Source organism: Ictidomys tridecemlineatus, chromosome 5 (genome assembly GCF_052094955.1).
Source record: "Ictidomys tridecemlineatus isolate mIctTri1 chromosome 5, mIctTri1.hap1, whole genome shotgun sequence".
In the NCBI taxonomy this organism is placed as follows: Eukaryota; Metazoa; Chordata; class Mammalia; order Rodentia; family Sciuridae; genus Ictidomys; species Ictidomys tridecemlineatus.
In genome coordinates, this window is record NC_135481.1 from 180,244,143 (window position 1) to 180,312,120 (window position 67,978).

At 59.5% G+C, this 67,978-nt stretch overlaps 1 protein-coding gene and 1 long non-coding RNA gene across 8 annotated transcripts; one reads left to right on the top strand and one right to left on the bottom strand.

The window, feature by feature from the left end:
- Window positions 1-8,458: 8,458 nt before the first annotated feature.
- LOC120886617 (uncharacterized) lies at window positions 8,459-14,247 on the bottom strand. The gene is made up of 2 exons (XR_005729684.2): window positions 14,088-14,247; window positions 8,459-8,953 (listed from the first exon to the last, which is right to left on the bottom strand). It is a non-coding gene; the product is annotated as an uncharacterized LOC120886617 (long non-coding RNA).
- Window positions 14,248-14,437: 190 nt separating this feature from the next.
- On the top strand, window positions 14,438-60,621 carry Src (SRC proto-oncogene, non-receptor tyrosine kinase). Of its 7 annotated transcripts, XM_078051754.1 has the most exons (16): window positions 14,476-14,586; window positions 27,917-28,087; window positions 42,965-43,129; window positions 44,033-44,287; window positions 45,493-45,592; window positions 45,807-45,824; window positions 50,818-50,850; window positions 51,574-51,672; window positions 51,832-51,935; window positions 53,612-53,761; window positions 54,616-54,771; window positions 56,142-56,321; window positions 57,219-57,295; window positions 57,940-58,093; window positions 58,193-58,324; window positions 58,570-60,621. In XM_078051754.1, exons 4-16 carry the CDS (start codon window positions 44,041-44,043, stop codon window positions 58,776-58,778), a joined length of 1,659 nt encoding a protein of 552 aa, XP_077907880.1. In that variant the 5' UTR covers window positions 14,476-14,586; window positions 27,917-28,087; window positions 42,965-43,129; window positions 44,033-44,040; the 3' UTR covers window positions 58,779-60,621. The 7 variants fall into 7 exon arrangements, with proteins under 7 accessions (XP_077907885.1, XP_077907883.1, XP_077907884.1 ...); XM_078051759.1 differs by lacking the exon at window positions 27,917-28,087 and having other exon boundaries at window positions 14,438-14,586; XM_078051757.1 differs by lacking the exon at window positions 27,917-28,087 and having other exon boundaries at window positions 14,447-14,586; window positions 42,965-43,157.
- The last annotated feature ends 7,357 nt before the right edge of the window (window positions 60,622-67,978 follow it).

Consider the following 67,978-nt stretch of genomic DNA (forward strand, 5'->3'; position numbering starts at 1 on the left):
GCTCGCCTGGCATGCGTGCGGCCCGGGTTCGATCCTCAGCACCACATACCAACAAAGATGTTGTGTCCGCCGAGAACTAAAAAATAAATATTAAAAATTCTCTCTCTCTCACTCTCTCTTTAAAAAAAAAAAATAGAGTTGAGTATAACATCCATAAACTTGGGGCATACATACCCCGTGATTTGGCATGAGAGATTGCATTTTCCATCTCTTTGTGTTGCTAGTTTGGTTTTCTAGGAATCCTGGAGTTTGCCAACCCTGCTGTTCCCTGTTACCCAGCATCCCTTGCCAGACTCACCTATTACCTCCCTCCACATTGTTTTGGATCCCATTACAACTAACTCCAACACATCAGCAAGCCTCCCTCTGCTCAGAATAGGAGCACATGTGAGTTTCTCATGCTGTGCTTGATAGCTGCAGTTCTGATCTGGATTAGCATCTAGAACAAGTGACATGTCTGGTTGCACTGGTGCACACCTGTCATCTGAGCAACTCAGGAGGCTGAGGCAGGAGGATCACAAGTTTGAGGCCAGCCTCAGCAACTTAGTGAGGCCCTGTCTTTAAATAAAAAGGGCTGGGGATGTAGCTCAGTGGTAAACCACCCCTGGGTTCAATCTCCAATACAAAAAAAAAAACATGTTAAAAGAAAAAAAGGAAAGGAGGAAATAAAGGAGGAAAAGTATGTATATCCCTATTTCCTCAGCCTCTCTCCACCAAGCAGAAGAAATTGCAGCTCAAAATTTGTTTCTGTGCTCTTTAAAAGTTGCAGAATGGATTTCATGGTCTGCCTTTTCTCCAGAACTGGCAGAGGGTGCTACGGGTGAGTCACTCTGCTGCTCGGGGAGCTTGGGGGGACCACAAGATGACCAGCCGCCTCTTGAAGGCCTCCTCCCACACTGGGCCGGAACCATGAGTTTCTGGAACTGGACACTGGCGGAGCTTTCAGGAACTGCAGGCCCAACCTGTTGTGCAGACAAGGAAACCTGGGCTGTGGCACTGGGGCAAAGGGGGCTGGGCAGCAGGGTGTGGACATCTGAGTGCGCTGCACCGCCTGCCGGTGGCCCAAGCTTCAAACCTTTATTGTTCTGGGTTTCCGTGTCCTTCTCTGAAAAAAGGAGGCCCAAAAGCCTGATGTCTCTTTTTTATTTCCTGTCCTTCAGGCCCCTGAGACTTTGCACCCATGTGGTCACTTGGGAGAGTTGTGGTACTTTGCTTCCCAAGTCAGAGAGGGAGCGAGACCTGTGGCCCTTAGCAGGGACCAGGCGGTTTGGTTCAACTGAAGTCTATTGGACCAAAGTATGGAAGCCGTCGGTCTGTCTAGACCTGTTCTGGGCACTGGGGACACCAACGTGGATCAGACATGGCCCTTGACTTCAATCTGTGGGGCCAGGTGGCCACATTAGACAATTACAGTAGGCTGTGGCGAGACATTAGGGTGGGAATTCAAGGGACAGCCCTAAGCCAGTGTGGGGGGAGTCGGATGGCTTCCAAGGGTGGTGACAGTGAGGGTCAGTGTAGGGCCAGTGATAAAAGGAAGTGACCAGATGGAAGTAGCCCTTGGGCAAGCCCCTTGGTCTAGGCCTGAGAGTCCTGGAATACCCATGGGCGGATGCCTTGCTCAGCTAGTGGCTGCGTCCTCCCCACCTCTAAACTTCTGGAGTGGCCAACATGTAAAGTTCCGGTTCTGTGGCCAGGGGGCTCTCCTACTCTGGCACCATGGCCGTGGCCTTCTTTATCTTCAGAGCCCTCCAGAGCATCAGGGAACTGTAGCCCTCTCCGTCTCTACCAAGGCCCGTGTTCCTATGGGAACACTCTGAACTCAGAGAGCTGAGAGGCACCGTCCCTCCTGTCCTCCCGGACCCTGTCCTCTCTCCGTGGGAGAATTGCCACGGGGGTGAGCAGCTGTCAGAGCTCACAGAGGACTTGGGTGCAGACCGCCATATCAGAGGGAGATTCTTACACCACAGAGTCTGGTGCACATTGCTGGAGTCCCTGCCCAGGGGGCATGGCAGTGTCCTGGGATCCTCAGTCCCCGACATGGAAGGCTGTCTCCCCTGCCCTCCCAGCCAGGAGCAGGCCTGGATAGCCTGGTCCTGCTTGCTGTCTACCTCCTCTTTGCCCTGCCTCCCAGGACCTCCGTGCCTCACTCCCTGTGGGCAGCCCAAGCTACTCTGTGGTCAGCCTCCTGGACACTTGTCTCCCTCCTGACCTCATCGACATCTGACTCAGGAGAAAGAAACCCCTTGAGGGAGTCCAGACCTCCTCTGCAGGCCTCCTCCTGAAGGCTCTTGGAGGTTCTGCCTGGCTTTCTCACCTGACAGGCAACCCTGATGAGCCTCAGTTTCCTCATCAGTGTAATGGGGATCATGACCGTGAGGAGGGGGTTCAGTGAGCTAATACAGAAAAGGCACTTAGCACCTGGAGCAGCTGTTCCCTAGGCACCGGTTAAGTCACTAACTCCATTAACATCTCCCTGGATCTCTGCAGCTCTGACCTGCTAACTTGGCCAAGACTGAACTCCTGACTGTCCCCCTCAAGGGCTCCAACCTAGGCTACAGTAATTAGCCACTCCCCCATGGCCCGGAAGCCTGGGGGTCCGTCCTGAGTCCACTCTCTCTGAGCACCCACGCTCCTCATCCCTCAGCAGGAACTGTGAGTGCTTCCTCCACTGCACTAGAATCTCCACTCTTGCCACCTCCCCTGCCACGCTCAGCCACTTTCACCCCTCCTAGAAGGCTCCCAGCCTCCTTGCTGGCCTCCCTGCCTCCTCCTTCCTCCCTCACTCCTCCATCTGGCTTCCAGCAGGACCTTTAGAAACACACCTGGGTCGTGTCACCTGTGTTGCCTCCTCGGGCTGAGGGCACCAGTCCACCCCACTGCTCTCCCTCCACCCACGGATCCACCAGATCCGTTCAAGCCGGTGTCCTCGGTGTCCCTGTCCTCCGAGCTTCCGCCCCAATCCCCCTCCTCTGAGGAAACTCCCTGTCCTCCTGATTCAGGGCTCCTCACCCGTCCCCATTCTGCCCCCCATTTCTTCCAGTCCTAGCCTGGGGCACATCTGTCTTTTGGCACCAATAGCTTTCTTTCTGCTGTAGGGACCACCTCTCACACCAACCTGTGAACCCAGGCTGGGTACATTTTATTAAGCAGTAAGTACCCACCTGGCACTCACTAGGTGCCCATCCGCTCCCTCAGCCTCAACCGGATCTTCAGATCTGGGCTCTGTGACCTTAGGAAGTTCCTGAACTTCTCTGGGCCTGGAATTTCTGGGACTCCACAGGCTGGTGGAGGACTCCTCATAGACCTGGCTCAAGGCAGAGGCCACCCCGCTGGCCCTCCCTGCTCCTGCTCCTTGGGGTCGGGTGTGGCAAGCGTCCTCTAGTTGTCAGAGTCCACAGTGTTTGCTGAGTCAATGAGTCAACAGCCCTGCCCCAAGGCCCTGGAAACAGATGGTGACAACTGCAGGAATGGGAGGACCTAGCTCAAGGCCAGGCAGCTAATTTGATTATTGGATGATTAAAGATGTTTAATTATTGGGAGGCAGCTGTGGTGGAAAGTTGAGTGCAGACTAGTGGCACGAGGCCTGGTTCAAATTCAGGGTGTGGGAGGAGCCTCCTGCCAGCTCTGGGCCTCCCCAGATCCAGCCATTCCTGGGAGAGGTGGCAGCCAGGGCCTGGGGCCCCTGGTGACTGAGGTCTGGCCCGGCACTGGCACCAGGGCTGAGTTCCTTCCCGGCTCCTCCAGGGACATCCTCCCTCTGCGTCCTCTCCCAGATCTGTCAGAGGGACAGGGAGAAGGTGAGGCCAGACTCCGGGTGTGGCCGAGGCAGTGGCTGGCTCAGTTCAGCTCTGGAAGTGAGTGCGCTGGGCCTGGGGAGGCAACGGGTGGTTAAAATTCACATTCACCGGGGGCTTTGATCCCAGGGAAGGGTCCAGGGAGGGGCCCAGTGCTGAACCCGAGCTCACCAGGGAGTGGAGGCAGGACACTCCAGCAGAGAGGGCGGGGCAGTGGCTAAGGTGAGAGGGTGGCTCGGGGAGGCAGGGAGCGGCCAAGCTGGAGACACTGGCAGGCCCCTGTGTCCTCTCTCCTGCGTGAGCTTGAGGCTGGCGTTTGGACAGGGCAAAGCAAGGGCTGTGGCAGGATGGACAGGACGGCGATTGGTTAAGCTTAGGGGAGGAGACATGGGGGACTGGGTGAGGTGGGTAAGGGGTGGCAGAGGGAGTTGGGGGCCAGGTTTTTTTTTGTTTTTTTTTTTTGCACTGGGAATTGAATCTAGGGCACTTAAACACTGAGCCCCATCCCAGCCCTTTTTATATTTTATTTAGAGACAGGGTCTTGCTGAGTTACTTAGGGCCTTGCTAAGTTAGGCTGGCTTTGAACTTGAAATCCTCCTGCCTCAGCCTCCTGGAGCCGCTGGAATTATAGGCATGTGTCACTGTGCTCAGAGGGGATGGTGGGGGGCAGTTTTCTGACCCAAGTTCCTGAAAGGACAGAGCAGCCATTCCTAAGTGGGGACACAGAAGGAGGGCCAGTGAGAGGAGGAGGGCCCATGCCTGGGGGAGCTTGGGTGGTGCTGAGAGGGCAGCCCCTGCTCCCTTGGGCCTTCAGTGGACACCACAATGCTCCCACACCAGCTCTTCTTCCCTCCTATCTCTCTTCCGGTCCCCACACTGGCTTCCTGGGATCATCCCCCAAGGAATACTGTCTGCACTCTGCTCCCAAGAAGCCAAGCTACACTTGATCTTAGCCAAAAGGCCCCAAAGGCCAGGAAGCACAGGAAACACCAAGCTACAAGTGTAGCACAGGTCACCAGACCACCGTCCTCCTGAGCCAACCCTGGCTGTGACCTCAGGCCCAAACCCAGGCCCAGGGCAAACAGTCCCCTTTCCCATCATTTTCTCCTGCCCTGCCCCCGCCTCAGAGGCAAGGTGAGCAAGGCCAGAGGGAAGGGAAAGAGCTTGTTCTGGAATGCTGTGGAGGTGAACCGCACTTCCCCCTGGAGTCTCTCCCTTCCCCATCAGGTGGGGCCAGGACACACCAAATGAGCAAAGGAGCCCTGTAGGTTACTTGGAGGGGCCGCCCACAGGCTGGGGGAAGGCCAAGTGCATGGCCAGCGGGGATCTTGGGCTGTGGAGCTACATGACCAGACCTAGTACTTAGACATACAGACCTGCTGGGGAGCAGACTCACCGTGATAGAGGGAGCTAGATGGCACTTTTAAAACCTCAGGGCTGGGGTTATAGCTCAGTGTGGAGTGTGTGCCTAGCACATGTGAGGCGCGGGGTTCTATTCCCAGCACCATATAGAAATAAATTAATTAATTAAATAAGGTATTGTGTCCATCTACAATTGAATTAAAAATTGAAATAAAATCACTTATATCATTTTCTGTTGCCCAAGTAACATCGTCTTGTTACCGCTGTTGACCGGTGACGGGTCCTTGCTTCGCCAATGTTGAAGAATAACACCAGAGAAGCACGCCGAGGCAAGGTCAGAGTAGAAATTAGAAGCTTATTAAAGGACAGCAGAAAAGACTTCTCCCAGAGGAAGAAGGGGACCCAAGAGGTGGAATCCGTGGAAGTGCAGTTGTCTCCCCTTTTTATAGTTTTGGTGATGGAATGTAGGTGGGAAGGCCCGAGGGGTGGGACACAGGTGGGCCAAACAAGTAATCTGGGCAGGAAGGACTTCATTATCACTTCTTGAGATGGGCTATCTCCAAGTCTGTTGGGGGCTGTTCCCTGGGTTCCATTAACATTTCTTTGGGGTAGACTTTGGCCTAGGGCCTTTCTGGGACTTCATTAACATTCCATGAGTTGTCCTGCTTTCCGGAATCATTCTCAGCATGGCCTCTATTTTAGATTTCACTTGATATGATATTAGATCCGATTTACCTAACTCCACTGACTACCTAACTTCAAATCTGGCTTCATTCTCATCACAGAAAACTTAAAAAATGAAGACAAGTATAAATGAGCCGAGCACGGTGGTGGAGCCTGTAATCCCAGTGCCTTGGGAGGCTGTGGCAGGAGGATTGCAACTCTGAGGCCACTCAGTAACTTAGTCAGACCTATTTAAAAAAAAAAAAAAAAAGCATAAAATATAAAATATAATATTAAGCTCATCTCTACCCCACCCCACCCCACCAATTCCAGGGACAATGCTAGTCTCTCCCTTCTATTTTTCCTATCTCCACTTTTTTAGATACCTAATGTGGTTATATCATTAACACTAGAACATTTTAACTTTTAGCATAAATTCTGTCCACGTCAAAATGTATAGTTCCACCTCATTACTTGGGAGGCCGTCAGAGCTGCTCGCTTCATTTGTAGACTCTGAGGTGGCTACACTTGGTCTGTGGACTTGTGCTGACCATCGTGCAGCCATCGAAGGTATCTGCCCTTGTCCTCAGTAAACAAATGAGAGAAGTGGGCATCAGGGGTTAAATGCCTGGCCCAGGGCCTCAAGGCTATGAGGGAAGATTCGAATCCATCTCCACCGCTACCTTAAATGATGCTGTTCAGCTTCCCGGCGGCCTCCCTTCCTGGCCCCGATGCTTGCTTCCTTCTTTCTTGGTACTGGGAATTGAACCTGAGGTACTTAACCTCTGAGCCACATCCCCAGACCTTTTAAGTTGATTAATTAATTATTATTTCCCCCAGCCCTTTTAACATTTTATTTAGAGATAGGGTCTTCCTGAGTTGCTGAGTACCTTGCTAAGTTGCTGGGCCTGGCTTTGAACTCGCGATCCTCCTGCCAAAGCCTCTGAGCTGCTGGGATTACAGGCATATGCCACCAGTCCTGGCCCCCATACAGATTTCTGCACAGAAATTGTGATGAGTCAGAGCCCTGTGGGAGCCTTTACCAGTTCCACAGAGGGAACTTTATCTGGGGGGATTATGTTGGGGTAGGCAGAATGGGGTGGAATGACCTCACATCTCTCCTGCCCATTCCCTAAGACCCCTGGACATGGCGCCTCTTCACTGAGCAACAACAAATACGATGTTGGCCAGAGAGCGGAAGGGATTTGCCAAGGCCCAAGGCTGCAGAGGGTCTTGACTCAGATTCCCCACCCAGGGTGTGGACAAAGCTCAAGACACACAGAATAAGAAACCCAAGCTCCAAATGGCAGGGGCTAGGCCAGCTTGTTCCCAACCTGGCCTGAGATGCAAGGGATGTAACTGGTCAGGGAGGTGGTGCACTGAGGAGAGTGAGTGGGGTCTGGATCCGCAGCGACGAGTTGGTCCAAACCATGAGTGGGCAGATGTGTAGAGGCAGGAGGAAGGAACATATGTGAGGCTGGGAATGGGGCCCTGGGAAGACTGACTGTGTGGTCAGTGTTCCCAGGGTCTGAGAGCCTGGGAGTGGCCAGAGGAGGCCCAGGGAGGCTGGAGGGCCAGGGCCGGGGTGTCCTTCCCAACCCCCAACCCGCCTGGTAATTCCTGAGCCAGAGCAGGAGGAGGAAGTCCTACCAGCCACATTCAGCTGGTGAGTGGGAGGCAGGGCCTAGCTTCCCTTCCTGACAGGCCCTGGAGCTCCTTCAGCCTGGCCCTGCCCCCAGCCTGCCCAGCCCCTGCTGCCTCTGCCTGCTGGCTCAGGCAATGAGTCCAGGAGGCCAGCAAACAGGGAAGTCTGGTCTTGGAGAATCCTCTACGAGAGTGGTCTGACGTGTCTCCTGCTTTCTGGGACCAGACTGAGCTCTGGAGGCTGGGGCTGCTGCTTCTATGCCTCCAGGGTTAGCAAACTCCATCCCATGTTCCAAGACCCAACCCAAGTGTCCCTTGCCTGGGAAGCCCTCCGAGATTCCCTGCCAGGGCCAGTTGACAAATGCCCTTCCTCTGGGTTCCTGCAGCACTCAGAGGACACTTGGATGGAATGTTCACCCCCCGCCCCCGCCCCCCCTTGGTCCTCATTGTGCCCTCTCAGGACTGCCATGTGTCATCAGCCCCCCCCCAGGTAGCACAGTGGGCTTGGAGGTCACCCGGGTTGCAGATGGAGGGTCTCCCAGATACTGGAGGGAAGAACTTGCAACCTCTCCCCTTCTTGCTCAGAGTGTTTCGAGGTCCATTTCCTCTTCTGGTTTGGGAGCCCCCAAAGGGCAGGGTCTGTATCCCTGTGGCCCAGAGGAGGTGCTGACCCCGTGGGAAAATCTTTGACCCTCCCTCTCTGCCTTCATCATGATAAGGGCCTAGGATGGTGCCTTGTATACAGTAGGCAGTTAATCAATTTTGTGACATCGAAAAAACTTGATCCTACTCTAGACTACCAGAAGCTTGCACTAGGACCTCGGGCAGGTCCCTTCTGTCTCCCGTCCTCATTTTCCCCAGCTTTAGAAGGAAACGTCTGGAGACAGCTCTCAGCTCCCTCCCAGGCAAAATTCCATCTTTTACGTTGAGACTTTTTTTTTTTTTTTTTTGGTACCAAGGATTGAACCCAGGGCCCTCGTCGCCTGAGCCACATCCACAGCTCTTTTTCTATTTTATTTTGAGACAGGGTCTTGCTCCGTTGCCCAGGTTGACCTTGCACTTGCAATCCTCCTGCCTCAGCCTCCTGCATCACTGGGATTGCAGGTGTGGGCCACCAAGTGCCAGGCTGACTTTCCTGGCACTTTTCTGATGGCCCTGGTGGTCTCCAGGGCGTGAGCGAGGTGTTCTGTAGAATGCCCCTCTGGCGAATTTTTCTCATGTTTTCCTCACCGACAGGGTTCTGGCTTGGGAGGGTGACCACAGAGGTAAGATGCCATTCTCATTGCATCATATCAAAGGTATGTGTTATCGAGGTGACCGATCGCTGCTGCTCACCTTGGTCACCGGGCTGCAGAGGCATTTGCTGGATTTGTCCAATATAGAGTTATGCCCCTGACCTGTCTTCCTTGCTTCGCTGTTTGCACTGCCGGGAAGGAAGTCCCTGTGCAGCTGCCACCAGAGGACTTGGGGGATGCGCCCTTCCTGAGGTGCTGTGGGCATTTTTTTGGGGGGGAGAGAGAGAGAGAGAGAGAGAGTTTTAATATCTATTGTTTAGTTCTCGGCGGACACAACATCTTTGTTGGTATGTGGTGCTGAGGATCGAACCCGGGCCGCACGCATGCCAGGCGAGCGCGCTACCGCTTGAGCCACATCCCCAGCTCCTGTGGGCATTTTTTGCTTCTGTACTTTCTGCTTTTCCAAATCCTCCCACAAAACACTACCAAAGCCTGGGAACCGGGGAAGATGGAGGCACCCAATTGAAGTGGCAGAGGGGCCACCACGGGGAAGGTCTCTCCTCTCAGGGCTCCCAGGAGGTGGGTGGGACAGAACTCCAGCACGGGACATGGAGGTCCAGGGAGGCTTGAATTCGCCTGGGGTTTGACTTTGTAATCCTGCTCTTCCTCACCATGTCGCGTCACTCTCTGAGCCTCAATTTTCTTACATGTACAGTGGGGACAAAGGTATCTCCTGTCCTACCTCATAGTGTTGCAAAGAATAAACTAGTGCTATACCCAGAGCCCTGGGGGTCAGGGGATTCCCCGCAGTGACCGTGGGCAGGGGTTATTCTTTCTCTCTTACTCCTCCAAGTCCTGTGTCCTCTGCCCAGCAGGTTTCCAAGCCCCTCTGACCCGAGGGCTCCCAGCTCTGCTGCAGATTTCCGGCCGCCCTCTGCCCTCCTATGGGGGTGCGCAGATCAAGGGCCCCGACTCCTTTCATCTTTTCTCCCAGGCATTCTGGGATGGGGTGGAAGGATGCCTGCTCTGGGCTGAGGGTGCGGCCCTGCCCGACAGTGACCCAGTGACATTCTGTGGCCTGGGAGGGTGTGTGTCCCTGTCTGGGCCTCTCCTGTGGCCCTGCAGTCTTTCCTGCGTTTGACCCTGTTGGTCTCCAGACTCTGCGCTGTGCATGGCCACATTTGGGCCTTGGACTTCCTGTCTGTGAATGGCCCCAGCGCCCCAGGGCCCCACGTGAGGCTGTGAGGGTTTGAACACTGGGGCGGCGGTACCGGTGGCAGTGCCAGGTGCGTCATCACTCAGCTCTGTCTGCCCAGGTGTGGCCGTCCCAGCCCTTCCTCAGCAGGAGGGTGGATGCTAGGGGAGCTGCCGGTGCCTGGCTGCCCCTCGTGGTGGTGGCTGGCCTCTGACGGAGCACAAGCTCACCTGCGCCTGGCTCTCATGATGTTGGGGACGCTTCTCCAGCGCCTTGGGGTGTAGGCCTTGGGGTGGCTTGGTTGTGCTCCCTGAACACCATCTGTGCGGTGCACACAGGCCCACCCCTGCAAGCCAGAACCCCCCCCCCCCACAAGCAGCTGGACCCCTCTAGGAGGGGCAGCCATCAGCACAGGCCTCCCTGTCCCTCCAGCCCACTCCCACCACCCTCCGAGGCTCCCCACTGCTACTAGGACAGAAGCCAAGGAGAGGTCTTTGTACTTGCTGGTGTTGGCATCCCCTCAGGCCACAGGAGAGGCCGAAGGCCCTGGGGCTGCCTATTCACCCTCCCTCCTCCTCCTCCCCCCAGCACTCCGACACCTGGGCTCTGTTGCCTGCATTCCTGCCCTGGCCCACTTGCACCTGGCCACCTCTGTAGGCTTCTACACCCCCACACATGCTAGTTTAGGGGCCCCTGTCCTGGGACCCTCTAGGCCTTTGTGTTCCTCCAACTCAGAGACCAGGCTTGGCTGGCTCACTGCTGATAGCACCTGGCCCAGACCCCAGCACCTAGTAGATGCTCAGTAAAATTCAGCTGAGGGGAGAGAGGAGGAGTAAGGCTTAGCCAAGAACTAGCTGGAGGAATAGTCCAGGCAGATAGCAGCTAGCACCAAGGCCTCAGGGAGGGTCTTGTAGCAGGAAGTGGGCAGGGAAGGGGATGAGGGCCTGCAAGGGGGGTCTGAGCAGTTGGCTTGGACCCCATCCAGACATCTCTGTACACTGTGAAGTGCAGTGGCAGGGGGGTGCTGAACCCACTCCAGAGCCTCAGGCTGGAGCCTGCCCGCCCCCTCCAGCCCATCCCACAGTCCTGAGCCTGGTGGTTTCCGATGGATGAGCTGCAGAAACTGCATGGGTATGCAGGGTGGGCCGGAGGTCCCCAGAGTGCCTGAAGGGTCTGGCTTCTCAGTCACTGCTCCAAGGGTGAGCCGGGGCTGGGCAAGGCAGGTAGGCCATCACCGAGCCAGGGCTACCAGGGCCCTGGATGAGGTGTGGGCAGGCCTCCTGATCCCTGCCATGGGACAGCTCTGGTCTATGGAGTCACTGCTAGTTGTGAGGGGCCAGGCCTCTCCCACCCCCTCCTTCCTGCTCTCAGCTGTGGTTTACTCAGGTAGAGGGAGGAGGAGTCCATAGACAGAGGACTGTGAATGCCCACTGCTCTCCGCCTCCACAAGGCCGACTTCAATAGCATCCACCAAAGTCAGGCTCAGTGGCATGTGTGCCTGCAGTCCCAGCCTCTTGGTTTTTGTTTTTGTTTTTGTCTTTTTGGTATTGGGGATTGAAATCAGGGATGCTCAACCACTGAACCACATTCCCAGCCTTTTTATTTTTCATTTTGAAGCAAAGTCTTACTAAGTTGCTTTGGCTCTGCTAAACTGCTGAGGCTGGTCTCAAACTTGTGATCCTCCTGCCTCAACCTCCGGAGTTGCTAGGATTACAGGTGTGTGTCTCCACACCCAGCTACTTGGGAGGCTGAGGGAGGAGGATTGCCTGAGTCAGGAGTTCAAGACAGGCTTGGGCAACACAGCAAGATCCCCATTTTCAAATGCATACATATATACATAAATAGCAGCTAACATCTGCTAGTACTTTGGGTTGGGAGATAGTTCCTGGTGGTGTTCCAGGGCCAGTGTTGCTCATTAAAAATGTTGAATGATTTTTAGGTATTAAGCAATGAGTTGCTGCTTTACTTAAAAAAATGTTTTAAGTAAAATAAGGCACACAGAACCACTTGCCCCCACGCTAGACCAGCAAGTGTCTCCTGCGCGCATAATCCTGGAAGGTGGGTGGGATTCCTAACTCCATTTTACTGATGAGTAAACTGAGGCCCGAGAAGGCAGGGTCCCACATCAGTGAAGGGAAGAATTAGATTTTGAACTTTTGGCTGCGGATCTTGAGTCAGTTCTCGCTCCCTGGTCGGTGCCTATTCTGCTGGGCATGAGCCAGGCCATGGTCTCTGCTCTCAGGGTGGGGACAGACACACCCAGAATGGACTTGGGATGTGCCTCTATCAGGGTGTGTCAGGAAACATGTCCTAGCAGGGGTGGCATTTACTCAGGACCTCCAGGATGAGGAGGGTGGGAAGCTGGCCACTGGGCGGGCATTCTTGGTGGGGGTTAGAGCCTAACCAGAGGCCCAGAGGGGTGGTTAAAAATAAAGAGTACTTCCACTGCTCGATAATGAAACCATTGTACTGGCCACATCCTCTGAGAACCTCAGCCACTGCGCAGGGCCCTCCAAGTTGGCAGAGGCTCCAGGTGGCAGGCTGCATCTGTCCTGCAGACGCATGTCCACGGTGCCCTCTTCTGTGAATGGGCAGGACCACGAACAGTGAGAACTGCTAAATGCCCACCGCCTCACCTCCTCCTCATGTGAGCCCTCAGGGGGATCTGCTGTCTTGGCCCATGTCACAGGTGGGGGCATACAAGACCCAGAGAACTGCGTGCTCCAAGTCACACATCCAGGGAGTGGCAGAGTTGAATCTTGAACCCAGGTCTGTGGGTTCAAAGTCTGTGTTTTTAAGTTCTCTATTATCCTAACTCTAGAAAAGTCCAGAACTTTCTGTTGAATGTCTGGGGATGAAGCTACTGATATGCTGGCAAATATTTAACAACCCGTTCTCTGAAAGAAAAACAAAGGCTTGATTTGTAGCCTTTGCTGATTTCCAAGGTATAAATGATCCCTCCCTGGCTGATGTCAAGCTACCCATGTGACATCACTGAATATGGCATCGAGAAGAACACAATCAGCTCCAGCACATCAATGGGAACATATCCACCCCCACCCAGTCCATGTGGCCAGGAAAGGCCATTAGATGTCTCAGGAGTGAATGAGGGCTGGGAAACCTGCTCCTCCAGCCAGGGGCCCACCTGGGTCCTGGGAAGCTGCGGTTAATCTTTAAGCCAGCCTTGCAAACAAGTGCAGCCATTTCGGCAGCCTGGCCTGGCCTGGAGTTGGCTGTGTTGCTAATCTTCATGGAGAAACCTTGAGCGGCCCCTTTCTCCTGTGGGCTCAGTTTATTTCCACACAAGGCTCTATTCTTTGGGCACAAACCTGGCCACCTTCATGGACACTTGTTAACTTAGCTTTCCCAGGATTTTTTTTTTTTTTTTTTGGTGGCCATGTTTGAAATCCATATTCTTCAGTGTTCTTTCCTGTTTGATGGGAGAGGGGACTGGGCTGGGGAAGTGGGTGGACCTGTCCAGGCCCAGCAGGTGGTGACTAGCCTACTTGTGAACCCAGACCAGTCAGGCTCCAGCTCCTGCGCATTCCTGCTCTCAGGGAAGCTCCACCGCACCCTGAGGCCTCAGTCTCTCACTTGGGAAGATGCCCCTCCCAGATCCTCTCCACAGGGACCTCTGTCCAGGGAAGCCCAGGCCTGGTGCTACTCTGACCTGGCAGGGCCTAGCTTCCAGCCTGGGGAAGGGAAATGGAAAGGAGACAGGTGGTGGTCATTTAAACCAGATCCCTGGTCCATGATTCCAGGAGGATAGGTGAGGAGCCAAGGGTGGGGTGCCCATCCCCAAATAGGGCAGCCCTGCACCAGGGTCAGGAGATGGTATGCACAGTCTTCATGGCGGAAAGCTGGCTTTCCTCCGCGTCCCTATTTCTTGCTATACTTCCTGCCCCACTGGGTCCGGAAGTACTGAGCCTCTTCATTGCCTTGGAAGCTGCCTGCTACCCAAACACCGGCCTCAGCCCCCTCCTCAGCAAAACCGCCAGCGGTCTGCAGACTGACTCTCCGACTCCCCACGGGCTGCCAGTTGTATATATATGTACATTTTCTTATGCACTTAAAATGAACAGTGATGAAACTTGCTCTTTCCCACCCTGCCCCTCCTGACCCAGTCCTGACTTCAAGAAACTCGGTCAAGGCCAAAGTCAAGGCCTGCTCTTGGCAGCGCCTCAGTTTCCTCACCTGTAAAATGGGACTGATCCTGGGCCACCCAGCCCAGGTAGTTGTGCGGATCAAATCCTGAAATGGGCCAGAGCCACCCAGCGGGGCTCCTGGGCAGAAGCAGGGTGCTGACTGCGGACAGGCGGATTGGGTGGGCGGCCGGGCCGAGGGCCTTTTGGCCGGGGACAGCCGGGGGCGGGGCGGGGCGGGGCGGGGCTCCTGGGCCCGGGCCCCGCCCGCCGGACCCCTGGCTGGGGCGCGGGGTCCGCGGCAGGTCAGCGGCGGGCACGGCGGCGCGCTTCCTCCTGCTCGCCGGCCGCCGCCCCTCCTCCCGCGGCTCCCGCGCTCCTCCCTCCTCCCCGCGGGGGCCGCCGCCGCCTCCTCCCTTTCTCTCGCTCCGTCTCTCCCGGCCCGGAATCCATTCCGGCCCGGGAGCCGGAGCGGCCAGGCCGCCGTCTGCCGACCCGCCGGCCGCGCGGGCTGCGCCCTCCGTGCGCTGTCGCCGCGCGCCGCGGCCCAGGTGAGCGCCCCCCGCCCGGCCCGCGCGAGACCCCGGCCCCGCCCGCCGCGCCTGGCCCCTGGCCCCGGAGCGCGGACCCGCGGGCGCGGCCTTTTGTTGTGATGCGGCGCGGAGGGGGCTGGGCGGGGACCCCCGACCCGGGAGGCGGCCGGCGGGCGCAGCCCCCGGCCAGGTCCAGGCCAGACCCGGAATCCGAGCCCATCGGCGCCGCCTGCGGCCGCGGCTGCCCGGGCTCCCGCCCCGCGCCCCGGCCCCGCGCCCTCGGCCCCGCGAGCGGACTGGGGGCGGCGGAGGCAGGGCGCCCCGGGGGCGGCGGGGCGGGGGCGCGGGCCCGGGCCGCCGGGACCTCCGAGTCCTCGTGGGGCCTCGGGTGGGCCTGCTGCTGCCGGCTGGAAGGGACCGAGCCTGACCGCGCCTGGTCCTCACGGCCCCCTGCCCGCTTCCGAGCAGGCCCAGGACCGGCCGGCTCAGAACTTGGCAAAAGTTTTGGGGTTTCGCCACTAGGCCGGGTCCACTTGCCTACCTGGGAAGGGGCTGGGGTGAGCTTGAGGCCTCCGGGGCCACCACTTGCCGTTCTGTGTGTCTTCAGACAACCAACTGCCCTCTCTGAGCTGGAGTGCCTGTCAGTGGTGATGGGCCTGGGGGACTGCTGGGCTGATGGAAAGGTGGTGCTGATGGAAGGGGCTCACCTGCAGGGTGTCATCCCGCCCCCACCCCTTGCTTTCAGGCACACTTGAGAGTGGGCAGAGTGCTTGTGGGGCCCTGAACAAGGCTTGCTGAGCCTCGTGGATGCTGTCCAGTTGGGGCAGTGGTCTCCACGTCACCTGGGGTGACAGTTGTGCTCACACTTGGTTTCAAGGGTGGGCCAGCCTGGCCCTGTTGCTGACGCCTTTCTCCGCCCCTGGCTGGGGAGTCAAGATACCTAACCTTGTGTTGCACCACTGAGGCTGAGGGCCTGGCCCACTGAGCCCCCACGTGTGAAGTGGGGGTCCTCCGGCCAGGAGTCTCTGTGCTTCTGCATCTGTGGATTGGCATGTAGTAGGTGCTCAATAGACGGGTCCAGCAGTGGATGAGCTGCCTGAGAGGGGAGGAGGGGCGCTTGCTGGCTGCCATGGAGCCGACCTCCGGAAGGAGACGGTGGGTGCCTCTCAAGGTATCCCAGAACCCAGGAAGAAATAGCCCTGGCTCCATCTGCCAGCACAGCCGAGGACCTTAGGTCCGACCCCGCTTGCCTCGGTTTTGTAAGCTGTGGAATGGGAAAACAGCAGCTGTCGCCGGCTCTGCTCAACACCTTTAGGGTCGGGGCTCTTGCTTATCTTCATTTTACTGATGGGGAAACTGAGGCTTGGACAGGGGACCTGAGGACCAAGGCCATGCAGTCTGAGGCTGGAATCAGAGCCTCAGAGACCCCAGCCAGCTGCCCTTGAACGCCTCCAGGGGTGGTCATGGTCGCCAGCATGGGACAGGCACAGGACAGTCATGGGGAGACTCCACTTCTGGTGACTGATGGCAGCCACGAGGCTGCCCTGGAGATGTGGTGTGCCTGGGCGCTGGTGATGCGGTCTTTCCACCGGGAAGTGACTGGAGTGTGTCACTTCTCTCAGCTGACTGCCTGCCTTGGCCTGGTGCACCCCGGCCTCAGAGCACCCTGCCAGACGTGCCCTCCTGCTGTGGCCGGCCTCCACTCTTGACTTTCCAGGATAACTGAGGTCCCCTCTCCTGGGAGCCCCACGCTGCCCTCCGTCTGTCCCCTGGCCTCTCCCAGGGCCATGAGTTATCCCCAGCACCCAGGCTGGCTCCTGCCTTAGCTTCCCCCTAGATTACCCCTTGGGGGTGGGGTGGGGGTGGGGACATCCAGGAGGACATGGCTCAGTGGCCTGCTGACACACCCTCTCCTCCTCATCCTCCTGCTCTCAGCTGACTCGTGTCCTCAAACCTGCCGAGATACAAGTATCCAGACCCTGCATTGAGCATCTACTATGGACTGTGTGCTCTGAACCCAGCCGAGTTAGCAGGGCAGGTAGTTAGACCGGGAGGTGGTCCAGAGCTGGGGGAGCAGCAGTTCAGCTACAAAGACTGGGAGTGGGGCTCTTTCTTCGTGGGCCCCTTTGGGTTGTGAGCAGTGGCTAGTGCGGTAGGTACTTGCTGGGGACTTATGAAAAGTCCTTGGCCTCTCAGAATCTGGAGAGGAAGCCAAGTAGCAAACAGGCTGCCAGATCAATGAGTGCATAATCCCTGAAGCGTAGAGGTTCAGACGGAGGCCTGGGGTACAGAGGAGTCTTGAAGGAGGCATGCGGAAGTCGTCAGGTGAAGCTCAGGGAAGGGCTTGCCAGGTGGAGGAAGTGCATGTGCCAAGGTCCTGAGGTGGCAGAGTGTGCACTGTTGTGGGGAAGAAACTGGGGAAAGCCTGCGGGGCTGGAGCCCAGGGAATGAAGTCAGTATGTGAGAAGGGAAGTGAGGCCAGCTATCAGCAGGGCTGCAACCTGTAGAGAGCCCGAGGCCTGGGGAGGAGTTTGGCCTCTATCTTTACGCAGGGTGCAGATGGATATCCCTCACAGTGAACGGCCTCACACTGGAGGCCAGGAGTGCAGAGCTGACCAAGGTACCTGAGGGAAATAGATGTGTAACTGGACTCCAGTGCTGTATGGGGGCTAATCGGGTCTCAAGAGGAAGAGGCATGTGAGGCTGGGCTTTGAAGGTAGAATAGGAGTTCAAGAGCAGGAGGGCTTGAGAAGGTGAGGGCCAAGGATTAGGGAGTATAATTTAGGGTGGCTGGAAGCTGGGATTGAGGAGAGAAATAGGGACGGTTAGCCGGAGAGATGGAGGCCAGAGGTATGGTAAGGGCTTCAAATCAGGTGGGCCTGGGTTTGAGTTCTGAGCGTTCTTGCTGTGTGTCTGAGTCATTCATTGTATCTTTCTTTTTTTTTGGTGCTGGGATTGAACCCAGGGACACTCAACCCCTGAGCCACACACACCTAGAGACAGGGTCTCGCTGAATTGCTTAGGGCCTTGCTAAGTTGCTGAGGCTGACTTTGAACTAGTGACCCTCCTGCCTCGTCTCCTGAGACACTGGATTACAGGCGTGCGCCCTGAGCCTGGCTCATTGTGTCTTTCTGAGATTATTTATTCATCTTGAAAATGGGGCAATTGGCGTCTCCCTTTCAGATTAGGGTTAAAGGAGGGCTCTGTGCCTAGTTGCTGGCATCAGTGATATTCAGAAAATGGGACTTATTTTGTTACATTGGGCAGGTCAGTTGGCATCTCTGGTATGGCCTTGCCAGCTGCGTGGTCAAGGCCTTGAGTGGATGATCTCATTGAGTCTGAAGGTGCCAGTTGGGCAGGGTTGATCTAGGAGAGGATGTTGGCAGCTAAGGTTACCAATGTGCTGGGTGACCCTGAGCTCCACCCTGCCCTCTCTGGGCCTTCTCTGTGCACGAGAAGGCTGAATTGGGGATAGTGCCATGAGCCTAGTCCAGCTGAGCCTGCCGTAGGTGATGGGCTACATTTTCCAGAGGTAAATACTAAGACCTGGCTGGAGAAGGGTGTCCCAGGGTGGGCCTGGGCCCAGGCTGGGGCTCTGGGCCCTTATCCCAAGGCCTGGCACCACCCAGGGACCCCCGGGTCCTTGTGGGCTGTAAAGCCACCGCAGAGGCCCTCAGTGCCCTGCCGTGGGCCTTGGGCCAGGCTGCAGCTCCCGCCTCTGTGGCCTTGCTCCTCTGGGCTCCCACAGCGCCTGGCCTCCCCTGCGCTGCCCGCCCTGTCTCCCTGGGAATCCACTGTGGTGTCCACTGGAGCTCCTGGGGCTCTTCCTCCAAAGGGGCCTCAGTGTCCCCATCCAAGTAGAGGGCTGGTGACCCATGGTTCCAGGGTGTCCCAAGAGGACAGTAGCAAGTCCTTGCTGCAAATTGGGTGCTTAGGAAGCAGGGCCGGGGCTGCGCGGCCGGGCTCCTGGCATCAGCCTTGCTGGAGCCCACTGCTCCTGAAGCTGCCCAGTGGGAGCAGGGCTGGCACCTACTAGGGCCAAGGGCCGGGTGGCGGACCGTCCACTGCGCCTGGCGGCTGGTCTGCGTCGCCGTTCCCGGGCAGAGGCCTCCGTGTTCAGGGCCTCATCCCAGCTTGAGTCCAGAGTCGTGTCGCTTAGCGACTTGAGCCTCCGCCTCTGCGCACCCCGTCGTGAGGACTCCATCTGCGGACACGCCTCAGTCGCTGGGCACCCAGGGGCCCTCACGTCTGTCTGTCCGCTTCCTTTCCCTCTTCAGGCTCAGACCTCATCCAGTCCTGCTCTAAACTGGGCCTCCAGGCCCTCAGACCCCGAGGCCCATTCTGGCTTCCTGGGAAGGAGCCCTGGGATGGATTAGTAATGTCTGCCGTGGGCACAGGGTGGGGCGTGTGGGGCATGTGCCCTGATCTTGTCATTCCTGGCCTGTCCAGGCCTTCTCTTTTCATGATGGGGAAAGGAGGCCAGAAAGACAGACAGGTCGTCTGAGCTGGGGGAAAAACGCAGATCTCTTGACTTTGGGCAGGTGACTTCCTCCTACCTTGGTCCCTTCTGTTCTTCTCCCCAGAACTACTCAGAGGAGTTTCAGAATAAAAGCAGAAGTGGAGAGGAGAAATGGACCGATCTTGGCCCGTCCCTCCTGTCCCCACCTCGTTTCCTCACCTGCATCGTGCAGGTTCTTCTCTCACCCAGGCTCTGGGACGGGGACCTGGCTGGGGACTGTTCAGGGGCAGCCCCCTGAGACTCTTGGTGCCCGTGTGGCACTGGGGATGTCTAGGATGGGCAGGGAGGGGTGGCCCTGGAGCTGTTGGGGACTGTGGGAATGGGCCCTTCTGGATCCTTGGGCCCACTGGGCTGGGGAGCCAGCGGGGGCGGGTCCGGACGCTGGGGGTGGGAGCTGTGGGGAGGGCATCAGGAAGCCGCCTTCCCTGCCAAGGTCTGATTAGCTCTTCTCGGGCTGCTTTGTCTAAATTTATGGTCTTGACTCTGGTGTGGATGTCCTCCCGTCGTGCCCTCCCTCGCTGGATCACAGTGAGACTGCCCCATGTCAGGTGGGAGGAACTCTCATTCCCATCACATGGAAGAAGAGACTGAGGTTCAGAGAGGCCAAGGGCTGAGGCCACAGTCACCCAGCAAGTGAACTGTGAACCCAGACCCCTGGCGTCTGACTCCTCAGCACGGCTGACGTCTTTCCCAGGTAGAGGTTGGGTGTGTCTGGGGCAGGCGACCCTGACTCATGGGCTTGCAGCCCTGGCAGACGCGACTCCCTTCAGATCTTGGATGCTCACGACATATGTGTGTGCAGGTGACAAGACCGCGAAGCCCCTTGGCTCTGGGTTCCAGCCCTGGGTAGCCACCTGTGCTGTGTGTGACACGGGCCACGACTGCTCTGAGCCTCAGCGTCACCATCCGTGGGATGGGGGTGCCAGCACCCAGTAGCATGAGCAGCAGGTGAGTCCCGGCCAGGTGCAGGCCCAGGCCGACGTCCAGGGCGAGTGTGAGACGGGGGTGATTCCTGGGACGAGAGTCCTGGGCCTGTGCAGGACAGTGGCCTGGGAACCCCCAGGGCTGTGCTGGCCGCTGGGTCTGCGGGTGGCCTTCCCCGCAGGGCAGGCTGGGTGGCTGATGGTGGAAGGCCAGCCCCAGCACTGGGGCTGTACTGGCCACGGTGTCCAGCGCCCCGTGCCTCACCTGTGCCTTCCAGGTCCCCTCCCTGGATGGGCCCGTCTCTTCAAAGGTGGCCGCCCTTTGAGCACGTGGCGTCCTTGCTTGCCTGGCCTGAGAGGCGGGGGCTGCTCTTGCCCTTGCTTCTTAGGGAGCAGCCGAGGCTCAGAGAAGGACAGCGGTGGGCCCCAGCTGCACAGCAAGGGCTCCCCGAGGCGCGGTTGGTCTGGGCCCCGCCCCCCAGCTCCCAGCCATGCAGGTGGCCCCGCAGCCCCCTGAGCCACTGGCCGTTTCGGGCTTGTCCTGGGTCGTCCCGCTGCCAGGCCCTTTGCTCTGCAGGGCCCAGGCTTATGGCCCTGCTGCTGGAGCCTTCTAATGCCAAGGCGCTGCGGCCCCGGAACCCCCTCCCCTCCCTGCCCTAGCTCCCTCCTCTGCCCTCCCCATCCCCCTCTTTGTCCTCCCTCCCGGCTCCATCACATTCTGTCATACATGGCAGTGACAGTGTTCTTCGGCCTCTGTGGGAACATGTGCTGATTGTCCCTCCTGGGGGCGTAGCACTTGGTGGTTAAGCTGGCCCCAGCGGACAGACCACCATAAGTGTCTTTACCTGGCAGACAAGAAACTTGGCTTCCAGTCAGGCTCCTGCCAGAGCTCCCCCTGCTTGGGCAATGGGGACGGGCCCCATCCCACTGAGTCCCCAGCCTCCCCAGGGTTCCACGAAAGCCTAAACTTATTGTCAAAAGGATTCAGAGGCTCAGAGAAGTGACTTGCCTGAGGTCACACAGCACTGGAGGGGCAGAGCATGGAGGCAGATTGTCCCCATGTGGAAGCCCTTCTGTTTGTTTGCTTGTTTGGTGTTAGAGACTGAACCCGGGGCACTTCCCCACTGAGTAATCCCAAGTCCTTTTTATTTTGAGATATAGTCTCACTGAGTTTCTGAGGCTGGTCTCTAACTTAGGATCCTCCTACCTCAGCCTCCCAAGTCACTGGGATTACAGGCCTGTGTCACTGTGCCCATGTCCCCACTTCTGAACAGAATAAGACATGAGCAAGATCCTGAAGGACTGCAGCCCCAGGGGCCCACCCTTGGGGTTCCTCCGTGGTCTCTTGTGCCTTCCTCCCTGCTTTTTGAGCCGTCTCAGTGCTGGGCGGAGGGCTGTGGCCTCCTCACAGTAGCTCTGTGGCTGTGCCAGGGAGCTGAGGCTTGCCCAGGGTTGTCGGGGTGTGGGTTTGAAGGGCAGCCTCCTGAGCCCCAGGCTGGCCCGCCTCGCCTGGCCCGCTGACCTTGACCCTGTTCCCACTGGGCTGGGGCAGCGCGGAGACTCCCCAGCTGCCATGTGACTTTGGAGCTCAGTGCACCTCGGTGCCTCCATCCGCTCTGAGAGACGGGCCTGGGGCAGCGCCCTGTCACAGCCTGTTGCCGGGCGCCTGTGGGACACTGGACTGGACTCCGAGCAGGGCCAGCTCACGGTGGGCGCTCGGCAGAGTCACTGGTGTTTCACTGTGATCTCCAGCAGCCTGGGAGGACACGAGTGACCGCCCCGTCGCCAGCTGGGAAAATTCAGGCTCAGAGTCGGGAAGCAGCTCCACAGGCCGCGGGGTGGTCAGGCACCTCCGCTTCCTGCGGGGGAGACAGGCGGACACCTGGACTGACCCTGACCCAGAGCCAGGCTCCTGCCCCACACTGGGTGGAGCCTCCTTGTGCCCCTGCTCTGGCTTTGGGCACTTTGTTCCCATGGAGCCTCGGTTTCCTCACTTGGGAGATGGGGCAGTGACCGTGCCCACTCAGCTCAGTGCAGCCGTGGAGCTGGCCCTGGGCTCCTTCCATGCTGTCCGGAGGTGAGCCTGCTGTGGTGTGTGCCTCTGGGGGTGGACCCTGGCCCTTTTTACTTATTTTGGGGTCCTGGGGATTGAGCCCAGGGGTGCCTAACCACTGAGCCACATCCCCAGCCCTTTGCACCTTTAATTTTGAGGTGGAGTCTCTTTAAACAACAGCAACAGAAAAACACTTATTTTTTAGCCGTAGGTGGACGCGACACCTGTATTTATTTATTTATTTTTGTGTGTGGCGACAACTGAACCCAGCGCCTCCCGCGAGCTAGGCCACGCTCCTCCTTCAGCCCCAGCCCCAGCCCTGAGACCGGGCTCGCCGAGTTGCCTGGGCTTCACCAAGTTACTGGCTGCCTCTGAACTGGCGGTTCTCCTGCTGCAGCCTCCCGAGTCACCGGGATCACAGGCCTGCGCCACCAGCCGGCTGCTCAGCCTGCCACCCTGCGCAGGGTGGGGCCTTCTGTTCTGCCAGGGGCTTTGTCCTGAGCCGGACCAGGTCCCCAGGGCTGGGTCCACACTGGCCCTGCCAGGCTCCAGGGTCCCGGTAGCTGCCTCACCAGGTGACGCCTCGTCTGCCTGCTTCTCTGCCGGAGCCTCGGTTTCCTCGTCTGTGATATGGGGCGGGCGCTTTTCCTCGTAGAGCCTTCGACCCCCGTGCCCACCCAGGCCAGGCTTTGAGGAAGTGTCAGGGCTAACCAGCAGCGGTCAAGGTCACAGGGATGGGCAGGACCCCGCCTGGCAGGAAGAACACTGTTCCAGGCAGAGGATCCATGTGATCCGGGGTTTGGGGGTGGGACATTTGGGGAGCCCCGGGGCTGGGTGAGTCAGGTTGGACTGGCCACCGTGGTGTGGGTCCCTGCCCTCCAGACCAGATCTCTCTGCGCCCCAGAGCAGCCTCACTTCTCCCCACCCCCACCCTGCCAGGTGTTCCCGAAGGCCACGGAACCAGATGAGCCACAGTTCTATTTGGGGACAACTCGGCTGTTCCCGTTCCTCTCCTGTGCCCTAGTTTAGAAACGACGTGGGTTTGGTACCATTTGGCCATTTGCACAAAGCTCCCCCTCCTCCCCCTCCACCCGAACTGCAGGTCCCCGGCTCGTGGGCAGCACGGGCGCGCCTGGACTCTGCCCCTGGGTTCTCCGGGTGCGAGGTGGCCACTGGTCTGGGCCTTGTGATGGTGCTGGGGACCCCAGGGGTGCTCTCTGGGAACAGCTGTATTCCAGCGTGGGGAGCAAGATACAGGCCCTGTCCTTGCCCTGTCCCGGGGTAGGTGCCTGGCCGGTTGGAGGCCTAGCACGGGGCCAGGAGGGCTTCTCGGAGGAGGTGACACCAGGCTTGGCTCTTAAAGGGTGAGCAGGAGCTCACGAGAAGCTCCAGCCTGCCAGGGAAGGGGCGGCTGGCACGAGGCCCGGTGTGGAATCACCTGGCCTGGGCGGCCGGAGCGTGTGCCAGGGGGTTGGGAGGGGACTGGTTCACCAGGCGGGGTCTGAAACCCTCAGGGTAGCTGGACGTTGCCTGGGGTGATGGGCGTGGGCAGGTGGTGGGTAGACCGGGCTGGAGTGCCCCAGATGGGGCGGAAGGAAGGGGCTGTTCTGGGTTTGGAGTGGGGTGGCCTGGCTCCTGGGGAAGAGGTGCTGGGATGCACCTGGAGCCTGCGGGGTCTGTGGGGGCAGAGCTTGGGTCACAGCCCTGGTGCTCTGTGGGCAGCCCCTGTTTTGGAACCAGGGCTGCTGAGGGTTTGGGCTGGGAGGTTGGCTGGTTCCCCTCATGGAGAGCCACGGTCCCCATCAGGGAGCTTGTGCGCTGTCCCTGGGCAGTGAGGAGGGCCCTGGGGAGCCTGCTGGCTCAGGCAGTGTGGCTTCGTGAGGTGGCCTGCTGGCTGCACTGAGAACAGAGGCCTGCAGAGAAGGCGGGTGCCGCTGGGCAGGTGGCCTGTCGGGTGGACGGTGCTGCCTGGCCGGAGGCAGGGACATGCGCTGCAGCCCATAGGCCTTGTAGGGGCCCAGGTGCCCACTCGGGTGCAGGCTCTGCCCTCCTCCCGGGCTGCGTTGGGAGCTGCTGAGCCTGCGGTGCCGGCACCTGGCCTGGAGTCCCAGCGTGGCGCTCTGGCCGGTGGACCTTGGCCACAAGTCTTCTCCTGGGGCTGCTGCCGAGGAGAGCAGACCTCACAGGCCGTGCCCACCCGGGGCCAGCCCTGGGAGCCTGGCTCTGGAGCAGGCCCCGGCTGACATGGGTGCTGGGCTGCTGCGGCCAGCTTCCGGTCGGCCCCGGCTCTTGGCGCAGTGGGACAAAGCCCCTTTGTGACTGGACAGATGGAGCCCGGGAGCCCCCTCCCCGAGGAGCAGGGCGCCCGCCCTCTCCCCCCGGCTCCCCCGGGAGAAGGGACTCCCGAGACCCAGCAGGGCAGTGCAGGGGGAGCCAGGTGACGAGCTGGGCACCCCCTTCCCTTCTCTGGGCCACCTTCTCAGGACCCAGGTGTCCCTGGTGAGTCCTGGGCCCTCTGTGGGTGCCGTGCCGTGCATCCATTTCTTCTTTTTCTACTTTATTTTGTTCTATTTGTTTCACGTGGTGCTGAGGATGAACCCAGGCCTCGCACGTGCTAGGTGAGCGCTCTACCGCTGAGCCCGCCCCAGCCCTCCCAATCCATTTCTTCCTTCAGCAGTGACCCTGTCCCCTCCCCTGCCAGGCCCTGACCTCACCAGAAGGGGCCCGAGCATTCGAGCTGTTCTCTGGTTCGAGGGCTAGGCCCACCATAGAGTTCCGCTGTGAGGGGGACGGAAGTGGCCCCTGTCCTCCAGGAGCATGTACTCACAGCGAGTTACGCCACTGGAGCTGTGGTCCAGGCAGAAGGGACCTTCCACAGGAGGTGGCTCTTGGGCTGAGACTGAAGAGAGCAGAGTTGGCTGTGTGTGCTGCCATGTGGCCTGTCAGAGCAGGTGACATGTCAGTCCTGAAGGCCAGAGGAGGCGAGGGTGAGGAGTGTGGATGTTGGGAGAGGATGCTCTGGGCAGAGGGGACTGCATGTGCAAAGGGCCTGAGGCAGGAGGGTGCTGGGAAAGGGGTAGAGGCCAGTACGGGTGGAGCAGAATGAGGGAAGGGAGTGGGGCTGGTAGAGTGCCCTGTAGGGCCTTGGTGTTCCCCCGGAGGACTTTGAACTCCTGTGGCTCTGAATGTCAGGTGTCCTTTAGGTGAAGCTGACATTCTCACCCATTTTACAGGTGAGAAAACAGTTTGAGAGCGGCACATCCATATCCTGGGTTACACAGTGGGCAAGGCCGGGCTTGGCCTTGCAGGGCCAGGGGACCAAGGGTTTGGGAAAATGGATCCTGACCCCCTACACCAGCTAAATTTTATATCTGTCTCCTGTCCTGGACTGTCTGGAGGCAGAGGCTGCCTGTTGTGACCCTGGAGTGTCAGGGGGCCTAAATCCCAACTTGCCCTGTGAATCCGGCCTCAGTTCCTCTCAGTGAAAAGGGCACAGTGTGGTCCCACCTCACAGTGCTGTGGGGAGGGCCACTGTCAGCAGGTGCCTGACTTTTGCAGTCTGGGGGGAGCGAGGGCATGTGTGTGAGCCTGGACTTTGGCCACCTGCACCCCCAGAGCTGGGTGTCAGTGTGGGAGCAGGGAGTGGCCTCTTCTGGAAAACAGCACCTTGTGACTGGAGGTTCCTGAAACCCATGCGCAACACCCTTTCCACTCGGGGAAACCGAGTCAGGGGGACCTGGGTCTGGAAGAGGCTCTCCAGCAACAGGGCTTCTCTGCCAGGCCCCTGCTGCCTGCCCAGGCCTCAGTCACCTTGCTGTGCTCAGCCACCACCTGCTTCCTGGTTATGTCCCTCCCTCTGGGGCTCCAGGCTTGGGACAGGCCCTCATGGGAAGGGATCCTATCCCCATTCAGGGACTGGGGTCCAGAAAGTGGCCCGCATCCTGCCCAGGGAGCCTCGGGAGCAGCAGGCAGGGCCGTGCTGTCCCTAGAGGGCTGGAGGAGCAGGAGGCCCGTGGGTCCCTTCTTGGCATGCCCCGGCCGCAGGCCCTGTTGCGGAAGCACCTTCGTCCGTGCCAGCCCGAGCCTGCAGCAGCCCCACCCCGACTGCCCTGGCAGAGCCGGTTTGAGGCCTGCCAGCCTCGAGCGTGTTGGGACCATGAACGCAGGGACAGACACGTTCTGGCTGCCCTGGCCCTTGGACGCCCCGATCACTCCTTGCTGGCTCTGCAGGCATCTCCTGACACCCAGGCTCTGGGCCTGGGCCTGCGCTGGGCGGGGCTGGGCCCTGCAGTCGGCTCCAACATGAGCACTGCTCTGTGTAAGTGGCGCTCAGAGGTCCTGCCGTGAGGGGGCCAGCAGGTAGCAGCAGAGTGTGCCGGGCACAGGCCGTGGGCTGGACAGGCTTGGGGCCGAGGCCTGCCACCTCTTCGTCCTGCAGGGCCTTCACCCACCCACCCGCCCATCACGCACCCATCCACCCCCATCCGCCAGCCCACTCACGCACCCATCCATCCCCAAAGTGCTCCCTGAGCACCCCGTGTGCCGGAGTGGTCTGGAGCCTGGAGATCCTGCAGAGGACCAACCAGGACATTCCCCTGCCTCTGTGCACGGTTTAATGGAAGAGTCTGAAGCGCACCTCTGTAGGCAGGTTGCAGTTGTCCCCCGTGTAACGTGAAACAGGGAGGGGTCAAGTGCCGTCTGGGTCGGAGGATGGGATGCGATTGGACATTCACGCTGAAGGAGGGGAGCAAGCCATGGGGGTCCTGGGGGAGGGATGCTAAGGCGGGAACAGCCAGTGCAGAGACCCCAGGCAGGAGCCAGCCCCGGATGTTAGAGGAGCGGCAAGGAGTCGAGACAGAAGGACCGACGGGGTCACGCAGCCGAAGGCCAGTCCAGGGAGGCCTCTGGGCCGTTTTGGATTTGACGGGGAGCAAGTTGGTGGCGCATGGGTGTCTGGGTGCAGCTGGGCTGTGTGGAGCCCCCCAGGACCAGGGGGTGAGTGCCGGGCAGGTGGACCAGTGGGGAGGGGGGCAGCTGTCCCCTGAGCCCAGCAGGGAGGCCCCTGGTGCCTGGGGTTGTGGAGGACCAGGAGGTCAAGTGTGCATGTCTCCCATATAAACACATATTCCATGTGTAGGCAGGTCTCGCGTTAACATATCTAGTCCTTTTACACGTTCTGTCTTGGAGGCATATTGATTCTGAACCTCCTGAACCCCTCGCTCAGCCTCCACCATCACCAGCCCTAGACCTGTGGTGCCTGGCCATACCCCTTCCACCCCCATCCTGGGTCATTTTAAAGCAAATCCCAGCTGGTGTACTGGCACACACCTGTAGCCTCGGCCACAGGAGGCTGAGGAAGGAGGATCTCAAGTTTGAGGCCAGCCCCAGCAATGACCCTGTCTCAAAACAAATAAGGGTGTAGGCACGTAGCTCAGTGGTAGAGCGCCCCTGGGTTCAACCCCCAGCACTGCAAAAAAACAAAACACCACAAAACCACAGTCCACCCAGCAGGAATCCAGAATGACGCCATCACATCAGCAAAAATCCTCTCCTTCCCCAGATGTATTTTGATGGTGAAGTGGATGCCTGTGGGCCTCCCTCCCCTGCCATTATGTGAGGTTCAGGACAGCCCCTCCTGCACCCCAGGCTGTTGTGAGGTAGTTCAGGTGAGAGGCTGAGGGAGCCTAGGGCCTGGCACAGCAGCGCTCAACAGATCTGAGCTGCTGCAATTGCTTTGACAGCAAGCACTTGGGGTACACTTGCCGGGGTCTGGATCCTGTTCTGAACTTCACAAATATGAATTTATTTAATCCTGACGAAGTTCTTTGAAGGCGTTTGTAATGCTTTTCCCAGTTTCTAGGAGAAGAAACGGGCACAGAGACGTAGAGAAACTTTCCCAAGGTCACACAGTGAGGAAGGACCAGAGCTGGGTTTCTGACCCGACAGTCCAGGTCTTGATCCCTGTGTGCTGGAGGAGGGTGGTGTGTGAGTCCAGAAGAGTGGCAGCCTCTGCCTCGGGGGCAGGTGAGTCTGGCACTGCCTGTGCTGAGCCCTACAGGTGCCCTGGAGTGCATGGGGGCAAGGGGGAGGGCAGGGAACAGCACGTGGGAAGGCTCAGAGGCTGGGGCAGAACCGAGGATGGGAGAGGGCGCTGCAGTAGGCCCCGCCACAAGCGCGAGCCGGGGCGGCAGGTGCTGTGTTTGGGTCCGAGCCCTTGCTGACGGCCCAGGGTCGTGGTGGGTAGGGTGGGGGCTGGACCTTCCTGCAGCCTTGCTGGGGCTTTCGGCTCAGGCTGGTCATGGCAGGGCCTGCCCACCGGGTGCCCCTGCCCACTGGCGTCCCCAGAGGGGATGTGCATGGTGTGGGCGGGGAGGGGGCACTGTGTTCCCAAGCTGGGAGGCAGCGGAGCTGCTGGCAGGAACAGCGGGCACCGTGGGCAGGGCCCGGCTGGTGCCATCCCCAAGCCCAGCCGCCCCAGCTGGTGGGGGTGGGGCATCCGAGGCCCCCGGAGAGGTGACCATGGAGGGCTGGGAGGGGAACCTGTCCCCTCAGTGTCCCACAGCACCCCTCATCCTGAGAGGGGTCTGCTGAGGGTCCTCAATGGGCCAGGGCCTGGTGTCCTGGGGCTGGTGCTGAGGCCCCTCGGGGTGTGGGTTGCCCAGGGCCACGAGATGCTGCTGGTGGGGCCCTGTGCAGCCAGTGGTGCTTCACCCCCTTCAGACTGCCCCGCGCTACCTGGTGGCCCCTGAGACCCAGTGGCCAGTGGGCCCCTTGGGGCTGGCATCTCCTGTCCTGCTTCTCCTCCGTTGGTGCCCTTGGGCCTGGTAGCCCTGCCCACATCGTCATTCACTGGCAGGCCTTAGCCTTGCTGTGTGACCCAGGGCTGGGTGTCCCCCTCTGTGAGCCTCAGATTTTTCATGGGTGAACGGGGAGAGCTTGGAAGTCCTCCCTGAGATTGGGGCGTGACCTCCTGGCTCTGTAAGCTATGCTGCCACTCGGTGAGCCCTGGGGGAGAAGCTGGGGGTGAAGCCCCCAACCCACCTCGTCATCCCCCAGCCTGAGGGGCTGCCGGGAGGAGGACCCAGCCTCCCCTCCCTCCCCGGACCTCCCTCTGGGCTGAGGGCCTTGGAGAGACTGAAGCGGGTGGGGCGGGACAGAACCAGCCCAGTGGCTCCGTGCCAGAGCAGGCCTTCTGCTGGGCCCCTCCTGCCCAGCCTCGCATTCAGCCAGCTCTCCTCCTCCAGGAAGCCCACCGTGTTCAGGTGTCCTCTTGCCCCTCGAGCCCACCAGGGCTAGGGGTCCCTGTGCCCTGGCAGGATCCCTGGGGGACGCGGCCTGTGTCCCCACCGCCCTCCCCAGGGCCCTGAGAGCCGGGTGCTCCCCGCTCAGTCCTCCAGGCCCCCCTGGCCTGAACTGCCGGACAGGCCCCTCTTGGGGTCCTCCTTGGGCCTCCCCGTGCCGGGTCCCAGGGCCAGCAGCCACCTGGCCTAGCTGTGGCCCACTCCTACTCTGAACCCTCGCCTCGCCTGGCGTTTGCCCCGGGCCCTCGCGCTGCTCCACGTCCAGGAGCAGGACCGCCCTGCGCCCCGGACACGGTGGGCCTCGGTGCCAGGAGGGCGTGGGCTGGCCGCCTCCTGAGCCCGCGTCCCCAGGTGGAATCAGTGTGGCCACAGCTTGGCCCAGAGCTGTCGGGGGCGTCGAGGGGCAGGAGGAGGCCTGCACGGTCACCTCGCCCCGTCACACACCCTCACTCCTTCCCGGGAAGAGCCCAGCCCTGCGCTCCTCCTGTGGCCCTTCTCCCAGGGGCCCTGGGGGGAGCCCCTTTTATGGGGGAATGGGAGAGGGACTTGTCACCAGCTGCCGGGGACTGGGCACCTGCAGTGCAGGTGGTGGGGACGCTCCTGGTGGGTGGCCGAGCGCCGGTGAGGGAACCTTCCCTGCTCAGGCCCCCTCTCCCAGGCCTGCGCCTTGGTCCCTCCCGGCGCCATTCAGATCCAAACCAGGCCCCGGTGGCCTGCAATCCCTGCAGCGGAGGCTGAGGCTGGAGGATCCAATTCAAAGCCAGCCTCAGCAACCTGGCGAGACCCTGTCTCAAAAAGTAAAAAGGGCTGGGGACGTGGCTCCGTGGCCCCTGCAACAAAACAAACAACAAGACCCCACGAAGCCCCAGGGAGCAGGAGATCACTCCAGACGCGAGGGCCAGGGCTGGCGACCCATCTGTGCCGAGGGCGGCTGGGCCCGCGTCCTCAGGCCCCAGCCTCGGCCTCAGTGGGTGGCAGGTGCTGGCGGCCTGCTCCAGGATGTCCTGAGGAGCGAGGCGTGTCAGCTGGGGACCAGCTGTGGGGGTTCCGGGGCCACACGCCCACCCCATTTGCCTCCTCAGGCCCTGGCCCTGGCGCGGAGGCTGAGGATGGGGCGGGAGGTCTCCGTACCTGGAGGCCGCGTGGCCTGCGCCCGTCTCCCTGTCTGGGCCTCCAGGTCTCCCTCTGGAAGACGGCTGCCACCCCCTGAGCCCAGCTGGGACCAGTGACCTTGTGGGAGCAGGGGAGCCAGAGCCCTCGGCTGGTCCTCTGCAGCCTGGATAGTGGCCCTCTTGGCTTCTTTGTCCCTCTTCTGTCCCTTCTTCTGAAAGACGGGCCGATGGTCCCTGCGTAGGATGTCTCACTGGGACCAGAAGCTCAAGGGCAGGAATGGCGGGGGCGGGCTCAGCGCCAGGAGGCCCTTCTTCCCTGAGGCTGGCCTGGGCGCCCAGGGCTCTGCATGGAGGAACCGGTTAGCGTGGCACTGCCTGAGGGTGGCCGTGGCCACCTCCCTGGTGCCGAAGGAGGCCTCGGTCGACTCGCCCGGAGTCCGGTGGGCGGCAGCCGGGCCTCCCTCACCACGGTGCTGCCCCCCGCCGCAGGTGCCTGTGGGCCTCTGTGCTCCAGGACCTGACCACTGCCCGTCCCCCCCTCGGCGTCCGCACCCACTCCCCGGCCCCAGTGCTCTCAGGAGACATTCCTTGACCAGCCGAGCACCGCTCCCCCTGTCCTTCTGAGGCGGTGTGATTGCTGATCCAGGCCCGCAGGGCCCCCTTTGGGGGATGGGCCCCAGGGTATACAAGACTGCTGTCCAGACATCTGGATTTGCCTTCTGACACTGTCTCTGATGAGCTGTGTGACCTTATGCAAGCAGCTAAACTTCTCTGTGCCTAATTCCTTCATCTACAAAATGGGCTGACCCCAAAGCGCAGGGGTGGCCTCCCCAAGTTAATGCATGCAGTGCACTTAGCATGGGACTGTCCCTGAAGAGTCCCTACGCATCACGTAGGTGTTGTTACCAACCAAGAACCAGTTGTCCCTCCTCTGGAGCCCCCGCTGGAGATGCACGGTGTCTGCCATCTGTGAGTGGACGCCAGGCAGGCCCCGGTGGGCTTTGCCTTCCCCAGGCTTGAGGGGAGGGGGAGCTGGGGAAGACTATTTTCAGAAGTTGAGAACCTGCTGTGTGACACCGGACAGTCCCTCTCCCTCTCTGAGCCTTCCTGGAGCTAGGCAATGCGCTGTCCCCGATCTTCACTGCTGGTCACTCGGCTTTCTGTCACCGTCCTCGGCTGGTCCCGCCATTCGGCTTTTGTGTGTCCTGCCCACCGTGGTGGCTGGAGTGGAGTAGGTGCTCAGCTAAGCTGGGTGCCCCGTGATGGAGGGGTCCCAGGCCCCCCTCTTCCTCTGCTGTGTGAACCCTGACCCCAAGGCCCTTCTCGAGGCCACCTCTCCCAGGAAGCCCCCAGCTCCTCCCTGCCACAGGAGGTCCTCCGAGCACGCGCTCCGAGGCTCTACGGCGGTACCTGTCCCCCTTTCTAGCCGACAAGGACTGCGCTTCCTGGGAGCCCCGGCTCGCACTGTCCACATGATCCCCCGCACCGGCCGAGCACGGTGCGTGTGGTCACTGTCCACAGAGGTGACGTGACCTGCAGCCCGCGCTTTTCCTTAAGAGGGAAAATCATTCCGCGCATGCGCATGCTGTTCCGACAGCCTGGGAGGGGACAGGGAGCAGCGCCTGTCCCTCGGCGGGGTCTCCTTGTTTGGGGCAACCGCTGCGGAGAACCCCGGCACGTCCCTCAGGGATCCAGGCACATATGAGCACGTCCACTGCGGGTCCTCGCTGGACTCGATTCTCTTTTTTGTAGTTGGCCAGGATCTTGGCCATGCTAGGCAAGTCTTCACCCCTGGACCACATCCCCGCCCCTCCCTGCACTTTGTTTTGAGATGGGGTCTTGCTGTGTTGCCCAGACTGGCCTCAAACTCCTTGGTTAAAGTGATCCTCCTGCTTCAGCCTGCCAAGTAGCTGGGACTACAGATGTGCACCACCAGGCCCATCTAAGGAGGCTTGTCTCTTGCCGACATAGCTTGGAGATCATTTTGTGCTGCTTCTGTCTTTTTCATGGCTGCATAGTATTCTACAGCATGCATGGAAACCATGCTGGTTTTATTTAGTCAGTGATGTTTTGATTGATTCCTCCTTTTCCTTATCACATGCTTTTTGTCTGTGTGGAAGGACATCTGTAGGGTGGATTCCAAACTGCAGGGTTGGCCAGTGCATTGTGATTTGGATAAATCTTGCCAATTTGTCCTTCAGAGAAGTAGGGGGGGATGGGTGCCACACTCTCTGGTGACCTCACTCTCACCCACACAGGGTTAAAATTACCTAATTTTGGGATAAATCTTGTAGGTGTCATTTTGCCAACTGAAGATGGACAGTGGCCTCCAGTGTAGTTTTTTTTTTTTTTTTAACATATTACAGTTTCATTGAGATAAGTTCACCCTCCGTGCAGTTCATCCCTTTAAAGTGCAGTCCCGTGGTGGTGGGTGTGCTGCAGAGCTGTGCAGCCTGGGCCACAGTCAATTCTAAAATGTCTTCGTCACCCCAGAAGGACACTGCGCGTTACAGTCAGGACACGAGTCCCCCCCATCTCCCTCCCTCCCTCATGCCGAGGCAGAGGTCCACCTTCCTGTTTCTGTGACGTGCCTCTTCTGGGTGTCTCAGATAAAGGGACCTTTCTTTCCTCCCCCAGTACTGGGGGTTGAACCCAGGGCCTGGTGCATGCAGGCAAGGGCTCTGCCGCTGAGCTGCACCCGACACTCGCTCATGTCAGTGTGTAAGACGTACCGCGAGCCAAGGTGCCATCCCTGGTCCCGAGCTTCACTAGTGTGACATTTTCAGGATTCACTTACATTGTAGTCTCATGTTGTGTCATTTCTTTTTCTCAACAAATAACGTTTCATTTTGTGGGTATGTCATGTATATCTGGTTTTTTTCTGTATGTGGTGGTGTGTTGCTGGGGATTGAACCCAGGGTCTTGTGCATGCAAAGCAAGCACTCTACCAACTGAGCTATGTCCCCCCCCCAAAAAAAAATATATATATATATTAAAAAAAAATTTTTTTTTTGCAATGCTGGGAATTGAACCCAGGGTCTCATGCATGCCAAGCTACATCCCCATACCTAAAATGTTTTTTTTTTTTAATGTTTTTTTAATTGACATAAAAATTATACATATTTGGGAGGTCCAAGTGATGTTTCATGCCTGGGTACGTTGTATAATATTCAAACACGGTGAGCATATCCATCTCCTCAAACATTTATCATTCTTTTTAAAAAATATTTATTCTTAAGTTTTAGGTGGACACAATATCTTTATTTTACATTTATGTGGTGCTGAGGATCAAACCCAGTGCCTCATGCATGCTAGGCGAGCGCTCCACCACTGAGCCACAACACCAACCCCTCATTCTTTTTTTAATATTTTTTTTTAGTTGTAGATGGACACATATCTTTATTTATTTATTTTTATGTGGTGAGAGATTCGAACCCAGTGCCTCACACAGGCAAGGCAAGTGAGCTACCACTGAGCCACATCCCCAGCCCCACATTTATCATTCTTTATGGTGAAAACATTAAAAGCAATTTCTTCTTAATTTAAAAAAATGTATATAAGGCACCTGATCCGCATCAGGCCAGGCCACTGTGCGGGGCGCCCAGGGCTACCTGGGGTCACCCTCAGAGAGCACCTTGAGGACGTCCCCCAGCCTGGAGCCACCCTCCTCCTCCATCGTGAGGCCCCTGTTTTGGAAGTCGTGCAGGCACTGTGGTCTTTCTGTCCTGGTGAACCTCACGCAGTGGCCTGCAGTCTCCCTGCGTGGTCACAGATGACAAGATGGTATCCTCTTTTAAAGGGCTGAACGGTGTCCCTCGGGTGCAGACCTTGCTTCCTTTATCTGTAGTCCGATGACGGACACAGGTTGATTCACTTCTTGGCTGATGTGAATTGTGCCGCGGTAAACACACGGGGTGTGTGTGCGTGCGTGTGTGTGCGCGCGCTCACGTGCATGCTTTTTGGGGGTGCTTTACCACTGAGAACCTCCCCCGTCTTTTTGATTTTTTAAATTTTGAGACAGCGTCACTGAGTTGCGGAGGCTGGCCTTGAACTTGCGCCCGCCCCGTCCCAGCCGGACGTGTCTTTTCGTGCCTCCTTGATCAGGGCGGGGACCTGGCTCCCGTGCTCGTTCTCTGTGTGGCCCTCTGGATAACTCGGGGTCCTTCCCGGGGGCTGTGTTGTTTCACATCCCACCAGAAAGTACCGGAGGCTCCCAGGTGCCCCAGGGCGCGGTGTCCTGGAGGGCGTGTCGGGTGCCTGGCTGTGGCTTGCGTTTCCCCAGGGTCGGTCCCATTGAGCGTCTCTGTGTGTGCTCAGTGGCCCTTTCTATACCTTCTATTTAAGTCCTTTGCCCATTTCTATATTGGGTTCTCTTTGTCATTGGGTTGTAAGAATTCGTAAGATATTTTAGATACAAACCCCTTGTCAGGTTTATGGTTTGCAAATATTTTCTTTCATTCTGTGGGTTGTCTTTTTACTCCCCGCTCCCGTGGTGCTGAGGATTGAACCCAGAGCTGCACACGTGCTCGGCCATGTTCTCGATAGTTGCCCAGGGCCAGCACAGGTGTGGGCCACTGCACCCCACCATCTCAGGCTCTTTTTTAATCTTTATTTTTTTATGAGGTACTGGGGATTGAACCTCGGGTGCTTTATCCCTGAGCTATGTCCGCAATCCTTTTTTATTTTTTGAGACAGGATCCTGCCAAGTTGCCCAGGTTGGCCTCAAACTTGGGATCCTCCTGCCCCCCCTGTCCGGCTCCGGTCCTTTGTTAATACAGCCATCTTGTACTTTGCAGACTTGCTAAACTGCCGTGGAGTTCTGGCATTTTGTTTTAAGTGGAATCCGTAGGGTTTTCTGCACTCAGGGTCGTGTTCTCTGACCTCGGCTAACTGAGGTCAGAGGTGGTTTCATTTCTCCCTCTCCTATCTGGGCGCCTGACATCTTGTCTTCTTCCTTCATTGCCCTTCAGTCTAGAGCAGAAGGGACGTGCGTGGACGTCTGTGCTTGTTCCTGATCGTGGGGGCGCATCCTGCCTTGCACACCAAGTGTGACATGAGCTGCGGCGTTTTCCCAGATGCCCACTAGCAGGTTGAGAAACCCCCTTCTTTGGGGCATTTTATGATTGGGGGGTGTAGGGTCTTGTCAAGTGCTTCTGCATGTACTGGGGTCATTATGTGGGTTTTATTCTTTGTTCTGTTGGTATGGTGGGTCACAGGAATTGATTTCAGAAGTTGAACCAGCCTTGTATTCCCGGGCTAGGGAGAGCTTGGTCGTGGTATGTCATTCTTTTCACACGGTGCTGGGTCTTGTCTTCTAGTATTTAGTAGAAGACTTTTACATCCGTATTCATGGAGATATGAGCCCTTAATTTTCTTTCCTCGTGATATCTTTGTGTAGTTGTGGTATCCGGGTAAAGCTGGCTCCAAAGAATGAATTCCCTAGTGAAGAGTGGGCCTGAATTCTTCCTAATGTCTAGTAGAATTCATCAGCCAAGGTCTCTGAGCCTGAGCTTTTGTGTGTGAGACAGAAGTTTTAAAATTACTATTTCTATCTCCTATTTTATTTTGGCACTAGGGATTGAACCCAGAGGCATTAACCACGGAGCCCATCCCCGGCTCTTTTTTGAATTTTATTGAGAGACAGGGTCTCCCTGAGGTCCTTAGGACTTCACTGAATTGCTGAGGGTGGCTTTGACTTTGCAATCCTTTTGCCTCAGCCTCCCGAGCTGCTGGGATTACCGGCTTGCACCATCCTGCCTGGCGTATTTTATTTTTTTGCCATGCTGGGGATTAAACCCAGGGTCTCTGGCGTGGAGGGCAGATGCGCTACCACGAAGCCACATCCCCTGCCCTTGGGTACTTTACTTGTTTTGGGTTAGATTTCACATTTCTTCTTGGTTTCTGTAGTTTGTGTTTTTCTAGGAATTCATCAAAGCTGGCCAATGTGTTGACACAGTTGTTCATAGTAGACCCTTATAATCGTCTTTCTTTTTTATTTTTACTTTGTTTGTGTGGGAGGTGGTACTAGGGATTGGATTAGGCAAGTATCCTGCCACTGAGCCACATTCCCATCCTTTTATTTTATTTCAAGACAGGGCCTCGCTGGGCTGGCCTTGAACTTGTGGTCCTCCTTCTCAGTGTCTGAGTAGCTGGGATCACAGGTGAGTGCTATGAGGTTAGGAGATCGTCTTCCCTTTCATTCCTGATTTTAGTAAATTGAGTCTTCTCTTTTTTCTTTTTCAGATGAGCTGAAGGTTTGTCAATTTTGTTGATCTTTTGCAAGAACCAGTCGTCTTTGGTTCGATGATTATCTCTATTGTTTTTCTCCTTCAGCAATCTCTAATCTTTATTATTTCCTTCCCTTTATTTGCTTTGGCTTAGTTTTTCTTTGCCAATGTCTTAAGGTGAAAGGTCAGGTTACTGGTTGGAGATCTCGCTTCTTTTTTATTGAACATAAGAATTCACCACTCTGCATTTCTCTTAAAGTTCTCTCTTACTGTTTATCCATTTTATTTTATTTATTTATTTTTTTAATATTTATTTTTTAGTTTTAGGTGGACACAATGTCTTTATTTTACCTTCATGTGGTGCTGAGGATGGAACCCAGTGCCCTGGGCATGCCAGGCGAGCGCTCTCCCCCTGAGCCCCAGCCCCAGCCCTGCTCATTCATTGTAATATGTTGTGTTTTTATTTTCATCTTAAAGAAGCTCCTGGTTTTCTGTGATCCCTTCTTTGACTCACTGACCACTGAGAAGCGTGTTGTTTGAGTTTCACGTCTTTGTAATTCTCCAGATTTCTTTCTGTTATTGCTTTCTTTCTTTCCCTCGTGGTGGGAAACATACGTTGTGTGATTTCACTGCTTTAGATTTATTGAGGCTTGTTTCGTGGTGTGGCATATGGTCCAGGCTGCAGTGTTCCGTACCCACCCGAGAAGGACGTGCTGCTGCTGCTGCTGGCGCAGTCTCCATCTGAATTCATGAGGCTGAGCTCTCCAATGTGTCTGAGAGCCGTTTGGGATGCTTTTTCTGTAAACTGTCTCTAGTCACTTTTCTTATTTTGCAGCCATCCTTCTATGTTAAGAAAAAAAACTCTTGTCTACCATGAGGTGCAAATATTTTTCCCATTTTGAATGTTTTTTGTAGTGTTAGGGATGGAATCAGGGCCTCAAGCATGCTAGCTGAGTGGCCTTTCATACCACATCCCCAGCTGCTTATTTATTTATTTCTATTTATTTCTGCCCTTGAGCTTCATCCAGCCCTGGATTTGTTTATGTTTACCAAGCCTGCAGGCTGTTTGTTTGTTTGTTTGTTTTGGTACTGATTAAACCCAGGGACACTTTACCACTGAGCCCTTTTCTCAGGTCATTTTTTATTTTGAGACAGCATCTCGCTAAGTTCCTTAGGGTCTTGCTAAGTTGCTGAGGCTGGCCTTGAGCTTTGGATCCTCCTGCCTCAGCCTCCTAAGTCACTGGGCTTACAGGCATGGGCCACTGTATCTGGCCAGTTTAGATTCTTAAGGAGACTGCTTTATAATTTAAAAAGTGATTTCTAAGTTTTGTATTATGTTTAGGAATGCTAAACATAGATTAGAAGATTTATTCTTTCATCCCCTTTAAGAGCTTTATGGTTTCAATTTAGTTGTGGTTTAAATCTGATTGATTTTGAATTTTATTGGCATATGGAGTAAAATTGAGGTCCAGTTGTGTTTTCTCATGACAGATTGTTGTTCCCAACTCCATTTTATAAATAATTCACCTTTTCCTCACTGGTATGAAATGCCACTCTCATTATAGATTAAATTCCTGTATGTTTGAAGATAATTTTCATACCCTCTATTCCACCCTCTTTATCCACTGATATCACAGACGTTTAATTACCGTGCATTTAGAGTAAGTTTTACAGTCAGGTTGGTTTTTCCCTCTTTACTTTTCTTTTTTTCTTTTTTCTTTTTTAAATATTTTTTTGGGTTGTAGGTGGACACATACCTTTATTTATTTATTTTTATGTTGTGCTGAGGATCAAACCCAGTGCCTCACACACACCAGGTGAGCACTCTACCCCTGAGCCACAGCCCAGCCCACTCTTTACTCTTTTATTAAAGATTTTTCTGGCTAGTCTTATCCATATACTTCTGTTTATGAATTGGCACTGTGGATATTCTGGGTCAAATGGTTCGTTCTTTTTTTGTTTTGTTTTTGGGGATTGAACCGAGAGGTGCTTAACCACTGAGCCACATCCCCAGCTGCTTATTTATTTATTTCTATTTTGAGACAAGTCATACTCAGTTGCTTAGGGCCTCACAAGGTTGCTGAGGCTAACCTCAAATTTGTGATCCGCCTATCTCAGCCTCCCAAGTCGCTGGGATTGCAAAGCATGGCTTCATTATAGTTTTTGATTGCTCTTGGAATTGGTTATTGATCTTTGGATATCAATTTAATTCCCTACTGTCTTTTCAAAAAAATTTTTTTAGTTAAAATAAATATCTTTGTTTTTATTTGTTTATTTTTATGTGGTGCTGGGGATCGAACCCAGGGCCTCATGTGTGCAAGGCAAGCCCTCTACCACTGAGCTATAGTTTTCCAGTAATTCTCTCATATCTCTCAGATCTACATTCATACCATCTGAAGATGATCCTCTTCTCTTTTCTAATTCCATTTTATTTCTTCTATTTCTTTTTCTGACTTGATTGCATTGGCAAGTATCTTAGAGTGAAGTTAACTAGTGGGAAGGGACAGTCATCTGTCCTTGCTGCTGTAGCCAAATATCATAAGCTGTGTGGCTTAGACAAAGAACGTTTAGTTTGATCAATGGATACTAAGTCACAGTTAAACATGAGAAGTTTTGGTGTTCTGCACAGGACAGTGTCTATAGGTAATAATGACAATTTTATATTTTTAAAAATTTAGAGAAGAGGATTTTGGATGTTTTCACCATAAAGAAATGAAAACTGAGGATCTAGATATGTCTAATCTAAAGTGAACATCATATGATATGTGCATGCGTGGAGACATCATATGGTACCCCATAAGTATGCATAATTTTTATATGTCAGTTTGAAAATGAATTAATCAAAAGATACATATAACAACAACAACAGAACAATACCCACACAAAACCCCAGACATTCATTTCTCACAGTTCTGAAGGCTAGAAAGTCCAAGGTCAGGGTACTGGCGGAGTCAGTGTCTGACAAGGGCCTCTTTCTGGTGTGCAAATGGTTGTCTTCTTGTCGTGAACTCTAATGGCGGAGAGCAAGCGGCTCTGGTCTCCTCTAGTTCCTCTGAGGACACTGATCCACTGATGACCTAATTACCTCCCAAAGGCCTGACCTCCAAATGTCCGCCCCCTGGGGATGAGGCTGGGCACACACTCACCCAGAGCCGCAGGCTCCCCTTCTCTGGGCTCCATGTGAGGTGGCTTCTGTGGCCTTCCCTGTTAATCAGCCCCCAGACAAGTCCTCAAGGGCGGCAGCCTGGCTTGACACATAGTAGGACGGCGGGAGCCCTTGGCCTGATTGTGAGCCATGAGGAGAGAGGACGAAGGCTGGGTAGGTCCTTCCTTACTGAGACAGCAGTAGCTGTCATTTATCGGGCACTTCCTGGGTACCGGCTACTTTTTAATGTCACATTGTGACTTCCCGCCACAGGCCCAGTTAAGTTGGAACCATCAGTCCTGTCCCACCGTAGAGGGGTCAGCCAGAGCCCCCCAGGCCGCCGCCTGGGGAGTGGCAAGCTGGCTTCTCACCTGGCATTCTTGACGCACCTCAGGAGTGTCAGAGGCCGCCTCTGTGTGCCACATTTTAAAGGGGATCATAAACCTGACACCCGAGGGGTGAGGTGTCAGGGTGAGGGGCACCGTGGCTTGCCCAGGGCTAGTCGGTGGTGCGACCGGGACTAGAGCCCAGGAGCGCCCGAGGAGGGACAGCGGGGTCGTGTCTGCCAGGAGGTGGGAGTGCGTGTGTGTCCCCTGGTTGGTCCCTTGGCTGGCGGTCACAGGGCAGGCAGCCGAGGGCAGCACCGGCTGCGGTCTGGGTGGACCTGGGCGACCGCTTCGGGCCTTGCCCACGGAGAAGGAAGGCGGGACACTCAAGAATGTTTTTTTAAAAAGTCACATTAAAGAAAAAAATGACAAAGTAATTTCCAAAGGTCAGCTGATACAGGATGTGAGTTGAAAACGGTTCCCTTTCCCTGCTTCTTGGATGAACCATCGAGAAGTGTTTGGAATCCTTCCAGAACGTTCTCTAACCCTCCAGCCCCGCCGGGCGCACACCAGTTGCATTTCCAGCGTTAGTGGCAGCTCCCGTTTGCTGAGCACCAGGTGCCACAGCCACCGTCGCAGGCTGCTTCTCCTCAGCCTCCTTCCAGCCTGTGATGTGGGGCACCATCGTCCCCGTTCTCCAGATGAGGAAACCGAGGCCGGCTTCCTCTTTTCCTCTCCTGGTGTCTCCTCAGCGCACGGCGCTCTGTGCCTCCTGAGCCCACACAGGTGGCCCCTGGAGGGCCAGGCCGGTGCTTGTATAGCCGGGGCCCCTCTGCCAGACATGTTCTTTGGGTTTCCACGGAGAGCATGAGGCAGGGCTCCAACCTGGGGCAGGAGGTGGCTGGAGGGGCCTGGGATGGCAGGTGGCTGTGGGTGGCAGGGCCCTGTCTAGGGAATGGGGCCGGCAGGGAAGGCCACAGGGCAGAGCGCACAGACCTGGCCCTCGGCAGGTGCTCTGCGGGCCAGCCACAGCCAGTGACCTGGAGGGGGACAGGGCTGAGGGAGAGGCCAGGTCCACTCAGGACCGTTAGGTGTGGCGATCGGCCGGGCGGAGTGATGGCTGCAGGGAGCCGCGCCCAGCCCTGTGCGCAGGCCACTGTCCTCTGCTGGGGCGGAGCGGAGCCTGCGGTCAGGAGCTCTCACAGGAAGGGGCCACCTTCCTCTGGGCCCAGCACCCCCACCGCAGCTCCCCTTGGCCCCAAGGATCTGCCTCCACCTCAAGGAGCGCGAGGTGGCCTGGGGACTTCTCACCGAGCAGTGCGCGGTGACTGCACCTGGGGGCAGCTCAGGCCTGGGGAAGCAGAGTGCTGACTGGGGGGGTCCCTTCCAAGGTCACACAGCGTGCCTGTGTGACCTGGGTCCCCGCCCTAAGGGGGCCGGTCCTTCTTCAAACATCTGCCTTGCCGCTGGCCACAACCTCGGACTCTCCAGGAGCTGGCTGGACCGCAGCCTCCCTCCAGTCCCCAGGGCACCTGGTGCTCCACAGAGCCGGGCAGGGGGACCCTGGACAGCCCGACTCCGGCCGCCCAGTACGGCCCTGTCCACCCTTCTGCTCACTTGTGCCCCTTAGGCCAGTTCCCAACCTCCTGTGCCTCAGCCTCGTCATCAGTAGCCCGGGTCACTGCCAATGTCCACCTCCTAGAGACAGGACAGGAGCCAGGGTTCACCGAGTGCCCAACACAGGGTCCAGTGCCAGGTGGCGTTCGGGGCGTTTGGCTGTCCTGGAGTATCCTCAGTCCCCATAAGTGGCCCTGGCGAGGAGGACGCGGGGAGCAGATGTGTCTGTCCTGCAGACACTTCCAGAGCCTCTCGGGTGCCGGGCCCTCCGGTTGCAGGGGCCTGGCTGCCCCTCTCTGCAGGGAGCTGAGTCAAGGACACTCAGGTGGCCTGTGGTTGTCATGGTCATGTTGGAGAGGCCGGAAGCACACCCTCCTCAGGACCCCGCTGTCCTCTTCTGGGGGCGGGCTGTGGGTTTATTTTTTCTTTGTCTTCCTGCACTCCCCCAAGACCACTCTGAGTGACAGTAGTCACCATGTGTTGAGGTCTGTGCAAAGAGGCCCTGCCCACCACGCCCTGGCCAGGGGGCCAGAGGGTGGGAGTGGGTGGGAGTGGGTGGGATGGCCCTGTGTCAGGGGGCTGCGGGGGACCAGTCAGCAGGTCCTTGGGCACCAGCGTCATGAGGGCTGATGGGCACCGTGACCCTGATGGAATGTGTTGCCATAGGAACTGGCCTTGCCTGTCCCCAGGTTGGTGGCCTGTCCCTTGGGAGGCCTGGTGATCCCTTGGCAGTTGAATCGGTCTCCCCAGGGCCTCCTGTCAGCGGGACGGTCCCCTGCCTGTGGCCTGGAGGGGATCCCAGCTGGTCCTCCCCGGTGGGCAGGCAGCTTGCCCGAGGCCCAGCCCGCCGAGGGGACTTTTCCACATTCGTGGGTTCTCAGCGAAGACTCCACACTGACTCCAGGGCCATCACCGTGTTGTAGTTGATGTGCGGGCACCAGGGACACTGCCCTGGCCGGTCACTTCACCTTGTTAGGGGTGGATGGAGAAGTGGCACGGGGCGGGGCGTTAAGGTGCCCCGTCACGCGGCTGGCCAGGGACAGAGGCGAGGTCTGCACCCAGAGTCAGGCTGCAGCGCCCACCTGCCTGAGTCAGGGCCCAGGGTGACCCTGTTGCCGTGCCTCTCCATCCCCACCTGGCAGCCCTGAGAAGTCTGCTGCCCCTCCCTTGCAGATGAGGACACTGAGGCCCAGAGACGGGGAGCGCCTGGCTTAGGACACTCAGCCTGGAAGGGCAGAGCAGGGACTCCGCAGCGAGACTGCCGACTCCACGCCTGGTGTGTGTGCCCAGAGCCCAGCTGCTTCCCAGGCCCTCTGGGGCGGCCTTGCCTTCCACCAGGTGAGGGGGCGGCCCTGCCTTCCACCAGGTGAGGGGACGCCCGGGGCAGGCGGGGTGCCATGCTGGGTGGGGAGGGAGGCGGGCTCCGGTCTGGGGGGCGTTGGCCCCGAGCTTCCTGACGGCCTTCCCAGATTCACTGCCCCAGTCCCTCTTGAACCATCCCTGGAGCACAGCAGTGAATAGGACAAAAGCACAGGAATTTCAATAAAAGGGGGACACAGGTGATCAGGAGAGGCACAACAGGGAGGCTTACTTAATTCAGTGAAAAAACGGGGGGAACCCTGCCTAAGGAAGTGACTTGAGCTGAGAACTGAAGGGGCATTCTTTTTTTTTTTTTTTCTTTTAAAAATACTTTTTAACTGTCCCTGGACCTTTATTTTTTCTGTTACTATGTGGTGCTGAGACTGGAACCAGCGCCTCACACATGCTAGTGAAGTGCTCTAGCACTGAGCCTCCGCCCCAGGACAAAGCATTCTTAGAACAGCACATGCACAGGCTCCGTGGCTGGGCTTCCAGTCATCTCTCCCCCCAAACTTCCCCTGCTTTGCTGCCTCCTTTTAGCACCTTCCCCAGCCTCCCAGTGTCAACCTGTCATGTAATTGCTCAACAACATGAAGTGAGTCCCTCCTGTGTGCCAGGAGCTGGGGACATAGACATGGTTCAGATAGAAGGACTGGAACACCGACTCGGAGGTCAGGGCTTCTGGTCATGAAGAGTTTCTCCCAAGCCTCACCCTGTTCCAGAGGAGCCCTTTAGGGGTATCCTCAGTGAAGAGATTGGGGCTGAGGCCAACTCACCCAAGAGGCTAGTCCCCTTTGGGGCCTCGGTTCCCCATCGTGGGGCGTGTGTGGGTGGCCTGCCTGTGCCCGGCCGCCCCTCCACCCCGCGGCCCTGTCGTCCCAGCCAGGACCATGGGTAGCAACAAGAGCAAGCCGAAGGACGCCAGCCAGCGGCGCCGCAGCCTGGAGCCGGCCGAGAGCACCCACGCGGCGGGCGGCGCCTTCCCGGCCTCGCAGACGCCCAGCAAGCCGGCCTCCGCCGACGGCCTCCGCGGCCCGGGCGCCGCCTTCGCCCCCGCGGCCGCCGAGCCCAAGCTCTTCGGGGGCTTCAACTCGTCGGACACCGTCACCTCCCCGCAGAGGGCGGGGCCCCTGGCCGGTCAGTGTCCGTGCCCGATCCCTCCGCGCGGGAGGGGAAGGGCCCCCGTGTCCTCGTCCTGGGCCCCGCAGGGAGTGTCCCGGGCGCTGCGGGTGGGGACGGCTTTGTGAGCCGTGAGCTCGGTGGGGTGAGTCACGTGCTCAGTGTAGCGGGGTCTGGAGGGGGACGCTGGGCCCAGAGGCAGGGGCCACACCGGGCCCGGGGCCGAGGCTGCCACCTCGCGGCCCGCGCTTGGCGGCGGCCGGGGCGGCTCGAGCGGCCTCGAGTGCGCCCCTGCGCCCTCTGCCGGCGCCGCGGGGTCCGGCAGTCAGCGGCCGGAGAGCGGGGAGACACCGCCTGCTGGTCCCCAGGCTCCCAGGCCGGCCACGCAGGGCGCGGACACAGCCTCCAGGGACACTCACAGGCACAGTGCCCATGGGGCGGCACGCAGGGACACGCACTCCCCGCGCAGTTCGCGCACAGATAACCCGAGGCCCTGGTCGCGGTTACCTGGGACACAGTGATCAGGGGTGTCCAGGTCCACGGGTGTCCAAGTTCACGGGTGTCCAGGTCCACGGGTGCCCGCGCGCAGACGCGAGGAGAGCATGGACCGCCTAGACGCAGACACACACCCACGAGAGACAAACGGACCCACAGACAGCCATTCATTTGCTCAAAACATAGTTGCGGAGCCTGGACCTTTGCCTCAATGGCCCCAGGAGACAAAGGACAGGAGGGGACTGTGAGCGCCTTAGGAGGGGAAGCTGCTGGGAGCTGGAGGGTGCATGGAAAAGGGGGTTGTCATTTAACATGGCGGACCCGGGGCCTCTGAGTGGACGGTCACCTGCAGCCAGGCTCTCTCCAGATCCCCAGAGGGACAGCGGCCCCTCGGGGTGCAGGCCCTTAATTCCCTGGCTCCTCCAGCCGCAGTTATTTTGTGAGCACCTACTGTGAGCCCTGGGCTGGGGCCAGAACAAAGATGTCTGTTCTCAGAAGCTTCTAGTGGGATGGGGTGAGACAGACCCCACATGGACAAGTCACACCCAGCGCCCCCTGAAGCCCAGCAGGGACAGAGGCTGGAGGGCGTAAGCGCCCCATGGGCCTCACAGGTGTCCCAGGCTGGGGACAAGTGCCACGGCATGCGTCCCTGGATTGCGTGCTGAGATGAGGGAGGACAGGCCTCACTCCTGACCCCGCTGGTCTGACATCTGCCCCCGTCTTGGCAGGCGGAGTGACCACCTTTGTGGCCCTCTATGACTATGAGTCACGGACAGAGACCGACCTGTCCTTCAAGAAAGGGGAGCGGCTCCAGATTGTCAACAACACGTGAGTGCCCCCACCCCTGCCTGCTGGGCCCCTGGGGGCCTCATGGGGGAGGTGGGCTCCTGCCTGTGCAGGAGCTGCGGGCAGAGGTGGCGCGGCCCCAAGCAGGCTGTGCCCGAGCTGGCAGCCCCTGTGGGCCACAGCAGGCCCTGGGTCCCCTGCCTGCTCCTCGCAGCCCTCTCAGCCTCTTCTCTCGCTTCTCTCTCGCTGGCCTCAGGAGGAAGGTGGATGTCAGGTGTGTACCCACTCCCTGGGCCGGGTGGGGGCGCTCAGCCTGGGCTGGGGGCTGCTGTCTGCATGTGCTTCCGCCACCCAGTGTCCCTGCTTGTGGTCCCTGGCCCTTGGCTGTCTCCACCACCTGGGCTCCTCAGCTTTCCTGTACCCAGCCCTGCTTGACCAGGTTCCAGACCGAGACCCGGGTGCTCCATGGCCACTGCATCTGCCCCCTTCCTGTCAACTCCCCGTCCCTCTGGTCTGTCAGCCTCCATTGAGTGCTGGCTGCATGCAGGGCCCAGCGCTGGGCCCTGGCAGCCGGAGGGGAGAGGCCTGTCCATCCTTTTTTTGGAGCCAGAGTGGCTGCAAGCTGGCTCTGTGGCCTCAGCCCTGGCCAGGGGCAGGCAGGGGGTGGGTTGGGGTCAGGTCCTGACCCTGCAGTGTGCCTCTGGTGATGACCACAGGGACTGGGAGGGACAGTGAAGTCATGTGCAGGTGGAGCTGGGGTTGGCAGCCCTCAGGGAGGTGCAGGGCTGGAAGGGCTGCTGCCTGTGGGGCCGTGGACCGTGGGGGGGTTCTGGAGGGTAGAGGAGAATCCACCTCCCAGTGTCCTCAAAGGCCTGGCGAAGGAGGTGGGACATTGCCAACGTCCCCAAGCATGTCTCCCTGTGCATGCCGTTCCCTGCACCTGGAACACCCTCCGCATCCCTGCCTGGCAGACTCCTGTCCTCCCCGCAAGGTCCCGCACAGGGCTGGCTTCTCTGTGAGGCAGAAGGACACAGAGGTGCCGTGTCAGTTGTCCCCACCCCATTCCCTCCCGCTGATCCTTTCTCTGGCCCTGCCAGGACAGTAGTGATGGGGAGGGGGTGTCCATTTTGCAGATGAGGAAACTGAGGCTCAGGGTTGTGAAGGCCCTTACCCAGGGCCACATGGCTACCAAGTCACAGGCCAGGCGAGGACCTTGTGACACTCTCCCTCTCCAGGTCTCTGTCCTGGTGGGGGGTTTCCTTCTCTCCTCCCTGCCCTGGTACCTCAGAGTCCAAGTCCTTTTCTGGTTTTGGTTTTGGTCTTGGTGGTTCTGGAAACTGAGCCCCGGACCCTGCCCAGGCCCTGCAGCCACTGCGCTCTGCCCCAGCCCAGGTCCCAGTGTGGTTCCATTCTCTGGTTGTCACCAGTTGTTTGAATCTGCTTCCTCCCAGAAGTCCTCCAGGGTGCCCAGAGTGCCGGGGCAGGGCGCACCATCAGGGTTAACGCTTACGCTGCGCTCTGTGCGAGCCGAGCCACTCGCAGAGCGACCTAAGGTGCTACATATTTTATTTATGTAGCACTGCAGCCCTGAGAGGTGGGAACTCCTGTTTGCTCCATCTTTCAGATGAGAAAACTGAGGCCAGAGAGGTGAAATGACTTGCCCAAGGTCACATAGCTGGTAGAGGCAGAGCTGGGCCGAGAGGCCGGCTCTCCAGCTCAGGGTCCTTGTAGGAGGGTCCCAGTGCAGCACACAGAGCCCAGCAGCCCTGGGGACAGGATGCCCAGACAGGGTCCTCGCCAGGCGTTTCAGGGGGTCACAGCTGGAACCCAGGTGTGCAGGCAGATAGGCCGGGACCTTGAGTCTGCCTCTTTGATCAGGGCCACAGGGCAGTCCCCACTCTTCCCATGACTGGCCCCTGCCCTCTCTTCCTCCTGCCTTCCAGGGTGGGCTGGGGGTGCTCCGCTGGGCCTGGGGCCGCCTAGAGGCCGGAAGTGGCGAAGGGTCCTCCGTGGGAAGGCCCTGGGCGTCCTGGAGGACTGGGTGCTGTGGCGGGGCTGCTTGTCGGGGCCTGCTCCTCCTTTCTACCCAGCCCCAGCCTAGAAGTGGAGGGGTACAGTGGGCGGCGTTAGAGGAAGAGGAGAGAGACAGGGGCTTGGGGCCAGTGGAAGATGGGCCGCCCAAATTCTGGGATCTCATACCTCCCCCAGGGACCGCCCGCCCGCTCACCGCTGTGGCTCAGGGGCCCTGGGATCTAGGCTGGCGGCTGAGTTTGGCGGGAGCCCTGTGGGGGGTGTGGGGGCTGGGCTGGTGTCTGGGGGGAGAGGGGACTGACCTGGGTGCTCACCGAGGCAGCTGGGCACGGGTCTTGGTGCCAAATGGCCTGGGTCTGTGTGCTGGGTGCTGTGCGGCCCTGGGTGCCAGGAGGCCCGCGGCCTGAGGCCTGACTTCCCTAGGACAGCTGAGCGCTTCCCTGGCCCCACCCCAGTGCCCGCCCTCCAGCTGGCCTCTCCTCCTGGCCCAGACACCTGGGGAAGGCGCCTCCTGACTCAGAGCCCGCATCCTCCAGAGGGGCCCGTCCGGGCCTTCCCCTTCCCACCCCCAGACCAGGCCCCAGGCCCCAGGGCTTGGAGATTTCACTGTCCTGCTGCCCCCTGCCCGGGCTCTGGCTGGCTCAGCCCTGGCTCTGTCCCTCTCAGGCTGGGCCTTGCTTAGCTGCCCAACCTGTCTGCAGACAAGTCCCAACAGCCCAAGCAAGTTAGTCACTGGTCACACTGACCTCATGTTCCATTTTCCAGAGCCACAGACTGGATCTGTAGTCCAGCTTGGCTAGACACAAGGATTAGTGTCCAACAAAGACCTGAGGCTCAGAGAGGTGAGGTCAGTTGGCTAAGGTCACACAGCTAGTGAGCAACGGTTGGGGTGTGAAGTTGCAGTGCAGGGACCCCTGGTCCAACACTTTCTCCTCTGGCGGTGTGGAAGGGGGCTTCCTGCTCCCTGATGAGGACCAGACCCCGGGAAGGCACTGACTGCAGCACAAGGCCTCAGCCTGACCCATCAGTGCTGCAGGTACTCCTGATGCCAGGCTGGGTTGCCTCCACCAGGCTGGATCCATCTGGGAAATGGGCTCCTTGGCAGAGCTAGCTCATGGCCACCCGGGCAGGTTTGAACCCCCAGACCCTTGACTTGGGAAGATAAGAATGGATGCCCCCATTTGTCAGGTGGGCCAACTGAGGCTCGGGTGGTCATTATCTCAGCGTATCCTGAGCCCAGCTTGATGCAAGGGAGGTTCTGCGTATATCATCTCCTCTTCACAGGTGAGAGAACTAAGACCCAGAGAGTGTATGCTACTTGCCCAAGGTCACACAGCAAATCCTTGTTGGAGACTGGGACCATTTTTTAAATTTAATTTAATGTTTTTTGTGGTACTGGGGATCAAACCCAGTGGCGCTCTACCCCTCGCCCTTTTTTACTTTGAGACGGTGGCCCTGGCTGGCCTTCGTTTGTGATCCTCCTGCTTCTGCCCTCTGGTAGCTGGGCGGCGGGCACGCTCCCCACACCTGGGCTGCCGCTTTGGGGTTTAGATGCTTCTGAGAGCAGGGAGGCCCCGCAGGGAGGCCCCGCGCCCAGAGAGCTAGTCAGCACCTGCTCTGGCTGAGGCCCTGTGACCTCCTCAGAGGGCGGCAGGACTTTCCCAGCCTCCAGAGGAGGAAGTGGAGACCCGGGAGGTGAAGCGCAGGGCCGAGGTCACCCGCCAGTGCCCAGGGCCGCCGACTGGAGCTGACCTTCTCAGACACCACCGGGGGCAGGGCCAGCCGAGGCCCTTGAGGCCCGCAGCAAAACTGTCGTGCTTTCTGTCCCTGCGCCTCACGAAGAAGCCCCCAAACCTGCTGTGAACCCCAAGTTCCTGTGTGGGTCATGGCTAGGAGCCAGGGCTCTTCTTGCTGCAGGCAGGTGGACCCTACCGCTTCTGGGGCCTGCTTGACTGGCACTGCTTCCCGCCAGCCTTCCCCTCGGCTGGGCACCCGGGGATCCCGGGATTGGGTCTCTGGCCTCGTTTTGTAGCCTCAGACCTAGGCCTTGGGTGTTGGCCCAGTCTGGTACGTCCCGTCCCCTGGCCCCATCCTGCAGCCGCCTCCTGTGCCTTCCGCTGGCTTCTCCGAGGCCCCGCGAGGCTGAGGGGCCTGCTGCTCTGGCCGTGGGCACTCCGGGGCCCTTGTTTTCACCTTTGTTCTGCCATTGATTTGCTGTGTGGCTTGGGTATGTCATTGCCCTCTCTGTGCTCGTTCTCCCCACTGGAGAGACTTTGGACTGGAGGAGCTCGACTCTTCCCCGTGACCTGAGTTTTTGTAGCTTTGAACAACAAGTCCTTGCCCCTCTCTGTGCCTCAGTTTCCCCAACTTTACAAAGAAAGTGCTGGTCTGTTCTCTCCCAGGCAGGTGTCTCTGAGCCCTGGTTTCCTCAGCTGGGGGTTGGGGCCTTGCCTTCCTTCCTCGAGGGTGGCTTTGAGGGTCCAGCGGGGAAAGAAGAGTGCAGGTGCCCGCAGATGGGTGCACGGGGTGGCGGGGCCCAATGGCCTCTTCCCCGAGGTGGCCTTGAGCCGAGGGCACAGTCACGTGGCAGACTCGGGGCCACAAGCCCAGCCACACCCCGTCTCTCTCCATGCAGAAGGGACCCCGCACACTCTCGCCCAGCCTCAGCCCACCCAGTGAGCCCGGGCTGCGGGTGCTCACCTGTCCTCTGCGGCCTGGGGAGCTCCCTGCTTTCCCCTGGCCTCAGCTGAAGACTATGGCCGGGCGCGGGAGGGACCAGGGCTCCGGCTGGCTCAGGTGGCCACCGTGTGGCGGCAGGCAAGGCCCTTTCTGTAGGCCCAGGCCAGGGCCATGTGTCGTGAGGCCCAGGGCCGCCCTGGAGGGGGGCCCGAGGAGCTGTCCAGCCCCTGCAGCCCCCAGGAGCCCCTCATCCGGTGTCGGGCGAGGCCTTTGCTCTGGCCTCCTCTTCCCACCTGCTCCGCGGGCTGGTCGGGTGGCCCGCTCCCAGGCTGTCCTGCCCACTGGCCTTTCCTCACTCCCGTGGACCCGCTCCCTGTCCCCGTTGGTTGCTTTGGACGTGAGGCCTCTGTGGCTGCCCTGTCCCTGTGCCCAGCACCGCTGGCTCTCCTGCTGCCCGCTCTCTGCCTCTCTGCCTCTCACCACCCCCGTCTCTGCCTCTTCTCTCCCGTTGGGCTCCCGCTTGTTCCTCCCTCCTCTGTCTCTGGACCCCGCTCCAGCCAGACCTGGTTCACATTCAGATGGCTGCAAAGGTACTCGCGCCCCTGCCCTGCCCGGCCCCACCTCGCCGGGCACTCTTCCTGCCTGTCCCTCTCCCGTCCTCCCCTCCTTCTCATGGGCCACCTTGTCCTCCCACCTGACTCTCTGTGACTACGGCAAGTCCCCACCCCTCTGGCCTCCGTTTCCCCCTGTGTGTGGATGAGCTGCAGGAGGAGGCCTGCGGTTCCCAGGAGGACCCTGAGCTGTGGCCTGGGATGGCAGCAGAGGCAAGCCTTGCTCTAGCTTGCGGGGCCGGAGCCTAGATGGTGCCCAGGCCCCAGAAGGGCCACCCATTGCCTCCATGCAGGGCTCACCAGCTTCCAGGATTGGGCTTCTGAGTCGTAGGCTGGGGATCTCTGAAGGTCTTCTCTCCGTAACAGTGTCACCTGCCCAGAGTCAGGGTGCGCCCTCCCCGCAGCCCTTGGCGCTGGAGGTGGCTGGGTACTGAAAGGAACTGCTCCCCTCCTGCCCCAGGACCTGCCTGGCCTGGGCCGAAGGCTGGCTGAGCTCCGTCCTGTCCGGCTTGGACGAAGCTCCCTGAGCCAGCTTTGGCAGTGGAGGCCGGGAGCCCGGCCAGCTCCAGCTGGTGCGCTTGGGCACGCGGGGTGGGCCCCGCCTCCTGGTGCCTCCTGCTGCGGCGGCACCTGGTTAGGGCAGGCCCCTGGGCTCACCTGATGATGGCCCCTTCTTCTTTGCTCCCTCCTCCCCTTGCTCAGAGAGGGAGACTGGTGGCTGGCCCACTCGCTCAGCACGGGACAGACCGGCTACATCCCCAGCAACTACGTGGCGCCTTCCGACTCCATCCAGGCTGAGGAGTGAGTATGGCCTCTGCCCTGCCGGCCTCTGCAGCTGGCCTGCTCCTGATCCCACCTCTGGGCTCAGCCTCATTCCACGTGGCCCAGCCACGTCTAGGAGGGGCCCCGTGGGTGGCAGAAGTCTGGGTCCTCAACACCGCCCCCGTCCCTCCCACCCAGATGGTATTTTGGCAAGATCACCAGGCGGGAGTCGGAGCGGCTGCTGCTCAACACGGAGAACCCAAGGGGGACCTTCCTGGTGCGAGAGAGCGAGACCACGAAAGGTAGGCGGCCTCCCCTGGGCGGCGGGCACCGAGCTCCTGCAGGTCGTTTGGGCCAGTGCTGCCAAACGAATAGGAGCTGGGTACGACGCAGGGTGCAGGTCAGGGAAGTGTACGGGAGGAATACTGAGTCTCGTCTGGGGGTTAGTGAGATGAGGCTCGGCCTCTCTGGCCTCTGTTTCTCAGATGAGGAGGGGGTGGAGTGTTAGGAGGTCGTGTCACACTCCTTCCCAGCCTAGGTGCCCCTGCAGTGCCCCTCTTCTCCCCTCCAGGCCCCTGGGGCTGCGCCCTCCCCCACGGCCCTGGCCCCTCCCCCCTCCAGCCCTCCCCCACTAGAGAGTGAAGATCGCCCCCCTTCGCCTTCCTTCGCCCCCCTTCTCTCCAGTCCCTCGGAAAGTGGGTTGCAGGAGCCCTGTCACCATGGCAACCTAGCTGGGCTGCTTCCTGTGGGCCTGGGGCTCAGCGGGGAGCGGGAAAGCGGAGCATCAGGTCCTGGTGCGAGCCTGTGTGGTTAGGATCAGTGGTTGGTGGCGCTGTGCGCCCCTCTAGGCAGGAGAGGGGCAGGACTGAGTTTCTCTTCCTGGGAGTGAGCTGTGGTGGTTTGTCCTGTGCCTGGGCCCTGGGGAGCACGGGCCAATGTGAGCACGGGGCCGCTGGGCAGGGCGTTCTGGGTCCTGCCCGTGTGGCCAGGGCTGGCTTTAGCTTCAGGCCTGAGGCTTCTGTGTGCGCACAGCCTGGGCCACGTGCAGAAGCCACAGCTGCCCCCAGCTGTCTCTGGACCCTCAGGTGTGGTTGGGGTCCCAGCTCTGTGCCTGAGGCAGGGGTGGCTGGAGGCTGCTCATTTTTCCTCTCTGGGCCTGACTTTTTCTTCTGTAGCTGGGACTCTGGTCTCTACCTGAGGACTGTCCAGGGGAGGCCTGTGGGCCATGGGGACTGGCTGCTCCTGAGTCCCACCTCTGGGGCTCAGCCTCATTCCTCGAGGCCACCTCCAGCATCCCCTGGCTCGGTTAGGGGCTCCTGGCCAGGTCTGCAGGCGGAGGAAGCTGTTTTCTAGGAGGGGATGGAGGGGCCACCAGCTGTGGCCACCACACCCAACCCAAGGTCTCCCGCCCAGGGCTGCTGCCGCCTTGGCCAGTGTCACTTGCCCAGAGTCAGGGTGCGCACCTGCCCCCGTGCCAGCCAAGAGTGGTGTTCAGGAAGCAGCAAGGGCTGCAGACAAAGCCCTATGTGCAGACTGGAGTGTGGCACCAGGCCAGGGACACACAGCCATGTGGGCAGCCCGGGCTCCTGGCAAACACGTACTGAGTGCCTACTGTGTGCCAGGCCTCCTTATGTGGCCTCGCTGGATCTTCCCAGTAACCCTGAGTAGAGGAGGAAGGTGAGGTCCAGAGGGGTGAGCCACTGTCAAGGTCACCCAGCTAGGGTGCATGCCCAGGACTGATGTCTTGCCAGGGCTACGGTTCGGGGTGGGCCTCTTCTGCTCAGGTGTCCCTTGCTTGTCCCGGCCTCTGTGGCTACTCCAGAGCTCAGTGAGCTCTGTGCTAGGGTCTCACCCACCCGCCTCTCTTCCCTCCAGCGTCAGGCAGGCACGGCACCCGGCCCCGGGCAGTGCTCAGTGCCTGGGCTCTGAGGGGGTGGCATGGTGGTCACGGCCCCTCTCCCTCCGGCCCCGCCCGTAGGTGCCTACTGCCTCTCCGTGTCCGACTTTGACAACGCCAAGGGCCTCAACGTGAAGCACTACAAGATCCGCAAGCTGGACAGCGGGGGCTTCTACATCACCTCCCGCACCCAGTTCAACAGCCTGCAGCAGCTGGTGGCCTACTACTCCAGTGCGCCCCTCCCCTCCCCTCCCCCTCCCCCCCACTGCAGCTGCCCGGTGAGGAGGGGGCTGCCTGAGTGAGGCTGGTGTAGAACTGCGCTCTGCAGCTCCAGGACCGGTCTGAACCGGTTACTGGGGGAGGGAGAGGGGGCTGCCACATTGATGGCAGCAGGAGGGAGGGGAGAGTGTAGAGGGAGCAGGAGGCAGGGTGTCCCATGGCCACCCATCTGGATGACGGGACTGTGTGTTGGGTGACCCTGTGTGGGGCGATCCGCTGCCCACTTGAGCCTCCTCCTCTCTCACCTGGGCCTCCCACATTCCGCTGTAGGGGACGCTGTTCTCTAGGTCAGCCCCTGGGGCACTACCCTGTGGTCTTAGAATAGTGACAGCAGGTGCGCAGGTCTCCCGGCCTCCACCTGCAGCTGTGGGCTCTGAGTGGCTGCTCCAGCCCTCTGGGGGATGCCCACCTGGTCCTGCTGCGGACCCGCCCATAGCCACCTCCCCTGGGGTCTGTGCACAGCTCACCTGCCTCCTTGCCCACAGCACAGCGCTCCCGTCCCCTTGGTGGTTCTGGGTGGAGACCAAGGGCCCTGGTCCCTCTAGGCCTTGAGCTGCAGCAGGTTCCCCACACTCTTCCCCTCTGGGTCCCTGGCACCCTCACCTCTGGTGGGTGGGTGAAGGAGTGCCCGCGAGCAGGTGTAGGGCGCGTGGCCGCGCAGGCTGGGCGTGTGCGCAGGCTGGGTCCTCTCTCCAAGGGCACTCTGCATGTCCCCTGCCCTCTGTGCGTGTGATAAGTAAGGCCACATACACTGGGGACCCGGAGGCCCCAGGGAGACACCTGAGCTCCACTCTCTCTGTCTTCAGAACATGCAGACGGCCTGTGCCACCGCCTCACCACCGTGTGCCCCACGTCCAAGCCGCAGACCCAGGGCCTGGCCAAGGACGCCTGGGAGATCCCCCGGGAGTCGCTGCGGCTGGAGGTCAAGCTGGGCCAGGGCTGCTTCGGGGAGGTGTGGATGGGTAAGGAAAGCTGCGTGCGTGAGAGCAAGGCCCCCGGTGGAGGTCGCCCCGGGACCAGGCAGGTGTCCATTCTGTGTGGCTGCCTGGGTGCCCTTTTCTTCAGTGGCCTCTGAACCACATGGAGCTCTGCCAGTGGTGGACATCACCCAGCTGGGGTGCAGCCCTGAGTGCTGGGCTCCATATGAGCCGGACAGGGCAGACTCCCTGCGGCCCTCCCTCTAAAGACCCGGCGCCTGTCTACCAAGAGCTGCTCAGGGCTGGACGCTGGTCTTCCCAGAGACCCCCTTGTGCCTGGGCTGGGTGGTCTCACTGTGAGCCTCAGTGTGTCTGGGCCCATCGCAGGGGCTGTGTGGGAACCCCGGCCCTGGCCTGGCCGCGCGTTAGCTCTCAGCCATGCGAAGAGAAAGTCCCGCTGGCCACGGGAGGGCCGGGAAGCCAAGGGCTTGGCATGTTCTGGGCTGTTAGCAATTTCCTGTCTAACCTGGTGTCTAACCTGGAGACGCGGCAAGATCGTCCTTGAGATGAGCCCCACGCAGCCCGAGGGGACCAGGCCCCTCTCCTGCCCACCAGCGTCTGCACCCAGGAGCGCAGAGCGGGGGCTGGGCCAGGTCTCCTGGCCTGTGGCTTCAGGCCCCTGTCAGGTGGTCTCATCAGGCTGACAGGACATCACTTGGTCCCTCTCTGCTCTCCTCTCTTCTGAGGGTGGCTGGAGGCAACAGAGGCCCCATTCAGAGGCCTGGAGGCTGGAGGCCAGGTCTGGGGAGGGGAGGCCGTGAGCTGCAGGAGCGCGAAGGGAAGCTGCTCCCAGGCTCAGACCCACGAGGAGCAGCTGAGGAAGCCCTGGGTCCCCCAGCGTCCACGGTGACAGGGAAACTGTCCCAGCCTGCCATGTGGTGTCTGTGGAGGCTCCCCCCCTCCCTGGTGCGCCAGGTAGACGCAGGAAGTGCTGTGAGCTGCTCGCAGGTGGCCTGTGCAGGAGGGCCACAGACTCGGCCGACTGGGACCCAGCCTGGTGACAGAATGGGCCAAAGCCACTTATCAAGTAGCCTCAAGCCCCACGGGGCAAGAACCCCACTGGAGCCCTGGAGCACAGCCCCCACAGCCCTCAGCGGGCGGTGGCCTGCCGAGCAGCGGGGTGGCCAGACCCCCGGCGACAGCTGCTCTTACTTGAACCGGTGCCAGAGTCCTTTCTTCCTCGTACTGGCCCTGCGGAGCGCTCTCTGTCCTCGTGCCCATTTCATACGTGGGAACACCGAGGCTCGGAAGGCGCTGGCCTGCCACACAGCGGGGAGGCGCCCGGCAGGCAGATCCCGTTCCCATGCCACCTGACTGGGGCCTCCGCTGAGGCAGCCCGTGTCCCTCCCCCACAGGAACCTGGAACGGCACCACCAGGGTGGCCATCAAGACCCTGAAGCCGGGCACCATGTCCCCAGAGGCCTTCCTGCAGGAGGCCCAGGTCATGAAGAAGCTGCGGCACGAGAAGCTGGTGCAGCTGTACGCCGTGGTGTCGGAGGAGCCCATCTACATCGTCACGGAGTACATGAGCAAGGGTGAGCCGCGGCAGCCGAGGGGGGCCGCCCCCACTTAGGGGCCTCTGCACAGGTGAAGGCGCAGACCCCAGTCCCCCTGTCAGGGAAGGTCCCCAGTTGGCCCTCTCCCGTCTCGGTTTGTTTGGGTGATTTAGCTCCACGCGTCGCTCGCGGGTGTTCCAAAGCTGTTTGCTGTCCTTGGGCTAAAAGAGCTCCTGGCCCCCAGCTGACCCAGGCCCAGGCAAGTCCCTGGCTTGAACTCGGCCACTTTGCTGCTGTTGTTGGTCCTGGGGTTGAAACCAGGCCTCGCCCATGCAGACACTCTGCCGCTGAACCACACCCTCAGCCCCCCTTTCTTTGAAAAATGCTATTTTGAGACAGGATCTCACTACGTTGCTGAGGCTGGCCTCGAGCTTGCGATCCTCCTGCCTCAGCCTCCTGAGTAGCTGGGATTACAGGCCAGTGCAGTTTCACAGGGATTCTCTACGCCCCTTTCCACAGCCTGAGCGTCTCCATCGCCCCGAAGTTCCCATTCCCCTTTGGCAGATGATGCCCTCGGGCCCTAAGTCCAGGTGACCACTGTCTGCTTTCTGTCGTGGTGGGCTTGTGTGGATTGGGGAACTTCACATGAGTCCCCTTGACCTCGCAGAGTCGCCCTACTGTGCACCCTTTCCTATCACCAGGCAGGTCCCACTGTGTGTGTGACTGCAGTCTCCCCACCTATAGTGGGCGGGGCCTCCCTGCCTGTCCTGCTTGCTTTCTGAGTGACAGGCGTGAGTGACACTTACCCAGAAACAGGGCCATGCAGCACCTGCTGTGCTGGTCACAGCAAGGCCAGCAGCCCGGGACAGGGCCTGGGAATCGCAGCTTCTTGGTGCAGGGTGGGAGCGCAGGGCTACAGCTTGTTTCTCTGTTCAGGGAGTTTGCTGGACTTCCTCAAGGGGGAGACGGGCAAGTACCTGCGCCTGCCACAGCTGGTGGACATGGCCGCTCAGGTGAGTTGGCCGATCCCGCCTCCCACAGCCGGGGCCCTACCTTCCAGCTCCCAGACCTGCCAGGGCCACTCCAGCCTCCTGAGCGCCCCCTCTGGGAGGCCTGCCTGGAGTGCTGCACACTCTCCTCTCCCCACGTTGCTGGAACCACCCACAGGTGCAGCGAGTGGTGGTTCTGGACAGAGAACCTTACCTGGGCATCAGGAACCACTGACTGACCATGAGACCTCAGTTTCCTTCTCTGTTACGGTCATTTAGTCACTCAACAAACATGCATTACTGCTTGCTGTGGGTGGAGCCCACAGCCACTTTTTCATTTGCTCCTGATCAGAGTCAGGAGAATGAGATTAGCTGTTGTTCCCGCTTGAGACTGAAGCTCAGAGAGGCACCTTGGAGAGCAGGCAGGAGCTGGCCTGCGTCTGTGTTCCTGGTCACCCCACTGCCCAGCTGCCTCTGTCATGTGGCCCCTTTGCCTGGAGCCCCTCCCCCTGCTAGCTCGGTCCTGCCTTTTACGGCAGCAGCGATTCCTGCAGCCTTTGTGGGGAGGGCAGGGAGGGGCTCCTCCCTGGGATGGCTGCGTCCTGGACGTGTCCTGGGACCCTGGGAGGGCTGAGGTGGCTGCTGAGCCAGCTCGGCTCTGCCTGCAGATCGCCTCGGGCATGGCATACGTGGAGCGGATGAACTACGTGCACCGGGACCTCCGCGCCGCTAACATCCTGGTCGGGGAGAACCTGGTGTGCAAGGTGGCCGACTTCGGGCTGGCCCGGCTCATCGAGGACAACGAATACACGGCCCGGCAAGGTGAGCAGGCTGCGCTCCGCCTCTGAGCCTCGGTCTCCTCATCTGGGGGCCTCGGGGGCAGGGTGCTCGGGCAGCTCCCTGACCTTCTCCCGCCCGCAGGGGCCAAATTCCCCATCAAGTGGACGGCTCCAGAAGCCGCCCTCTACGGCCGGTTCACCATCAAGTCAGATGTGTGGTCCTTTGGAATCTTGCTGACGGAGCTCACGACAAAGGGACGAGTGCCCTACCCTGGTGAGAAGCGTCCCCGAATCCCTGGACCCTGGTGGCCTGGGGCAGCCCCACTCCCTCCCAGCGGCTTGCCCAGTGTGTAACAAAAAGTGAGCAGCTGGCCTTAGGTTCTCCAGGGCCTGGGCTCCACCTTGGGGACAGGGCCTCTCGTCCCCGCCTGCCCTAGGCGGAGCTCTCCTGTCCCCATCATCTTCTCCCGCCCCACTTCCTGCCTGGAGCCGGGCTCCTCATGCCCCCTCTGCCCCCAGGGATGGTGAATCGCGAGGTGCTGGATCAAGTCGAGCGGGGCTACCGGATGCCCTGCCCGCCCGAGTGTCCCGAGTCCCTGCACGACCTCATGTGCCAGTGCTGGCGGAAGGAGCCCGAGGAGCGGCCCACCTTTGAGTACCTGCAGGCCTTCCTGGAGGACTACTTCACGTCCACGGAGCCCCAGTACCAGCCCGGGGAGAACCTATAGGAGCAGGCGGGCCAGACTGTTCTCGGCTCCAGCCCTGGGCAGCGGCCCGTGCGTGCGGGGCCTGGCCTCCTCTGCCGCCCGCTGCTGCTCTCCTGCGGGGCTGACGGCCAGGGTCAAGGCTGCTCTGGCTCTGGGGCCACAGAAGGGCTTTGGGACGTGGTGCACCCGTGAGGACGGGCCCAGAGCCGGCACAGTGACTGTCCCAGGGCCTGCCCTGGCCACCGCCTCCTCTCCACTGTCCCTCCTCTGCCCATCCCTGGAGGAGACGCCGGGGAGAAGGGCTGGGGCTGGGCGCCGTCTTCCCAGCCTCAACCTGCCGCTCGCCTGGTTCTGTCCCTCCCCTGAGGCCCCGGCCCATCCCCACAGCTGGCCAAAGAGCCTTTCCAAAGAGGAGCGGTGGCCCTCAGCCTCCCGCCGCCCGCCCCTCGCCATCTCTTTCTGAAACGCGGGTGGAGGTTGCTGGCCCAGGGCCCCCTGCTCCAGCCCAGCGTGACCCAGCCCTGCCCCGTCCACCCCAGGGCCCTTGGAGATCTTCCGTCCCCTTCTCCCGTCTTACCTTGGGAAAGCAGAGTCCGAGAGGATGTGACTTGCCCAGATGCCAGAGCACTTGAGGGATGGCACCTGGTGCTCCCCTGTCTTCCTTGGGAACGAGACTTGTCCTCAGAGGCACTAGGGACAGACTAGAGCAGCCCAGGGGACAAGGGGCCAGGACGGGTTAGAGAGGGCAAAGGCCTGTCTGGGGGTGGGGAGAACGGAGGTGGAGGCGGAGGTGGAGGCCAGGCTGAGCCGGGAGGGAAGGAGCGGCCACAGGGGAGGGTGTGGGGGCTTCCGTCAGCCCCCGAGTGGTCTGGTGCCTGGAGCCACCAGCCATGACAGGGCATTGCTCCCGGGTTCCAGAGGCAAGGGAGAGCTAAGGCTGAGGCTCTGGGCGGGCCTCCGCAGGGAACCCCGGGCCTCCTTCCCAGTTTGTCCTGAACATTTCAACGTGGTACCCGCTCTCCTCCCAAGCTGGCACCCTGAACTCTCGAGTAGGGCGAGGAGTGCCTTGGCCAGGGTCGGAGAGGGCGGGCCCGGAGGGGCTGTGTGACCTCGGGCATCTGCTGCTTCTCTGAGCTGCGGCATCTGCCCCTCGTGTGGCCGCGGTCTCTGCAGCTGCTCAGCCCTGTCCACCCCTGTGGCAGGGCACCTGTGGTGAGCCCGTCGGGAGACTTGGGGCCCTGGCTCTGCTGTTCAGGGTATGTGGTGGCTTCTCTTCCAGCCTCAGTGTGCCCATCTGTAAAGTGGGCAGCTGACGATTTGTGGCATCTTGCCAAGGGCCCCTGAGTATGTGTGTGTGCACGTGTGTGTGTCTCCATGTGTGTCCATATTTAACATGTAAAAAATGCCCCCTCTCTGTCCCCCGACACGTGGTCCATTCCACCCACTGTCCCCATCACAGCAATAACGTCCCCGCTGCCAGGGGCTCTTGAGCCAGCCAGGCCCTGGCAGGGGGGAAGGAGGCACCTGCCTAGGAAATTCCGACTTTTCCTTCTACACATGTCCATCTCCCAGGTCTCTTCCTGTCCATCCCAGTCGAACCTGGGCCCGCCCACCCCTGCGCTCCCCATCACTCCTCCAGCTGCCCAAGGCCCTGGGTGTAAGGCGTCTTCATACTGTCCTATTTTTTTTAAACAGTGTTTTGTAGATTTCAGATGACTATGCAGAGGCCTCGGGGACCCCTGGCTCTGGGCAGGGCCTGGGGGTCCCACATTCCATGGCCCAGGCTTGGGGGGGGGCGGGGGGGCCTAGAATTGGTTGTAAATACTTTGCATATTGTCTGATTAAACACAAAGAGACCTCAGAACGTGGCTGCGGGTTTATTGAACATCTACTGTGTGTGGAGAGTGGGTGGGGGCAGCTGCAGTCAGAGGGGCCTTTGTCCCAGTAATGCTGGTGGCTGGAGGGCAGTAGGCCACAGGGACAGGATCCGATGGGGATGGCCGCGGGGGCTGTGTGTGCAGTCTGCACCTGTGTTGGGGAGTCACACTGGGAGGAGCGCCAGGCCAAGCCCAGGACCCCAAAGACTGGGAGGTTCTGGACTTGGATGCCTGGCGGTGGTGGCAGCAGACTCTGGGGACTGGGTGGGGCCAGGGGGGCTGCCAGGCCTGAGTGGAGTGGGTGCTGCTGTGTAGGTGGCGATCCTGAGATGAGGCTGTGCCCAGTTCCTGTGTCCCTGGGGGTGCCGGGTGGGGGTGGTCTGTGACGGACCCGAGCACTGGCCCTGAAGGAAGTTCGAAGACCCCCAAAGTCCATCCCGTGGAGGTGATCTGCCACCGCCCGTGGAAGGACCCTCGTCTTACATCAGACGTCGCCTGTGTGGGCGAGTCTCCTGTGGCCCCAGAGTTGGAGCAGGCTGAGCTCTCTGACCACGGTGGGTGCATCCTGGTTCCTGCTGTCCCCAACCCTCTCCTCTCCTGGGTTTTCACCCCCAGAGCTGGTGAACACTGGATACTGCTCAGTTCAGGGTTAATTTCACGAACAAATGCCATTGGGTCCAGGTCAGAATGGACCCCTGGAGACCCCATGGGCTTGCGGGGGCAGGGGTGGGGCATGGGTAGGGGTCTATGATGTGTGTCCTCTGTGAAGTCAGAAGGTGTGACCCATGTGCTCGGGCATCACCGACAAGGCACAGAGAGGGGAAGGCAAGCGATGTCCACCCTGCTGTGGCCACCAGGGCCACCGCCTCTGGCCCCTCGGCTCTTCCTTCAGCCCTGTCCCGTTTCCCACCACTTGAGGACCTGGACCTGTGCTCCCCGCTCCCCTTCTGCCTTCAGTGAGTTTTCGCTATTATTCTGCATGCAGTTCTTTTGAGAAAAATAAAATATATTTTCCTCCATGACAAAAATAATCTGTGTCCCTTTTGTCAGAGGAGGAAAGACTCACCGTCCAACCACGATGGCTGACGCGCCCTCCTGCCTGGAGGGTGGTGGGCGCGCTCCTGGGCCCCAGCGCGGGCCTCTCTGGTCTCCCGTCTGAGCTTCTCCTGGTGGCTGCCCCGGGCTTTCTCCTCCCTCCCTGCCCCCCCTCCTTACGAAATTCTCTTGACCAGACCTTGCACGGGGTGCATCTGCCTGTGCACACTCAGGCACACACGCACGCTCCCACGGCCTGCATTTTCTCTCCTCTGCCTTCCTTTCCTGTTTTTCTCTCATGGGTTCCAGAAAGCTGTGGTTTGCAGGGAGAAGAAGGCTTGGACAGAGGCTGGCTGGGACAGGAAGGGTGGGGACAGGAGGGAAAGAGATCAGGGACCTGGCGGAGCCTGGAGTTGGAGCAGGCTGAGCTCTCTGACCACGGTGGGTGCATCCTGGTTCCTGCTGTCCCCAACCCTCTCCTCTCCTGGGTTTTCACCCCCAGAGCTGGGACTCTGCCCCACGAGCATGTCTCCTGGATCCTGGACCAGTGTCCACGTGTGTGTCAGCCTCTGCCTTCCTCTTGCAATGGTCTTTTTGAATGTCCATTTCTTTCCCTGATTGTCCCGGTTGGGGTGGGTGTGTGTGCGCACGCTGATGTGGCTGAATTCCTGAGCCAGAGGGTCTGTCTCCCTGTCTCTCCCTCCCCTCTCCTGCGGCTTACACGTGTGTGTGTGTGCAGGCGCCCACCTGCTTTCCCCCATCCCTGGGGGTCCTGGGGTGTTCTGCTTCCCATGGCCCATGCTCCCTGCAGCCTCGTCTCAATGCAGCCTCCGCCTCAGGGCTGCCTCCAGGAGGATTTCCCTGCAGCACCCCCAGGCGTCCCGCCTGCAGCCCACCGGAGTCCCTAAACTCCTGTGCCCTCTGCAGAGGCAGCGCTGTTCCCCTCTGGTGCTGGGCGCAGGCCTTGGGGGCTGGGGCTCTGCTGTGGCCCTTCACTCCCCCCCTTCCCCCGCTGCCTGCTGGGTTCTTTGTCCCCCGCCCCAGGCACTTGAGGCTCCTGCAGCTGCCCAGCGCTCCCTGCTCCTGCCTGCTGCCCTGCGCCGGGCTCCTGCTCCCAGACGTCTCTCGTTTTTTCAGCCTGGTCCCTTTCCGTGTCCCCTGGTCTCCAGTGTTCCCTGTGATGGCATCTGTCCTAACCTCGGCCCAGGCTGGCACCCAGACAGAGCCCTGTTCTGACTTTTGCAAAATTGTATTTTATGACAACATTGATAAAAAGGGGGCCGTGTCACTATTATGTATTGAGACATTTTCTAAGGGCTTGGGTGGAGCTGGGGGGCAGAGCTTGCCTGGCCCGCCTGTGCGAGGGCTGGGTTTCATCCCCAGCACTATTTTTTTTTTTAAATCTGTTTTTCCTTTGAGCCAAAGTTCATCTTTATTTTATTGTAAGAGAAAATTAAACACTTTACAGTCCCTAAAGCTCCCGTGGGCTGGAGATTTGCTGGTGCCTCTTTGGCTGGGCCCGGTCGACTGTGGATCGACTGTGGGTCCCCGTCCCCCCATGAACTGTCTCTGCCCTATGCTGGGCTTGGGACGTGCATCAAAGCCAGACGGTGTGTGTGAGTGCCTGTCCCCTCCCTCGGTCTCTGTCTCTCTGTCCATCTCTCCACTCTAGTCGCTAGCCGCTAGCCGCTCTGTCCCTTTCTTTGGTTTTGATTCCCTCAAAGCACAGGGTGGACTTGGTGTCTGTGGGGGGTTCGGCCAGTCCCTGGGCCTCCTGCCCCCTAGGCCTGAAGTGTCTCCAGAGTGTTGTCCCATTGCCCCACCCGCTGCTGCAGCTGTGTGGAGTCCCTGCCATCGCCAGGGCTTGCTTTCCTGTCACTCCGTGGTGTTCCTGCCTGCTGCGCAGCCTGTGTGCGTGCACCCGTGTCCCTGTGTGTGGCAGCGAGGCAGAGGGGCAGCCCTCCTCCCACCCCCTGTTCTCTCCCCCTTTGAGGGCAGCCTCTGCAGGGGTGTGTGTGGGCACCAGGCCCCACTTGCAGGCCCTCCACACCTCGTGCCTTATCTGGATTCTTCCCTCCCCTGCCCTCTGCTCGCTCCTTGGTCCTCAGCTCGTTCTCTCCAGCTCAGTCCCGAGGCTCCTGCTCCCTCTCACTCAGGCGCAGAGCCTTCATGGGCTTGTTCCCTCGCTGGCTCTGCGTCCTTCCCTTGGCAAGCTCCACAGAGCCCCTGCTGAAGGCCCCCCTGGCTGGGGTTAGGGGTTAGGGGTGAGGAAACCAGCCAGGTCCAGCCTTCCGCAAGGCCTGAAGGACAGGTGGGAGGGACAGGCAGAAAGGCCTGAGACCTCAGGAGAGTGGAGCCGGTTCTGAGCCTGTCCAGAGGGGCAGGCAGGGCCCCCTCAGCAAGCAAAGGCCAAAGGATGGGTGGGAGAAAGGAGGGGAGGAGGGCAGCAGCTCGGAGCCCCCCAGGCAGCAGAAAAGCCCGGGCAAGGGCCACAGAGTGTGAGAGAGAAAGGACAGACAGACACAGTCTCCAAGAGAGGAGGGAAGCCCACAGCTCCTGCCCTTCCTGTGGGTCTCCCACCTGTCCCCCTCCACGCTGGGGCTTCACCTGGCTTTGCCCTGGGCATCCTGCTTCTCTTTGTGAGTGTGCACGTGTGTGTGATTTCTTGGGTCTGGACCCCCGTTCTCCTTCCTGCACCTTGAGCTCCCCCACTCCTCTCCTGTGGTCCAGGCGCGCGTGTGTGTGTGTGTGTGTGTGTGTGTGTGTGTGTGTGTGTTTGTGTTGCACTGTGTGATGTTCTGTGGCCGCCGTGCGCCTGCCCGGGGTGTGTGTGACTGGTGTGCACTGGAGCACAGTATGTGCAGCCGGTGTCTGTGGCACAGGGTCCCTTACTGTGGTCTGAATCCAGCAGGGCTGTGCCGAGGGTCCCCCACGTCACTAGGACACTGTCCTCTTTCTTTCATTCTCTGCGGGTCCCTTCGTTCAATCCGAATCCCGTTCCTAAGAGGAGGCCTGGGTGGCTGGGCGCTGCTCTCTCGTCCCCTCTGTCTTCCTGTCTCTTTCTCTTTCCTTTTGTTCCTTTTTGTCTGTTTCTTTGTTTCTTTCTGTTTCAGCCTCTGGGTTTCTAAGGGGCCGCGCTCAGGCATTAATTAGCTTCCGTTAGGATGTGATTGTGCTGTGCACGTGTGTGTGTGTGTGTGTGCATGCGCGCGCACCCCCGTGTCTCTGTGTGTGTGTGTGTGTGTGCGTGTGTGTGTGCCTCCGTGTCTCTGTGTGTGTGTGTGTGTGCACGCCCCCCTGTCTCTGTGTGTGTGTGTGTGCCCTGTCTTCTCTTTCCCGCAGGCTTGGCTGTCCCTCCACCTCCCGTTCCGGTCCCCAGCCCTTGCCTGGGCCTCCCAAGGCTGTGCCAGTGCCTGCGTGGCGCGGGGCCCTGCCCTCCCGGCCTGTGGCTCTGCCCTCCAGCCTGCAGGTGTGGGGTCACTGCCGTGGGCCGGGTTGTCTTCTTCCCCCAACAGCTCTTCCTGGAACACTCATGCAGCAGCTGCCTCTGCTGGCGTGTGTGTGTGTGTGTGTGTGTGTGTGTGTGTGTGTGTGTGTGTGTGTGTGAGCCCGCCTCCCCTCCTTCCCGCCTGTACTCTCCCTGTCTCTAAGGCGCTCCTGAAGTCTGCCCTGGCTCTTGTGTGCAGCGCCCATGGACAGGCGTGTGTGTGTGTGTGTGTGTGTGTGTGTATACACGTGTGTGTGACAAGCTGTCTGACCGCAGGCCATCTCTGTCACTTTCCCGAATTCTTTGTCCCTCTCTGGGGGAGTTTCCTTTATGTTTTCTTTTGGTCAACACATGGCCAACTGCCCTGGGAGGGCGCGCGTGTGAGGGGCTGCCCTGCGCCCGCTCTGCCCTCCTCCTCCCGCCCCAGCTTGGAGCTCCCTGGCCAGTGTCCAGTCTCTCCCCCGCCGGCCCCCAAGGTGTCTTGGGTCCCGTGGTGAGGCTCCAGGCTCCGGACTCTTCCCAGCTGCCTGTCCTGCACCCTTCAAGGCCACCCGAGGCGGTGTCTTGCTGTCCCTTCTCCCCTGCACACCTTGCCTTGCACCTCTGCCTCCAACAGGGTGCCCCGAGGGCTGGCCATTCCTCCTGGACACCTGCTGGGGCTGGCCACTCCCACCCCCTCCGGGTGGCTCCTGGGCTCTCTGGGAGCTGTCCTCTTCTGACTACATGACCTTTCTTCTTCTCTTTTCCTCAGTCCTTCCTCAGGGTTGTCCTTACCTGGGCGTCACCCTTCACCGTCACCGTGTGCCTACTCCTGTCTCCCTCTGCTGCTCCCATCTCTCACTCCCTCTTTCATCCTTTCTCTCATTTAAAAAAATCGGGTTGATGCCTCCAAGTGCCTGGATCCCAAGTGAAACCTCCGAGTCTCGCATGACTGCCTCCATTACCGGTGACACTGTTGTTTTAAGTCCCCAACTTGCCTGTTTTGTTTTTCCCCTCACTGCAGCTACACGTGACATTCTGTCTATTTGTCTTGGAACTTCCTCCGCTGCTGCTCCTCTTCTGGGCGCACTCGCTTTGTTCCTTCATTCAATCAACAATTATTGAAAGCCTCCTAGGACGCTGCTCTGTGTGTCCTGCCCCTCCCCCCCCAAACCTTATTGAATTCTGCCTCCGTCCTCTGCGTCACTGCAGGGAGAGAGCGGCACCCGGCTTGCCCACCGCCTACTCCCGCTCCCCCTCCCACCCCGCTGCCTCCTTCTCTTTCTCTCCCACTCCTGGGGGCTCATCTAGATGTTTCCAGATGAACCTGAACCTGTTTCTCGCTCCTCCCTCCCCTGCTGCTGAGGGGTGGGTGCGGGCTGGGCAGCCCCAACTCTGTCCACCTCTTCCCGCTGCCCTCCACCCCTCCTGCAAACTCTCCTTGCTCCACAAGATCCTGGTGTCTAGCCAGGATCTTGGGGCGGAGCTGCAGACTCCTACCCCCACACAGTTCCTCTCTCCCACTGCAGGAGGACCCCCGAGTCCTGCAGGCCCCCACTCGGTCTCTCCCCTCTCCATCCCAGCTGACCTCACCTCTGATCCTCCTTCTTACCCCACCCTGCTGTGCTTGGTGACCTTGCCTTGACCTTGGACAGACCCTGCTGGCCTTGTTCTGGGGCCCCCAGCCGTCCCTGATCCTCCCAGGAGCCCTCTTCCTTGCCTTCACTTCACCTGCTCTAGCTTCCAGCTGTGCTTGCCACCTCCCCGACTCTGGGCCTCACTTGGTAGAGACCACACCGACCTCTACCATGTCATTCCATAAAGCCACCAGGCATCCTGCCTCACGAGCCCACTGCCTGCTGGTACCCAGTTCAGTCCCCCAGGCTGGTCCTCACATTCCTTTCCCTTCCTTGCTCATGTCCTGTGCACATGGTCCCCAAGTAGGCCTCATCTCCCTTCCCCGCCACCTGTTGCAGGGCCTACACCGTGAGCCTCCTCCACCAGCAGCCAGGCCTTCAGCCATTGCTCACGGACACTCCCCAGCCCCACCAAGGCCCTTGCCTCTGGTCGGGGAGACCTCAAGTTGGCCAGGCTCTGGGCTCTGTCCCCCACACTCTTCCTCGTCTTCTTCACCTCACTTCTGCTGACCTGTGTCCTCCTCTCCCACCCTGGAGGTCCGCTGACGGCCCCATGGGCAGGTGCTGCGGTCTGGCTCAGGCCTGTCTGTGTGGGGGTTGGATCTCTGCCTCTGGAGGGCCAGGTTTGTGTCTGCTCTGTCTCTGCGTGTGTGGGAGTGTGAGTGTGTGTGTGTGTGCACGCACATTTGGGCATCCTGGTGCCTGGTTTGCATGTGTCTGTTTCTCGTCACCTCTGTGTGTCTGACAGCCCCGTGTCCTGACATGGGTTTCTGTCTCCACCTGGGAGGAAAGGGGTCTGCGGGCTCCTTTCTGAGCCTCTGCACCTCTTGCCTCCTGGCTTCCTGAGTGCTGGGGCCAGTCTGGGTGACTGTCTGCGCGTCATGCCTTGTCTCTCTGGGGCTCTGGAGGCATCACCAGCCTGGGCTGTCGGGCTACATGTCATCCCTGCCGTCTGGCTATCCACTCACATCTGTGTCCCCCGCCTTCTGTGCATCCCGGCTCCTGGGGGCTGTGTCGGGTTTGCGCGTCACGGTCTGTGCCTGGCGGCCTGGCAGACAGTGCGTCACACCTCGGGCCATGGCTCTGCCGAGTCTGGCCCTGGGCAGGTGGGCCCTCGAGCGTCGCTCCGCTCGCCGCCCCTCCCGCCTTCCTGGAGCCTTCTCCAGCTGCTCTCCTTTTGGCGTCAGGCCTGTGTGCGCCTCTCCG

Bases quoted from the DNA above. Each gene is read 5' to 3' on its own strand.
- Src (XM_078051756.1), top strand. From the start codon at position 50,432: ATGTGTCGTGAGGCCCAGGGCCGCCCTGGAGGGGGGCCCGAGGAGCTG. The intron at 54,772-56,141 runs GTAAGGAAAGCT...CCTCCCCCACAG, and splicing joins CTTCGGGGAGGTGTGGATGG to GAACCTGGAACGGCACCACC. The intron at 57,296-57,939 runs GTGAGTTGGCCG...CTCTGCCTGCAG, and splicing joins TGGTGGACATGGCCGCTCAG to ATCGCCTCGGGCATGGCATA.